Source organism: Mchenga conophoros, linkage group LG4 (genome assembly GCF_057382185.1).
Source record: "Mchenga conophoros isolate Kocher_MC1m ecotype Shallow Benthic linkage group LG4, M_conophoros_male_GT1.1, whole genome shotgun sequence".
Taxonomy (NCBI): Eukaryota; Metazoa; Chordata; class Actinopteri; order Cichliformes; family Cichlidae; genus Mchenga; species Mchenga conophoros.
In genome coordinates, this window is record NC_140529.1 from 18508953 (window position 1) to 18581041 (window position 72089).

Genomic DNA, 72089 nt, shown 5'->3' on the forward strand with positions numbered 1-72089 from the left:
ATCTCTGGCTCTCACAGACCTGTAACGTCTTCTGTAAGAAGCTTTTCTGTCCCCCACTTGTTACCTGTATGGATGGCACCTGTTTGAACTCATCATCTGTATAAAAGACCTGTCCACAGCCTCAAACAGTCAGACTCCAAACTCCGCCATGGCCAAGACCAAAGAGCTTTCGAAGGACACCAGGAAAAGTATTGTAGACCTGCACCAGACTGGGAAGAGTGAATCTACAATAGGCAAGCAGCTTGGTGTGAAAAAATCAACTGTGGGAGCAATCATCAGAAAATGGAAGACATACAAGACCACTGATAATCTCCCTCGATCTGGGGCTCCACGCAAGATCTCATCCCGTGGGGTCAAAATGATCATGAGAACGGTGAGCAAAGATCCCAGAACCACACGGGGGGACCTGGTGAATGACCTGCAGAGAGCTGGGACCAAAGTAACAAAGGTCACCATCAGTAACACACTACAACGGCAGGGAATCAAATCCTGCAGTGCCAGACGTGTTCCGCTGCTGAAGCCAGTGCATGTCCAGGCCCGTCTGAAGTTTGCCAGAGAGCACATGGATGATACAGCAGAGGATTGGGAGAATGTCATGTGGTCAGATGAAACCAAAGTAGAACTTTGTGGTATAAACTCAACTCGTCATGTTTGGAGGAAGAAGAATACTGAGTTGCATCCCAAGAACACCATACCTACTGTGAAGCATGGGGGTGGAAACATCATGCTATGGGGCTGTTTTTCTGCCAAGGGGACAGGACGACTGATCCATGTTAAGGACAGAATGAATGGGGCCATGTATCGTGAGATTTTGAGCCAAAACCTCCTTCCATCAGTGAGAACTTTGAAGATGAAACGAGGCTGGGTCTTCCAACATGACAATGATCCAAAACACACCGCCCGGGCAACAAAGGAGTGGCTCCGTAAGAAGCATTTGAAAGTCCTGGAGTGGCCTAGCCAGTCTCCAGACCTCAACCCCATAGAAAATCTGTGGCGGGAGTTGAAAGTCCGTGTTGCTCGGCGACAGCCCCAAAACATCACTGCTCTCGAGAAGATCTGCATGGAGGAATGGGCCAAAATACCAGCTACTGTGTGTGCAAACCTGGTAAAGACCTATAGTAAACGTTTGACCTCTGTTATTGCCAACAAAGGTTATGTTACAAAGTATTGAGTTGTATTTTTGTTATTGACCAAATACTTATTTTCCACCCTGATTTACGAATAAATTCTTTACAAATCCTACCATGTGGATTCATGGATTTTTTTTTTTTTCTTCACATTCTGTCTCTCACAGTTGAAGTGTACCTCTGGTGCAAATTACTGACCTCTGTCATCATTTTAGGTGGGGGAACTTGCACAATCGGTGGCTGACTAAATACTTTTTTGCCCCACTGTATGCTGTTTAAACTGTTTTTTGTTTGTTTGTTTCTGTTTTTTTCTCATTATGACATTGACGAAGGCTACAAGTCAACATGTTTCACTCAAATAAAGTGTACCTGGAGCATTATCGCCCAAGGGCAAAGTTAAGTCACCCTATAACACAACCAGTGCCCCTAAAGTATTGTGTGTTTATTGTGCAAGTTGGAAAAATATGGTTTGTTTTCCTGCTAAAGCATTTAGAAGAAGAACATTTGACACATTTCTTTTTGAAGGTAAGGTAGCATCTCTGTACGTTACCTTTAGTTTCCATATGTAGTGTTCGTTTTCTTCGAGGAAATTACTTTTGCTGCACTGTTGACTTAAATGAATAAAAACTGAACAATATTTTGTTCTTTATGTGCTCATGATAAATGATTAAAATGTGTAGAAAAAAGTTGCAGTGTTTAATCATAAGGAGCAATAATATTTTGCTATTCAAGTTTTGGCTCTCATTTAAATGTGTTTTTCATTCTCAGAAATATGTCAGCTCTGTATGCGCGCGTGTGTTACTTTGCTTTAAGCTGTTTAGAATTACAGAATCTATTAGCAGCTATACTGGGTCGACAAATCCATGTATAATGAATATCACACACGCATACACAAGAGCATACAAATACATGCACACACCACTCTGGCTAAAACTCAGCAGAGATAAGCCAGTGGATTAAAAGAGCACCAAAATGTCTCTGATGTAAGGACAGACAGTTATGTAACGCAGAGAAGTGCTGACCAAGAAGAGCAGCTCTGTGTGAGTTCATGATTGAGAGTATATGTTTTTCATATTTCAACGGTCTTAAGCTGTGGTGGATCATCATTGCATAAACCTTTTTAGCATATTTAGTATGTCTGAGCAGGAATTAAGTGTTTGTGCTTCCTCTCAGCCCTGGCTTTAAAAGAGTAGCCGTAACAGGAGACTTTAGCCAATCACAGGTCTTCACTTTTCAGACCAATAAGGCGAGGTAGCAATGATAGCGATGAAGATCAGCAGTTTATTAAAGGTGGAGATTTTTCACCCTGAACAGCAAAAAGCCAGTGAGGACTTATTTTTAGCGCGTATGAAGCATGTGCACACAGCCATGAGCTTCCCATGGGAGTGGCTGAGGACACAGAGAAAAGAGCTGCAGGAGGACAGCTGTATTTTTTTTTCCTCAACCATTGCAGGTTGCTGCTAAATTCTGCCTTAGATTTGTTTGATTCATATTAGTTTTCTTTTCAAGGAGAATTTATAGAGAAAAAAATGCCCTTTGAGGTCTTAAGAGAACTCAGGTGAATTCAATTTTTAGACTTTATTTAAATACACCTTTACAACACTGTACAGTACAGCAGCGTGTGCATACAAATTTAGTCATCCAGCTCTGCTCTCTTCTTTGCTGCCCAAATCAATCGATTTCTTACAGCAGTGCCATCTTCAAGTTCTGCTGCATTAAAGATGTGCAGAAGAAGCTCCCCCTACAGGCCATTTGGAGCACTAAAGACATGCTGCAGTCACTTTTAGACACTGATTGCAGCGCCCACTTTGTGTCTATCCATTTCCTTCAGTTGTGCAGGTTATCTAATTCAGTCTTACCGCTGAGTTAAGACCTATAAACCTGAGCCCGGAGGTGGCCGACCTTGATATCTTGCTCCTCACAGAGTAATTATTTGGTTAGAGCAAAAAAGGAAGGTCAGAGAGAATGAGATGGAGAAGGAAAGAGTTATGTGGGGTGCTGTGGTGTCGTGCGTGAGTTGTTTGCGGCATTTGTTTGTGCATGAATTAATAATATGTAGATGTGGTAATGTAAATTTCAAGTAAATATTTTATTGAAGCTACATACCACCACACTGTGGCATGTAGATGTTTTTCCTTATGCTAATCCCCCTCACCCTTTTTAATGCAGTCAGAAGCAAAAAAAGAGAGAAGAAGAAAAACACGTCAGCCTACCTCTCCTCCTCCAGCTCTCCACTTGAGTCAAAGGGAATTCCTGAGCGACGCTCAACCTCGGCTCTGCCATCTCATCACCCACGCTGCCTCTGTGCCTCCCAGCTGTTTGCCATTTGTTATATAGTTTTCCAGACTCTTGTTTTCAGACATTCAGTTGCTGAGACCAAGATAAAGCTTTTTCTGGTGGAAATAAATCCTTTTAAAACGTGTGTTGTTAGAAAGATTTGTTTGCTGAATCATGTCACTAGATAAAGTTTGTCTGCATGGAGCTTTTCCAACAAAATTTTGGAAAATTTAAAGATTTTTTTTTCAAAGAAACAGAAACTATACATTTAAGGCAATAAAAGTTATATTTTTAATCATTTGCGAAGTACACGCGTCTTGTTATTTTCATGACAAGAGTGAGGTAGGGAGACTGAAACTAATCCTGTGTGTAGGGGAAGCAAACTGCAGCCAGTTAGCAGATACAGAAAGACACTTTGACTTGCCGAAAATCCGCACAATTATAAAATCACACATTGTTGTATGTTCCCGATTGGCTGGCAACCTCACAGTGGCAATAGTGCTCCGGGAAGTCGTGGCCCACGCAGAACATAAATAATGTTTTTTAAGGACGTTTTGGGAGATTTTTTGCTTGCAAACAAAAAAGTTAATCTTTTCGTTAAGTGTTCTCTGATGTTGACCTGTCTCACACTGAGCATACAGCAAAGGAGTATCTGTGTCATTCGCATGCTCACGACTGGAAATGGAAATGTTCTTGTTAAAGGGAAGGTGCTGTGTGGGCAAAGAGAGCAGCAGGAAGGACACATGACGATAACTCAACTTTGGGAAGTCTACAGGCAATTACCCAGCAAACATCCTGACCCTGAATATCAGTTGGCTGACCATTTATTCTAGACACCTAGTGCCTCAGAAATGCTGTCTGAAAACACACTTCCTGAACTTCCTAGGAAGCTTTTCTGCAGTAATTCTTCTGTTCATCAATTGGGATAAAAGAACATTGCATTTTAGTCATTTATGGTGAACTTTTTGCCATCACACCACATCAAATTTTGGCTGCAGAGACTGCTGGGTACTTGCTATGCTCTCATATGGCCTTTTCTTTACATTGCTTGAGTTTGTTCACTTTCATTTAAAGGTGCAAACCTAAGTTGTGCTGCCACATTCACACAGTTTAGAGAAAAATAGAGTTCTCAATACATCCAAACAAGCCATAGTTGGTCAGTCTTTCTCTAACTGTGCTGTAATGAACTTCAAAATTTAACATGCTAAGTGAGGTCTGTCAAATCTGAGGTGTAGCAGTTTGCAGCAATGAGGTGTGGGGTTTTTTTTGCAGAGCTACATCTCAGACTAACCTTGGGGTAAATTTGCAGGGACGTTCACTCCTGGGAAGACTGCCATCTGTCTTGAATGTTCCTCATTGTAGAATGATATAATGGCCTTATAACACTTTCCAGATTGATGGGCAGCAGCAGTTGCTTCTCTATGATCTTCCATTGTGTTAATACACACCTGAACGCTCCAGACCAGCAAACACCCAAAACCTCTCCTTTCATAGAGGTGCTCACACTTGCTGATGATCAATTTATCAAATGCATTTGATTAAAAGCAACTGGATGCTACCTACCTTCTTACATGTAACTCCATGAAGGGTGCTCTTAGTTTTTAAACACTGCTTGTGGATTTTGGCTTAACTTTTACTAAATAAATAATGACACAATGTAATATACCACCTTGTTTACCTCAGGTTGTATTTACATGACCTTCCAAGGACCCTTTATTTCTTATAATGTATCAAAAATTAAAATCAACAGAGGGTGTACTTTCTTTTTCCAATACCTGTAGCTAGCAGGCTAAAGACCATTTTAGCTTGCTTTGCTGTCTCATGACTAGAAAGGTTTAGCGTGGTCTTGTATTGTAGTGATATACATTTTCTTAGCAAGCAAGCAAACAGAATATGTCCAGAAATTTCCAAAGTATTAATTAAAACAAAACTAAACTCCTGAGGGCTCTTGTGACTGGTGCTGCGGTTATTTATTTAGTTTGTTGCCATTTGGAATAATACGTAGGCGTTTGAGGTCCACCATCTGGAACACTGGAGCGGTTTTGGCCCTCTGTCAGTCACTGAAGCTCACAGCATTGTGCAGGAGTCACTTATTAGTCACGACCATACGGACTTCCTAACAAAACTAGAATACCCAGGCTTCACTGCAGTGTCGTGGCATCTGCTCTGCAAGACATTTTCAATAAGCTAACATTATGGGATGAGCTTTGACAACCTGCAATCACTTTATCAGCTCTATAATATTTAACAGTCTCACTGTAACTGCTTCTCTCACCCGGTATGAATTATCTAATGCAAGTTTTTTTCTTTAGGATTTCTATTTTTTACTTTTCCTCATCTTTTCCTCACCTGCCCCTTGGGTTTTGTCATCACACATCTCTGTGACCTCCTTCCTCTCGTCTCCCTCCATGTTTCCATGTGCTTGCTCAGCACGTTCCCACCTGCATCCATAATCCACTGTATGCTCTTACAGTCTGCTCGCTTTGTCCTAATTTCAGACAATCCTCTCTCAGCTAACAAGTCAAATTTTAATCATCCATTATCACTACTTAACCAAGCCGCCATAGCAGATTTACCCGTCGAAGGTCACTTTTTGCTCGTGCTTTCTCTGTATTAAGCGTGATCGCCCATAGAAAGTGATTTAAAATCATTTATGCATTGTCTAAAATATATTGGATGTGGTCTGTGAAATAGTTTTTTTTTCCCCGGCCTGTGGATGAAATGTTCTGTTTGGAAAATATATTTGGCTTGATCTCCTTCACTGTATACATTTATTTAATCTTGTCTTTTTATCTGGCCCCAGGGATTTCTTCATCTTAGGCAAATTATCAGTCAAGTGATGATGCTCATAAAACCTTTACAGGTACCGTGTGCTCTTCTGAGATTACACTGATTCACCAGCGGTTCGAGTGAAAGCATGCAAAAGAGTAAATGCTTTAATATAGCCTGTGCTCAGTGTGGTTTACGATAATGGATGGAGTTCCCAGAGAGTGTGAGCCGCCTCATCAGAGCAGTGTCACAAGGTGCTCCTTTATTCTCACACAGTCTCAAGATTCATGTTTGCTGTTAGGAAACGATGAGCACTCTGTGTTCGAATACAAGTCAAAGCATACAATTTTTAAGATAAGCACTTACCATAAATATGTATGCATTTTACAGTCAAGTCGAGCAATACTCCTCTCCTCATCCTGGTGGATGACATAAAGATACAGTCATGTGAAAAAGAACGTTTTCACAGGAGTCTGTGCAGTCTATCCTTATTCTGCACCCGTGCCACTTCCATAGGTATTACTTAAGAGGGTAACTAGCAGCCATGTGCCGCTAGTCAAATGCCTTGAGTGTTCAATGCCCCCCACAAAATGTAAGCAAAATACCAAAAAAACCCTTTCAGACTCTGCAGACCTCTGTTACGATGTTAAATATTACAGTAAAGTACAATTTAAAAAAAAGATTGAACAAGTGTGGCTTGTTTGGAAGGGTTGCCATGTGAAAGTCTCTTCTCTCTAAAACAACATGTCAGGTTAGGTTTGCTGGAAAAAACACAAGACTTTTGGAACAATGTCCTTTGGAGAGAGAGGACTAACACCTCATACCAACCGTCAAGCACGGTGGTGGACAGGTGATGATTTGGGCTTTTTGGCAACAACAGGACCTGGGCACCTTACAGTCAGTGAGCCAACCATGAATTCCACTGTATACCAAAGTATTGTAGAGTTAATCGTGAGGCCTTCTGTCTGACAGGAAACGCATTGTCGAAATTGGCTCATGCAACAGAACAATGATCCCAACCAGACCAAGAAATCTACAACAGAATGGCTAAAAAAGAAAATCATAAAAGTGGTCCAATGACTCAGAGTTCAGCCTTCAACCTTATTTAAATACTGTGGCAGGAATTTTAAAAAATTCTTCCATAACAATGTGACAGACTGATAAAGCCATACTGAAAGTGATTATTTCACGTAGGTTGCTATAAAGGTGGCTCTACTGAGGTTTTCACTGGACAGTATTTACTATGTGATACTAGAGATGGCACGATACCACTTTTTTATGTCTGATACCGATACCGATATCATAAATTTGGATATCTGCCGATACCGATATGAATCCGATATAATGTTTTTTAATCAACAAAACTGTTTTTTAAATATCTTGCTGCATTTTGTATAAGTTCATACTCAAGTTTAAAACAACAACTACACTAAAGCTATTCTGTTATACCTGTATGCAAAAAAAAATATTTCATAGTTCAGCAATACTGATCAATCTAATAAACATAAACCTGCACCATCCTCCCTATTCTGGTATTTTAAAGAGTACTTAGCATAAATATTAAGCAACCTAACTAATAGGGTTCCAACTCCCAGCAACAACAAAAATAAATAAATAAAAAATAGGGAACCACCCCTCACGCTCCACCTCATGATGCTTAATCGACGTAATCAACCTTAATTTGATGCAGTGTGAAAAAAAATGCACAGAAATCAATTATTTTTCAAGAAATATTAAATAGATTCAACATCTTTCTTCAACAAAATTGCAGACTGCACAGATGGTACCTTCCCAAAGGAAAAAGTACTATAGCTTACTAGGGTATATATATTAGACGTAATAGTTACTATATACAGTAATTGACTTCTATTCATTTTACATCAAATTAAAACTTTGGGTGTCAGATAATTATTTATTAAAAGCTAGACATTTTAAATGAGAATAAGAAAGAAAAGTATGTCTTTGTGCCCCCTTTTCCCTGTTAATGCCCTATCGGCCCCCCTGGCTAAACTTTGCTAGATCCGCCCCTGCACAGTTACCAGCGTCAGCTACGTAGAAAAAGATCCTCGAGTAGAAAGTAATATTAAATACATTCTAACAACAGCTGATCAAGCTTAAACGTGCTGCTGTTGTTCAGCCGCTGGTTTCCTCTTTCTGGTGCAAAGTGGGCCAAAAGCAAACTAGAGACACGGACTCGCGACAGAAAAGCCGATCAGCTGATCGTTAAGCAGTTTCATGATTGAAGTAGCAGCAGGAGAGGCAGTCGCTTGTTAAGCTTAACGCAGGAATGCTTTACAAACATTCAGAGATGGACTTACACACTTGCTTTACTTCTCTCGGGGATAACTTTGTCGGAGATGAAATGCCGGGTTGCTAGCGAAGCTCCACATGCTATCCAGACCACAGGTCCCGCATGCCACAGCCGCTCTATCACGTGATGCATACTGCTCCGACGTGCTAACGTTCTGAGGTGAGTTACGGCGTGTTGCAAGTTTTGTGAGGTGCTTTCGTGATATTTAATGGATCGGATTACATTTTTTATTTTTCTCCGATATCCGATCCAGTAATTTAGGTCAGTATCGGACCGATACCGATACGTAATATCGGATCGGTCCATCTCTATGTGATACTACAAATTGTTAGATATTCTGCAATATTCATTCATACCACTACAGGCAACGCTGCAAATTATTAACCGCTTTAATGCAATATTGGATTTTTATAAATATATTTCCGCATCAGTGTAATGAACCACCTGGAGGTATTTAATTTCCTGGAATGGACAGAAAACCCCTTTTTCATGTTTTCTTAAGTTATTGCATCTGATCATTTATTCATGTTCTTGAAAACTTCAACTATATTATCCAACGATACAAAGTTGTGAAGCGCGAGGGGTCGCTGGTTCAGGAACTGATTTTCTTTCAATAATATTCTTGATGTACCTTCGCTGCATTAATGTATGAACCCTATGGGTTCATGCACAGACCGGCAGTTTTAATCCTTCTTCTATTGACTTTTATTTTAAATTAAACTTCAATTGAAGATTAAAGCCGTAGAGTTTCTTGCTGATTCAGAAGCACTAAAAGAGTGAAAGATACATTTTTCTTCCAAAATTAAATAACTTTTCTGTTTTAAACTCTGTACCTAATGTGGTTAGGAACAGAGTTAGAAATTTAAACTTGATAGCGATACCCTTGAAAATTCGAGATACTCAATACCAGTTTCTTTACCATAGGTGAAAACTTTTTTTTGTAATATTGAAACAACACAATGTTTTCTAACCTTTATTTATAGCAAGACAGACCTGTTTCTGACAAACATATTGGATTAAAATTAAACTGTATCATGTAGTGCAAAAAATACTGTAACATAACTAGGGATGGGTATCGTTTAGGTTTTATCTGATACCGGTGCCAAATCGGTACTTTTGAAACGGTGCCGGTGCTCAAACGGTGCTCAAACCAGTGCTTAAAGAATGGAGAACACAAAATTGGTCCAAAAACCTCTCATGTTCAGCTGGTTTTTGTAAAAAGATAACAATGTTAGCCTTTTCTGCAGCTGTGGGGCATATATGGTATCACTCTTGGCTGGAAGCAGTGCTTAATCAATGGAAAAAACACAAACTTTATCCAAAAACCTCTCATGTTTAGCCGTTTCCCTCTTTTTCTTTGGTCACTTTAGCCTTTTTGGCCAGGGTGAAGGGAGTATCTGCCATCAAACAAGAAGACAGCCGCATGTAGCTATGATGGTGTTTGCTAGTTCACCTTACATGCATTAATGTAATAACGTGGTTAGCCTACTCGACGTAAATTACACACAAACAACATTAAGCTACTCACGCAGAGAAGAACGGCTGCTGCTGCATCATCATCCTCATCATTTCTGCTACACTGGCAGGGCTAGGGGCCAGGACTCTCCTCTTCGTGTTTTTGGGGATGTTGCTAACCCCGGGTCCGATAACAGGCACCACACCCGCAGTAGATGCGCTCGGTGTGAGGTCTCGCAGCAAGCTATCAAATATGGCGCATTTCTTGGCTTTTTAAAAAAAACGCTATGCGTTGCCAGGTGTTTCATCGGATTCGAGGTGTTACCTCCTTTGACAGTATCACAGTATCTGTCACGGGTTGCTCTGAGGATCCACTCGCAGGACTCCGGAGTGTGTTGTAACAGAGACAGTTTATTCACAAAAATCTTCACCAAGTGTATTTACAGGCAGTGCGAGGACAGTGCTATATACAAGATGTGCGAGGACGGGTTCCAGGGCTCCAGGGAAAACAAGGGGATCACACACACGCTCACGCCAACCTCTCTCCGCTAGTGACTAGCCACCTCTTACACGCTCCACACGGGGAAACACGGGGACGGGTCCGGGGAATCTAGAACAGAGAGACAAGTGTTACTTTCTGAGGCGGAAGTGTGGGAAACTAGGGCTCGACGTGTACTGACAGGAGTCTTCACAACAATCCAGCGTTGAACAGCTGATCTCCTCCTTCTGATATACCAGCTGGTCTGATGAGGCCCAGGTGTGCATGATCCGGGAGGGCGTGGGCCGAGGGCGTGAACCCGCCATGAGTTCCGCCCCGGCAAAACAGGGGAGGGGGAGAGAGATTGCTGATCAGTGCCTTGCCGACCCCGCAGGTCGTGACAGTACCCCCCCGCCAACAGGAGCCTCCCGGCGACCCCCAGGCTTCCCAGGGTGAGCCTCAGGGAACCGCCGAACCATGGCCCGGTCCAGCAGAGCCGCCCGCGGGACCCAGGAACGCTCCTCAACGCCATAGCCCTCCCAGTCCACAAGATACTGCAGGCCACGGCCCCGGCGCCTGACGACCCGGACGGCCAGCGACGACCCGGGCGGGCGGAGGGGGTCCGGAAGGAGGGCACAGAGGACTGGAACAGTGAGGTTTGATCTGCGAGACATGAAACACGTTGTGGATACGCATGGTCCTGGGGAGCCTGAGACGCACAGAAACGGGGTTAACAATGGAGTCCACTTCGAACGGGCCAATGAAGGAGGGGGAGAGCTTTTGCGACTCCGTCCTGAGAGGCACATACCGGGTCGAGAGCCAAACCTTCTGTCCAGGTGAGTAGGCCGGGGCCAGGGACCTGCGGCGATCCGCCTGCCGTTTGTTCCGGTCCGCCGTGCGAAGAAGGGCAGCTCTAGTGGCCCGCCACGCGCGCCGACACCGCCGCAGGTGCTGCTGAACAGAGGGCACAAAGTGCTCACCTTCGATGGCAGGGAACAGGGGAGGTTGGTACCCCAGGGAGGCCTCGAACGGGGAGACGCCTGTGGCCGACGAGGTAAGGCTATTGTGAGCGTACTCCACCCACGTCAGTTGCTCACTCCAGGTGGTCTGATTAGTGGACGTCAAGCAACGGAGAGCCGTTTTGAGTTCTTGGTTGGCCCGTTCCGCTTGACCATTGGTCTGTGGATGAAAACCTGACGAGAGACTAACCTGGGCCCCCAAGGAGGCGCAGAACTCCCTCCAAACACGTGACGTGAACTGTGGGCCTCGGTCCGAGACCACTTCAGCAGGGATCCCGTGGAGGCGAAACACATGAGTTGACAGAAGCCGGGCGGTCTCCAGGGCAGTGGGGAGCTTGGGGAGAGCGACAAAGTGGGCAGTTTTAGAGAAACGGTCGACAACGGTGAGGATGACTGTGTTACCTGATGACGGCGGAAGACCAGTGACAAAGCGGCGGAAGACCAGGGGCGGCTTGGCGTAGGCAAGGGATGAAGTAGGCCGGCAGCAGGCTGGTTGACCGGCTTATTCTGGGCACAGGTTGGACAGGCAGCGATGAAGTCTTGGACGTCCTTGGCCAATGTAGGCCACCAGGCGAACCGCTTGATGAAGGTGACGGTGCGATGAACGCCCGGATGACAGGTGAGTTTTCCGCCGTGGGCCCATTGTAGCACTCGTGAGCGAACCAACGTGGGAACAAAGAGCACTCCCGGGGGACCAGTACCTGGATCCGGTTCCGCCCGCTGGGCCTCCCGTATGGCGGACTCGATCTCCCATGACAGGGCCCCGATAACGCACGTGGGAGGGAGAATGGGAGCCTCACGGGTGGGGTCCTCTGAGGTGGTGAATTGGCGGGAAAGGGCATCGGGTTTCACGTTCCGGGAGCCGGGCCTGTAGGTGATGGTGAAGCAGAATCTGGTAAAGAACAGAGCCCACCTGGCTTGTCGAGCATTTAGTCGTTTAGCCGACCGGATGTATTCGAGGTTCCTGTGGTCAGTCCATACCACAAAGGGTTCTGTTGCGCCCTCTAGCCAGTGGCGCCACTCCTCCAGGGCGAGTTTGATAGCCAACAGCTCCCTGTCCCCGATGTCGTAATTCTGCTCTGCAGGAGAGAGACGACGAGAGAAGTAAGCACAAGGGTGGAGCTTACCGTCTAGTTGCTGGGAGAGAACTGCTCCGACCCCTACATCCGAGGCGTCCACCTCCACGATGAACTGCCGCTTGAGATCCGGTTGCCGGAGGATGGGCGCCGACGCGAAACGTTTCTTTAGCCGGGAAAAAGCCTCCTGAGCCTGATCATCCCAGCAGAAAGGCACCTTAGGGGAAGTTAAACGGGTTAGTGGCAAAGCAATCTTGCTGTAGTCACGAATGAACCTCCGATAAAAGTTTGCAAAACCGAGGAACTGTTGAAGCTGCTTACGGTTAGGCGGCGTGGGCCACTCTAAGACTGCTTGTACCTTAGCTGGATCGGTTCTTAAATCGCCCCGTTCAATGATGTAGCCCAAAAACGACACAGTACTCACATGAAACTCGCACTTCTCCCCTTTAACAAACAGCCGATTCTCCAGGAGGCGTTGCAGGACTTGTCTGACGTGATGTACATGATCCGGGAGAGAGCTGGAGAAGATGAGAATGTCGTCAAGGTACACAAACACAAAACGATCGATGAAATCTCGGAGAACATCATTGACTAGACTCTGAAAGACAGCTGGAGCATTAGTCAGTCCAAACGGCATGACCAAGTATTCAAAATGGCCCAGGTGCGTGTTGAAGGCCGTTTTCCACTCGTCACCCTCTCTCATCCTGACTAAGTGGTAAGCATTCCGCAGATCGAGCTTAGTAAAAATGGTCGCCCCCTGCAGGAGTTCGAAGGCGGAGGATAAGAGCGGCAGAGGGTATTTATTCTTAACAGTAATGGTATTGAGACCCCGGAAATCAATACATGGCCGAAGGCTTTTATCCTTCTTAGTGACGAAAAAGAACCCGGCAGCCACAGGGGATGAAGAGTGGCGAATCAGTCCATCAGCCAAGGATTCATTAATATACTTCTCCATGCATTCACGTTCAGGTTGAGAGAGACTGTATAAGCGACTAGTGGGAAGGGGTGCACCCGGGAGCAAATCAATACTGCAGTCGTACGGGCGATGAGGGGGAAGAGAGCGGGCGCGGTCCTTACAAAACACTTGCTTGAGATCATGATACTCTGACGGGATAGCTGAAAGGTCAGGGGGCTCGTGTGGTAGTGGTTTAGCTGCTTTAACGGGAGTAGCTGCTGTCAAACAGGTCATGTGACACTCCTCCCCCCACCCCAGAACCCTCTCCTCCCTCCAGTCGAGCACGGTTATGCTGGCGTAACCATGGAAATCCTAGCACCAGGGGCGTGAGAGGGGCTTCAAAGACATAAAACTGCAGCAGTTCAGTGTGATTCCCAGACAGCGTTAGGGACACGGGTTCTGTAACATGAGTTATGTCGGGAAGACGTTGACCGTTTAAAGCGGTGACCTGCAACAAGTGGGGTAATGCCCGTGCGGAAATCTTAAGTTTGAGAGCCAGGGAAGCATCTATGAAGCTCTGCTCCGCACCAGAGTCAATCAGCGCCTGAAGAGAGTGAGAGGCAGAGTGGACAGTCACTTTAGCGGCTAGCATGAAGCGTGAAGGAGAATGTGAACAGGAGACCTCGCCCACCCGTATCCTCCTTTCTACCGGCGGGCGGGGTCTTTTGGCCGAGCAGGACAGACCTTGGCGAGATGGCCCTTGCGGCCGCAGTAAAAGCACTCACCGGATCGCCATCTGTGTGCCCTCTCCTCCGGGGAGAGTTGAGAGCGTCCGATCTGCATGGGTTGCTCCTGCTCGTCGCCACGGTCCACTTCCCGATCGCTACTTCCGCTTCCGCCGGAAGCTGACTCCGCACGCCCCACAGGCCTCTGGGAACCGTAGTTGCTGGCGCGGTGACGCGCCCTCAAATGTTCATCAACCTTAACACATAAGGCGATCACCTCCGATAGAGTCTTGGGCAGCTCCCTCATTAACAGTTCGCCCTTAAGGACATCACAAACATTGTTCAATAAGGTACTTATCAGCGCAGGCTGCCCCCATCCCGTCTCCTCAGCCAGTGTCCAGAACTCCACAGAGAATTCCGCCATACTCCGTCTTCCTTGTTTTAAGTTCAGCAAACGGTGGCCCGCTGCCTCAGCTCCGGTGCCCCTTTCGAACACACTTTTGAACTTTGAGAGAAAATCAGCATAGGTAATCTCCGGGCTAGTCCGTAACACTGCTTGGGCCCAGTTCAAGGCTTGACCGCGGAGTAACTGAACGAAAAAGGCTATCTTAGCTCCATCACTTTCATACGTTCGCCGCAGCTGCCTAAACTGCAACGTAATCTGCGTTAGGAAACCAGCACACTTGTGGAACTCACCAGCGAATGGCTCCGGTGACGGTAGAGCTCGTTCCAGGGGTTCCGCGGAAGCGGGGGCTGGTGGCGTGGAGTGTTCCGGGGCCGGCGGCTGTGCAGGAGCAGACGGGGGTGGCATAGCGGGACCTGGCAGCGGAACGTGCTGAGCGAGAGCCTGAGTGAGTGCGATCAGCTGTTGGTTAATGTGTTGTAGCATCTGCTCGTGTCGCTCCAACACGGCTTCTGGAGGAGGGGTGGGTTGTAGAGCTGAGTCCGCTGGATCCATAGTATGGCTGGATTGTTACTGTCACGGGTTGCTCTGAGGATCCACTCGCAGGACTCCGGAGTGTGTTGTAACAGAGACAGTTTATTCACAAAAATCTTCACCAAGTGTATTTACAGGCAGTGCGAGGACAGTGCTATATACAAGATGTGCGAGGACGGGTTCCAGGGCTCCAGGGAAAACAAGGGGATCACACACACGCTCACGCCAACCTCTCTCCGCTAGTGACCAGCCACCTCTTACACGCTCCACACGGAGAAACACGGGGACGGGTCCGGGGAATCTAGAACAGAGAGACAAGTGTTACTTTCTGAGGCAGAAGTGTGGGAAACTAGGGCTCGACGTGTACTGACAGGAGTCTTCACAACAATCCAGCGTTGAACAGCTGATCTCCTCCTTCTGATATACCAGCTGGTCTGATGAGGCCCAGGTGTGCATGATCCGGGAGGGCGTGGGCCGAGGGCGTGAACCCGCCATGAGTTCCGCCCCGGCAAAACAGGGGAGGGGGAGAGAGATTGCTGATCAGTGCCTTGCCGACCCCGCAGGTCGTGACAGTATCAGCTTAAAGCACTTGTTGCAGGCTGCTGAGTTTGCATATTTTGCTGTGAAGTACAGCCAGACTTTTGACCGCTTCGCCTTGGGCATTTTTAATCTGTAGCTCTGCTCTAACTGAACGTACGTACCTGGGCCCGCCTACTATCCTCGGAAACGTAAAATGATTGGCTAGAAGTGTATCACAGCTCAGGAAAAAAAAGCACCGAAATAAAGCACCGAAATGTGCGCTGCTTTTTGGTCTGGTTACTACCGTTTATGTCAGAACCGGTGCCCATCCCTAAACATAACCGTAAGCTACATGTGAAAAATACTTTACAGTTCTCTTAGGTACTGCTTGTCTGTGGAAATGCTGAACTTCTGTCTCTGTTTATTTCCTGTTGCACTTTTCTTAGCTTCATTTAGGTACTTTGAGAGAATAGTAATACACCTGAGACACAAATATAAGACAAAAATTATTACTGCCTGCAGACAGGAGTAATGACATCTGACGTTAGCTATGGCTGCTAACTGCTACAGTACCTTAATAATAGCAGAGCGCTAATATTGCTATCAGGTGACTGCTAATACTTAGCCAGGTTAACGTTTATGATAACTGTTCAGTACTTCAGTGTTGTTAAAACGGGAGCTTTACTGACCTCTCAAAATTCCTCATGAAGTGTTGTTCAGCATTGTGAAGGTCAGCTCCTGCCAGTGAGAGGAGGGGGCAGCGCCTGCCTGTCTGCAGCATTTTTGTGTCAGCTGGAGGAGATGAGGACAGCTGCTGGTGCTTGCTCTGCTAGTAATTTTTTAGCAACAATTAGGTACTGAGTATTGATTTTTGTTTGATAGTTTGTTTTTTGACAATCCTAGTCCTACATATAATTTAACCAAAAGAAATTTAAGCCATAGATGTGCTTTCAATGAAAGTCACTTAACATTATATAAAAAAACAGAATGGGACAATAGCACTGGTTGTACTTCGCTCAAGGCACTATAGATATAACAATCATGCCTCGTCTTATTTATTTTTTCTTGTACTTCTATATCAAAGGTATAAAAATATCTAGCATGGGGGCAAAAATATTTTAAAAGGTAGTGTAACTACAGCAGGTTGCTGTCCCACATCCCCCAGACACCTGACCTAGCGCTCTGACTGTCCGCCCTGCTGTCCTGACCTGGCGAATATAGGACAGTGTCTGGTATTCATCTGTTCATTTAATTCAACTTTAATTTATTATAGTTGATCTCCTATAATGTGATTGATAATTCATATTTGGTGGATGTCACAGGACATAGAACAGCACATCGAGGCCGGTGGAAATAGATCAGGTGGATTCATGGGCCATCTGTGATCTGAGTCAATGCTGGAAAAATATCATACTGTATTTTTAACAAATGTTTGTTGAAATGGAAATGGAAAAATGTATAGTATAATCTGGATTAATCTGGTACATTTTGTAGCAGTAGCTGAAGCCGCTAATCTCAGTTTGATCAATGAATCACACCTTCATTTAAAAATGCAGTAGGTGTTGGTGAGTGGGTGTGCTTGACATCGAACGGGTCTTTATCAAAGCTGATAAGCTGAAAACCAATGGCAGCCTTTGCAGTCCTTGAAAAACGCAGGTTAAGCGGTGAGGTCCTCTCAAATGCTGGTTCAGTTCTGTCTCTTATTCTTTGAGGACATTCACAAGGCTGCCTACCTATTCAGAAATGGAAAGCCCACATGGATTAAAACATCAAAGCGTACTCGGTGTTCTGTTGAACTGCACAAAGTTGCTGTGTTTCCTCGCTGTCGATACGTGTCTGGAATGCATTATGAGAGAGGGCGAGCTGGATTGTGGAAATAAAAATGAAATAAAAACACCAGAGCCGTTTTCATTCTGTGTTCTTTGTAAATCTTGGGGTGGTAAGAATCAGATAAATTAATAATGCCATAAGGTTTGGCTTGCTTTCTCCTCCTCTACTTCACCACCTCTTTCCTCGGGCTGCTTCTGCCCCTTGTGTGTATTTTTGAAAATTGCCTTCATTGCTGCAGACCGCTTCAATAATTCACATGAAAGTTTTAAAGCACAGTAGATGATCTCGAGAACATTAAGTCTGAGCAAAAGTGAAAAATAAATAAATAAATGATTGAAAGTTTCCCATATTTTCTTCTTTCATGTCTCCTCGTTTTGCACTACTGCGGGAAAGTCTTATGCTGAGTGGAAAAAGACAAACAGCCACAGTGTGAACACATTAGGCAAAAAAAATCATTATTTTGGCTGTGAAAATGTGAAATTAAAGAAAATAATGTGGCATTGTGGTTTGTGGCTTCTATCACATAACTGGAAAATTATTTATAGTATGGTTTTGTTACACTTTAGCTTTGAGGACAAGTGAAAATTCATATATTCACCCCCAAAAACTGATTGTTGTCATTAGAAAAAAAAAAAACCCACCCAGATTCTTCGTGTAAAGCTTATTGGAAGCTTTCTGAGAGCATAACCTCTGTAAAATACTTTAATCAGAAAGAACTTTTTTAAATGTACCTTTCATTCATCAACTCTGGACACAGTTTGGTGCAATAAAGACAGTTTTTTTTTATTGTGCAAGAGTGCTGCATAAATGAATATGTCAGTGTAGACAAGGACAGGAGTTTGTTCTTTGGCATTCAAACTTCAACTGCTGTACAAGATTAAAAAGAAAAGAAGGGAAAAAAGTTTAAAACATGTATGCACTTCATTTAGATATTATAATATTCCAAGTTCATCTGAAGATTATGGTCAAATATAAGGATTTTTAAAAATATATATTTTTTAAAAAATAACTAAATATTAGTATATACTACCAGCGGGGATGTGGTTCTGCTCACCTGAATTGAAGGATTTTAAGGGTCCCCTCAGTTCCACTGAGACGTCTTCAATAGAGTCAGAGAATGAAGAGGATGAATCATCCACTATTGAGGGTGGGGTCACGGGGTGTTAAATAGCTCCTTGGTGTCTGGGTCCCTGTGGTGGATGATATTCACTATGAGTTTCTCATGTCTCTGGCTCTGTTTTGGGGAATCTTAGTTGATATGCTTCTGGAAGTTGGGGACAGTGACCCTAAATTAACAGTCTGGGGTGGTGGTTCCCCTCTCCAAGAAGGTGGACCAAAGAGTGTTTCCTAATTATAGGTGTATCAAACTTCTCAGCTTCCCTGGGAAGGTCTATGCTAGAGTGCTAAAAAGGAAGAGTCAGCTGGACCAGTTCTTTATCCTCTTGAGGATATTAGTGGAAGAGTGGGAGTTTTGCCCAAACAGTCTACATGTGTTTTGTGGATTTGTACATTCAACTGCATCCCTCAAAGGGTACTTTGGGAGTGCCTTGGGAGCATGAGGTATCAAGCCCCTTGTTCCCTTGTGAGACATTGGTCCGAAATGTCAGCAACAAGTCAGACTCTTGCTCAATTGGTATTGGATTGTCCTTTCTCACTGGCTGGGTTCCTAATTATTATGGCCAGAATTTCTAGGCAAAGGTGAGGGGTTGAGGGTTCAATGGTTTCAGGATCTCGTTTCTGTTTTTAGTGAACGAGGTGGTTTTGTTGGTTTCATCAAGCCTTGAACTCCAGCTTGCACTGTGGTAGTTTGTGGCTGAGTGTGACGCAGATGAGAATTATCATCTCAAAGTCAGAGGCCATGTTTCCCATTTAGAAAAAGGTGGAGTCCAGGTTGTGAAATAGTATCTCAGGGTCTTGTTCACGAGTGAGGGGAGATTGAAGTGAGAGATTGACACAGACATTGGTGCGGCATCAGTAGTGATTCAGATGCTGTACCGATATGTTGTGGTGAGAGCAGAGCTGGGCATGAAACCAACGCTGTCCAATCTACATTCACTCTCACCTCTGTCCATAAGATCACAGATACATGAAGTGGCAGAAATGAGCTTGGAGCTTGGAAGGGTTGCTGGGCTAGACCTAGAAAGGAGAAGTAGAGCTACCCCATCACAGTTGAGATGGTTCCTGGGCGCCTCCAAATGAGGCATATGCCACCAGGAGGATGCCTCAGGGCGACTCCAGGACACTCTGGAAAGATTGCATCTCTCGGTTGGCTTGGAACACCGGGTTTCCCATCGTCATGGGATCTGGGAAAAGCTGGAGGTGGCCGAGGGGAGAGATGTCTGGTTGTCTCTGCTTAGACTGCTTCGCATGCTATCCAGCCCCGGATAAGAGGCAGAAGATAAGTGGATGAATGGATTCACATTTAGCATTTTCAGAAGTGTGATTATTTCTAATTAGCTTAGCACAAATACTGTTAACAGGAGAAAGCTGTCATGGTTAAAGTCATGAGATATAACTCACTGGGCCATAATGAAAATGCCTTTTCTGATTTACACTAAAAGATCTGGACAACTGTTGTTAGTCGTTACAGGAAAGATCATATTTCACTGTCAACAGGATACAGCATAAACTCCTGGGAACAAGAATGTTTGGATCTAATTTCATGGCACTCTAATAAGGGAAATTCAAAGTAGCCAACAAATCAACCTTGTCATGCCTCATTGTGTAACATACTGGTCTTATCAGTTATAACAACAGGCTATACACTTATTTTTAACTAGAGAAAATAATATAAATTGCCGGTGCTTTCATACAGTCCTGCCACTTCTTTTATCATCCACACAGATAAGGATTAATAAAACGCAGTATTAGCATGGCAACCTAAGTAACAGAATGTGCTTTTCAGCCAAACCCTTGCTGTGAAGAGTCAGAGCATCAATAACTGCCGAGAAGGAGCAGGGCACCAAAGTTTTTCTCAGCATTTTAGGTGCACCAGACGTTTAGCTTCTCATTTCTTTTGAGTGCGATATTCCTCTATCACTCATACATGTGGAAATAAATGGACCTGGATTGCAGTCTATCTTCATGGATGAAATTGCTCCTACATTTGGTCCGTGTGTGCTGCGTGTCAGGATAATACTTCTCATATATTCCTACTGTGTACCAACTCTGCCTGCTGTCAAATTGACAAAAAGTGCCTCTGCTCACACTGCTGCTGATGGTGCAGATGAGAGCCTCGGGTTTTATTTCCTGGAGAGAGAAGGAGGGGAGGAGAGGGATGGAGAAATGGAAATTGGCATAAACATGAAAATATAAATAAACTGCAACCTCTGGGGTTCCACCATCCACCATCTCCTCCCCTCTGCATCTGCTTACACCTCCAGTGAACTTTGTTATTTATACTGTTACTATTATTATCAGGTTGTACCTCTGGCCTTACCCTGTTCCTTCAGTCCCTCTAAATGTACCTGGCAGCTGTTAAGGTCAGGGATGTTGGTCCGTTTGTTAAATCAGCTGCCTTTGCTGCTCTACCCCCCCTGCCTTTATCTCGACATCCTTGCTGCCTAAGGGATACTGTAATTAACAATCACTCTCTCTGCATGTCAAACATGAAGGAGAATGCCATTAGGGAGAATAACGTGTAATTGTCTTTGTAATGAGCTACAAGACTGCTGGACTATAAACAACTTGATAGGTTTCTTTTCATTTTACTGTTAAGTGTTTGATACTGTAAAGCATCACAGTAGCATCCTTGGTGCCAAGGAACAAGTCCTCTCCTTCACAGAGCTGTCTCTTAATATATGCCTTCACTTGACTCTGCACTGTGCAGAGCTGCACAATCAAATTTGCATGCACTTGTTTAGCCAGTCAGAACAAGCAGCCTCATTTTTCCCCTGGTGCCCATATGCCTACAAGCCTATGGAGTCAGTTGGAAGATCCATCTGTGCTGGGAGGTTAGTTAAAATGCACGCCTTTCAGTATTTGGTGTAATGGGTATCTGTGCACGAAGGACCGCTGCTCTGTACATTCTAGAAGTGTATTGCTGCCCTCCCTTAACAGCAGGAGGTTGCCATGAAAGCCTCAGGTTTCCTCCATTTGTGGACGTGACATGCAAAACTTCATGCATCACAGACTGCACTAGGTGGTGTAAAAATTTCTGCAGAAATATGGATATCGTGCAGCAAAGAAGGAAAAGGGTTATACCCCTTTTCCTTCATAGCTTCCAGCCATAGCTGCCAATAAGCACTGTCATGTCGTTTTTCAGGATATGTTATGCTTGTAATAAAAATCAAGTGCAGTAAAAACTTTGCAAAAACAATGTATTTTTTGAGTATATCCCGTAATGTTAATCACTGCTGTCATTAATGTCCTCAGAAAAAGTCCAGTCCGTGTCTTGAAAGGAAAAATATGTTTTTGTTTAAGGTTATGATTTAAGGTAGTATTGTGCATTTCTGTATGTTCATTATTGCTATTATGTAGATGATACATCTTAGAGGTCAAATGCACTGCAACTTACAAAAACACCAGCAAATATAAAAATGTTGCAAAACACACAAGACACAGCAGAAGTGTTTTTGAGGAGACAATAACGGAACGTAACACCTGTGGAAGTAACAAGTAAAATGCTAATAGCAAACAGGTATCTACAGTATTATAAGAATGATGCGAACAAAAACACACGTTACCTTGCACCCTTTTCTCCCACACTGAAGAATCCCGATCTTCTTCTCAGTGTGTCTCAGTCCTTCACATGTTTTGGTTTTTGTCACTTCCGCACCTGTTACATTAAATTACTGTTTCCCCAAAAACACTTCAGTTGTCTTTTGTAAGATTTTGTTTGGATTTTTTTTGTACTTCCATTGTGTTTTATTCAACTTCTACTATGTTTTTTTTTTCTATTTCTGTTTTCTTAAGCTGAAGTGCATTTGACCTCTCAAGGCCACCATACAAACACCTGTAAACTGAGTCGGCTGTGCAGTGATGTACATATATGATGCTACACTGACGTAATTTTAGACTGAATTAAAGTTTGCAAAATACAAAACTGGTTGAGCAGAATTTTTCACAGATATATCTCTTGCATATGCAGATTTCCATCTCGGAGGCAAGAAGTTTAGACCATCTTATAATGAGAGTGTCACTGATCAAACTGAATGTTAGAATATGGGATGACTGATACTGTCCCAAAGTGGTTTGGTGAAACTAAGTGGTCATAAATTTTGGATCCCAAGCATTAAACGCTTCAAATAATTGTTTTTTTACAGCATACACTTTCTCAAAACTTTTTGAGTTGCTAAGAAAACTCCAGAAAAGTTTAAATTTTATCCATGAACAGAATTAAAACAACCAACTTGTCACTCCATCTTTTAGGGGCCCTCTGAGGGTGCCAGAGGCCAATTAAACAGATGCCAAATCTCCTTTGCTCCAGGCCAGCTCTGTCCCGAGTACTCGCACATGCAGCTGTGACATAAATCCACTGCTGTTAACTCTGTGGTGACTTATTCAAACACATTTAAAATAGTTTTTACTGAAATATTGTTCAGTTCTCCACTGCATTCATTTCGAATTTACATTTTCAATTCAGCATAAGATGAGATTAAATGTTTTGTTTGATGTAGATTTGGCTGTTTGTCCAAATTTAAATTTTTTCCACACCTCACAGCAGAAAAACGTATTACTTTGACAGCTTCCTTTACGACTATAATGGAATTTGTTTTCTTTCTATTCTTGATACTTTAACTGAAGGAAAAGTGTCTTTTTTGAGGGCCTTTTCTTTCTTTTCTACAAAACGAGGGCACTGCCAGTGCAGTAATTATGATCCAACTGATATTAAAGATATTACTGAGCTGATTCTACATTTCTTCCCCTTCTTATTTTCTGTTTTATCTGTTTTGCTTAATCTAGCAAATCAAATATAGCAAATGACTCTGAAGCAGAGACACCTCTGTTATAAATCATGTGAACACTCTTCATTAAAACATAATTAGTTTTCCTCAAGAAAGGCTTGTATAGTACACGCTAGTAAAAAAGAAAAGGAGAAATGTCTAGTATACTCGGGTTGTAATCAAAGAAAGTTAAAAAACCTCAAGTTTAATTATTGTTTTGAATCCTGCCCACTAAGGCCATAAAAGCTGCAGGATAAGAGAACCTTATACTGTCATTTGCACACGATAAGCAGTAAAGTCTCCTTAATGAATTCTGCTGCTGTATTTCCACTTGATAGGGTGTTGCATTCAAGGTCACTGAATGCACCGTGAAAAGAAGGCACTCTGATTTCTAATTTTTCTTTATTCTTCTTCTTCTTTTTCTCTTTCTGGGGTCCCCTATTTACAAGTTCATTCCTGACGTAAAGGAGAAAATTCATTTAGACTTGCTACGTGACACATTTTCAGCATTTTGTTCTACTGCCTTAATAACAGGTATAAAATCATGATTAAATTTTTAAAAAGTCACACACAAGAAACACACATGCAGTAAATGAGGTGGCTTTTCCCAATACGGAAGCTGTAAAATGTACAATTGTGCCCATGTGTTTGTGCTACAGCAAAGGCAATTGTCCAGTGAATATACAGCTAAGCGGGTATCGTGAGCCTCCCTCCTGTGTGCTCTACTTCCTTACTTTACCCAAATGGATTATTTCCAGTAGTGTATCTGCAGCAGACTCTTTCTGTCTGCTACATGTAAGAAAGCTCAATATCCCAATCTGAGTCTCCCAGCGGTGTCCAGAATTAATGTGTGAATGCAGCTCAGCTCTGTAAAACCCAGTGACGGAAAAACAAACTATAAAAGGCACCAATTGATCAAAGAATTAGAAGCTTGAAAAAACAAATATCTTATATTGCTTGATAAAATAGTAAGCTACTTATCCTACAGTACTCCACTGTAAAGCTTGGTGATGACCACAGGACTACCACAGGCTACTAAAATAGGGTATGTGGAAATATAAAAGCTTGTCATAATGGGAGAGCGCTGAAAATCCATTATCCTTCCACAATAAGCAGGAATAATTTATGATAACAGTTTCTGCTATATGTGAATTTTTACTGATGGGGTTCAGTGCAGGGTCAGCAGTGGTCCAGCTGCCCTGGATTTGGAGTGAGCCAAGGACAAACTTTAAAAGTTAGATGTTATTATATTATATTATATTATTATTATTATATTACATTATTATAGTATTTAGATGTTAACATTTCCCACCAAATTCTGACCCAACTATCTGAAGGATCCAACAGAAATTGATACTGATCGGACCAAAGTTGCTTCAGTTTCCTGTTCTTAGCTAACAGCAGTGGCACCCAGTGTGGTCTTCTGCTGCTGTAACCGGTCTGCTCCAAGGTTTGATGTCCTCTGTGTCAGAGATGCTCTTCTGCATACCTTGATTACAACAAGTTATCGTTGCGTTCTTCTTCTTCTTCCACAGAGTATTTTTTGTCCTGCCTTCCTCCCTCACCCCCACCCGGTTTTGGCAGATGGCCGCCCCTCCCTGAGCTTGGTTCTGCTGGAGATTTCCTTCTATTAAAAGGGAGTTTTTTATTCCCACTGTCGCCAGGTGCTCGTTCATAGAGGGTCGTCTGATTGTTGGGGTTTTCTCTGTATTATAGTGATGTGCGGATCGATCCTGAAATATCGATTCCTCCGATACCAATCATTTATGTTCTAGAATCGATTCTCACATTAAAATATCGATATTTTAGTAATTTAGAGTAAATTTGTAGTTTATCATTAACAGGAACACAGTGGAAAGAAACTATAACATTCGGATTGTCTACATTCAAAGGAACTACTTCCTCTTCTGTCTTTCATAGTCATGTGTGAAATACAGCTGTATAAATGTCTCGCAGCCCCTTGGCGTGCGCACTCACAACAATGGCTGAGCGTCATGTGCGGACGTATTTTACCTCCACAAACAGCTGAGACGTGGTTTGCGATACATGTGGCAAAAAAGTGCTCCAAGAGTGAGGTGTTGTGGCCATACTTTCCCAACCTTGAGACCTCAGAATTTGGGAGACATTCAAAAGGGCTGTTGTGGGGGGGGGGGGGGGGGGGATAAATACATTTTACAGGGTTTATTTATCGGACAAAATACGTTAAATGTCACCGTTATTATTGGCTGGCCCGGAAACAGCGGGGGTGTCCAAATTCAGAGGCTGCTTCCACCTGAGGCCTTTGCGGTCTAAAGAAAGCTGGGAGAAATTCGGGAGGGGCACTGAAATTCGGGATTCTCCCGGAAAAATCGGGAGGGTTGGCATGTATGGTTGTGGCAACATCACTAACCTTGTCAAACACCTCAGAGTAAATCATATCACAGAATATGACGAGCGTATGTTGAGACGAACTGAAGAGAAGGAGAGGGACAGGTGCTGCTAGGGCGAGACAGACGTCTCTCACGGAGTCCTTTAGTGCTGCAGGCAGGCAACGTGTTCAAATAGCACAACTTCAGGTTTTTTATTTCTATATGATGAACTCTGCATTATTAAGTGATAAGAACAAGTAATCTGATGTCCTGTAATCATTATGATGCTATAATTTGAGATACAATAAATAAAATACGTTTTTGTACAAAGTATCGGTATCGGATCAGTATCGTCGATACCACCCTGAATATTACTTGGTATCGGATCGGAAAGGAAATCAGTGGTATCGCACATCACTACTGTATTATTGTAGGGTCTTTACCTTACAATATAAAGTGCCTTGAAGCGACTGTTGTTATGATTTGGCAAATTGAACTGAATTGAATAGAACTGAACTGAACTCAATACTCATGATATGAAAGCAGTCTGGCCATTCTCTGACAGTAACAAGTTGTTTTCATGCAAAGAACTGCTGCTCACTGGATATTATCTCTTTTTCAATGTAAAAACTAGAGACTGTTTTGTGGGAAAATCCCAGTAGCCACATTCAAAGTCACTTAATAATAATAATGATGTATACTTTATTAATCCCCATGGGAAAATTCCTCTCTGTATTTAACCCATTCACTCAGTGAAGCAGTGGGCAGCCACTGGGCACCCGGGGAGCAGCATGTATGGACGGCACCTTGCTCAGGGGTATCTCAGGGTAGCTATACAGTGGATTTGAACTGCCGGCTTTCCGATTATGGGGCCACCACTCTACCTACTAAACTATCCATGCCCTCACCTTTAAATCACCTTTGTTCCCTGTTCTTATGCTCAGCTCGAATTTTGGCAGGTCATTTTGACCATGTCTACATGTCTAAATGGGATTTTCCACCACTTGTTGATAACAAGCAGTTGAAAAGGTGCAACAAATGTAGCGGCTTGTGAGTGTAACTGCTTCATTATAAAGATTCTCATGTATACACAATAAAATACACAGCCAATAATTAGGTTCAGTTGAATTTCAATTCATCAAGATGCTTTGTAACATAACATAGAGATTCTTCAACACTGGATTGGATTGAATTGGTAAGAAGAATGTTCCACTCGCACGGGGGGAAGAGCAGGAAGAGGTGCCAGGGGAAATGAGCAGCAAAGGATGGATGGGTCAATTTTTTTTTACATTGGAAAAGTTGAGACATTAGGAAACGTTACAGCATCACTGACATAGATGTACAGTAGCTACTATCCCCTCTACCGCAGACCTGAAGGTGATCCAAACGCGCTCTAGATTAGAGCGAGTCGGCCTGCATGGAGATGCAGCACATTACGCTCACTTTGTCTGAGACTGACAGCTTTCAAATCTGCTCCCGTCTGCTGAACTCTGCTGTCGGGTCACATTCCAACATGCAACAGGGATAACCTATTTACAGATTAATCCTTTTCTCATAAAACACATTTTTGTGTCACCCACAATCCGAACCATTTGGGAGGTTTGGGCTGTCTGTGCCATCCGTGCATAGCCGAGTGATGATATTGCACTTAACATGGTTTCGCAGTGACGCTTCCCTCAGCTGACATCCCGCCTGAATTACTTCTAATGATTAAATTTTACCGCAGCCTATCTTCTCTCCTCACTTGACCTGCTAAATAAAACAGCTGAGAGCTCAATCCATTAATGTCGCTCAGGTACAGAAATATCTTGTGACAGTTCCACAAAATAGGCTTTGAAAATGTAATTTTTATTGAGGCACACCATTACCGTATTTGCTTTTGGTTTACAGCCACAATTTGTCTGATTGACCAAATGAGAAAGCATTCTTGGTTTTTTTATTGAATTTGTTTTTCTTTATTTAAAGCCATAATTTATTCAGCCATTTCCCCCCCACTAAGAGCTGTTTACCCTCAAATAGTTTCATTAGTGTCAGTGGAGAGCTTCAGGGTGAAAATGGTGTTCATGTGGAGTTCACAAAATCACAGTTTGGGGGTAAAAATGCGATCGTTTGTAATTTTTGAGCCAAATTAAACTCCAGTAAATATTACTCATGGAGTAATGAGGATTCTCATTTGTTTTTCTGGGTTTAGAAACTAATTCAGCAGCAGCTAATCGTTCTTTGTCTCATACATCAGAGGGCCTCTGAGCAACCGTTTGCTTTTTTTTTAATAACAAATAGATCTATAAGTGAAAATTGGAGGGAAGCAGCCTACCAGAATTCCAAGTGACGGATACGTTTTGACAGTGTTATTGAGGGATATATTGTTTTCTGTTTTCTGGGACATTGGAGAATTTCATCTGGCAAGTATTGTGAGAGAATGATTAAAGGGAAGATACCCCTGAGAATTGCAGCAGTACACAATTTATGAATGCACCCAGAGGAAGACTGAGGGCGCGTCTAAGGAGATTAAGAGGTCATGTGATGCACTCTTAATTGTTTTTTTTCTTTTTCTGATTGAAGTCAAACTTCTCTTTATCCACTCCCTGCTTTGAAACTTGAATGTAAATAAATTCACTCACGTAAATTATTTAATGCTTAATAACCTTGTACCAGCTTTACGTAGGCAGCTGGCAGAAGCAGTTGACACGACTACAACATCAAACAAATCTGAATGTCATCCTTTTTCCCCAAAGTGCTCCCCTCACATGGGCATCCAGTGAAATGTAGGACAGTGGTTTCCTCTGCTCGGCTTAAAGTAGTAGCAGTGATTCAGAGACTCAAATTACCTGTTGCACCCAAATAACATTATACAGGTTGGTCTATAACCTTTTAAACAATTACACACAGTGGACTTTAAATCACACAGATAAGACCTGATCAATGTGCAGACTTTCTGCTTTAATTCAAATTACAAACTGAAACAAATCAATGTTAATTTTTTTTTAAAAATTGCATTAACTGTTTTAAAATTACAGACATTTTTATACATTATCCATTATTTTCAGCCTGAGAAGTAACTGGGCAACTGGCTGAAAAGCAGTTTTATGATCAAGTGAAGCCTGTTTACTCATTAGGTCTTTATAAATTAAGAAGATAAAAGATCTGGAGTTGAATCCAAGTGTTGAACTTCCATTTCGTAGCGTTTCACTGCAATTTAAAATGTGATGCCCAAAAAGAGAATCACACAAGAGAGGGAGACCATCATTAGACTGGAGAACCGAAATAAACCAATCAGAGAGGTAGAAAAAGCTTGACCTTCAGAAGTGGTCAGATCAAGAATCTCAAACATTTAAATTATTTCCTTGGTTAGTTGTTTTCACTTAAAAACATCTAAAAGAACCTACATCTAAAAACGTTCTCTGATAAATAAAAAATAAAACAAAAAGAACTGAAGAGAAACGTATGAGAAGGAAACAGCTCATCAGTGTTATTTGGCCTTGGCATGAATAGCCGCCACAGGATGGACGACTAGTGTTTGGTGATAATGCGACTGATGGCAAGAGCGGCAGCATGAACTGTGACGTGTACGGCGCTGATCAAAACTGATCAGCAGAGTTCACAATAACCCAAAGCAAACTGCAAAATTCTTCAACTGCCAAGTCAGCTATGGGATCTTTACCCAGCAGTGCATGCTTTGCAGGTATTAAATACAAAATGTCTTGTCAGAGACACAAAAACAAGCAGCAGCTGAAGGTTGTGGGAAAGCTACGTTTACCTGCTAACTTATTCACAGGGGTTCGCCACAGCAGGTAGCTCTGCGTGTTTGTTTTAGCAGATTTTCATGCTGGAGACCCTTCCTGTCACGTCCCCAATTAAGGTACTGAAGTTAACTACACACTGAGATTAATGCAAACTATTTTATTGGTATCTTTTGGTACAGCGTTGTCTACATTATAGCAGCTCCTCGACTATTTTCTTACTCTATCTCTCAGTCTTACTCTCAGTGGTGCTATTTGATATTTTGTTACTGATATTCTAAACATTACTGTTATGTAACATCAATAATGAGTCCAAAATATCCAAATTAGAGGCTGCTACAAACTAGTTCTGGTAATGAAAAGTGGAAGGATTTATTTCAAGTACACTGATGCTTGCAGTCCTTTTCTCTCTAGTCTCAGTCGGGCTCTTTAATGACAATAAAGGGAAATTCAATATGCAGGTGACAGCAACTCTGAAAAAGTTACAGCCTCACTTTGAATTGTTCATCCTTTTAGCACTTTTATCTCGTTATAATGATTCTTGTGTAGGTGTATCTTCCTTGTTTACTTGTAACAAATTCAACTTTTAACCTCGGGGTTATTAACAACACATTCTCAGCTGCAGCACCGTGTAATGTTAGTGTAGGCAGAGGCTCTTCACATGGTGTTATGTATGCTGTCTGTTGGATGAAACTTTCACAGGTCTAAGTGTAGTATTTCACACTTTCCTGACATTGAATATAACATCCAGGTACTTAATGGCCAGAGGGAGAATTCAAATGAGGAAATGAAAAATGATGTTTGCATTCAGCTCAACTCTGATGAGCAGAACTTTATTTTTATCACAGTATGTTGATATTTCGTGTTTGCCTTAATATAATTCTAGATTATCACATGCAGTTATTTTCTAACAGGTCTATACTGTACAGGTTTTGCCCTGAAATAGATTTATCACAGGGTTCCTCGAGATTGAATTGTGTTTACATTAAAATATATAAAAACCCTTATACTCACATTTTTCACGAGTTCAACATAGGACATGATACAACCACAAGGCACATAGGAAAAACACACTGTGCCCAACATTAATGCTGCACTAATTCCAGTAGCTTTTGTTACTGATAGCAAAGGTTGTGGCTGAGCGCTGTAGCCAACACATTTCAAAAGGTGCAAATTTAGCTTTGAAGACGAATGATCTCCGTTTCCAGGTTATATCATGCTTTTCACAGCTTCACTACCCCTCAGAGAGTAGTGGCGTCTTCCATGCAAACTACAGGCAAGCACAACAATCTGCTAGAAAGAGGTTTTTGCCACCTCTCTAGGCCTGTTTGATTCAGGCCTTGCTCACCTGACTGTACCCTGTCACAGGTCCAAAATGGGATTAAAGCCACCTCAGCAGTGTTTGTTTGCAGCCTATTATCTCAGTAAACATTTACTAAGGAGAAAGTGAATATTTTTTCCTCAGAGGTGATGTGTTAGAAACAGGAAAGATGGGCAGCGTGAGGATTTGAGCAGGTCTGAAAAACTGTGGCCAAATTTTGATGGTTAGACGACTGGGTCAGAGCATCTCCAAAAGAGCAGCTTTTGTTGACTGTTCCTGGTCTGCAGTGGTCAGTATCTATCAAAAGTGGTGCAAAGAATGAACAGTGGTTAACCAGCAACAGTCTCATGGGCGGTTTGTGATCAGATTCAACGACAAGCTCTTGTAGCTCAAATTAACTAAAAAGATCAATGTGGTTCTGATAGAAAGGAGTCAGAATAAATAGTGGAACACTTTTTGTTGTCTATGAGGCTGAAGAGCTACAGACCAGTCAGGGTGCCCGTGCTGACCCTTGTCCACAGCTGAAAGCATGGACACGGGAGCATCAGAACTGGACCACAGAGCAATGGAAGAAGGTGGATTGGTCTGATGAATCACATGTTCTTTTACATGCCCTGGATGGCCAGGTACGTGTGTGTCACTTACCTGGGCAAGTCCTGGTACTAGGATGCACTGTGGAAGAAGGAAATTCATCAAAGGCAGCGTGATGCCTTGGACAATGTAAACCTCGAGTTCTGCCATCCATGTGGACGGCACCTCCTAAGCATTGTGCAGACCACGTACACCCTTTCACAAATACAGTATCTCCTAATGGCTGTGGCCTCTTTCAGCCAAATAATGTGCTTTTTAAATAGTCAAGATGTAGGGGTCGCTATCAGTGCTATTTTTTTAGCTCAGTTTCCTGAATCTCTTTGCTTTTTTTACATAATAATCTTATTTCGCGATTGAGAAGCTGCACAGTGAGGGGGGGGAAGAAGAGGCAAGTAAACATTATGTGTATGCATCTGTGTTGAATACAGTTGAGGAAAACAGTGGCGCTGTTGCCGTCAGCTAATACTTCAGGGCAGCTTTGTCATATGAATATTAATTATTCATCTTCATTACTATTAGTTTTGTGCGTGTGTGTGTGTGTGTGTGTGTGTGTGTGTGTGTGTGTGTGTGTGTGTGTGTGTGTGTGTGTGTTTTTATGAATTGCAATCCTAAGCCCTTCTGCCTTCCTGTATCGCAAAGTGCAGCGTCATAAATAAAACAGCATGTCTTCCATCAGGAGAAGTCCTCTTTACATTTACAAAAGACTACAATGATACAATAGCCTAGAAATGTGTTGCATGGCAGTTTTTCTCATCTACGTCATTCATCTGTATTCTTTTCCAATCATTTTTTACCTACTTTGCTCAAATTGTTTTACAGTTAATTTTTTTTCAAATAGTTAAACTAAAAAGTTTGTTTTTTTTCATCCAGCTGAGGACAAGAGAAACAAATGTCTCCTTTTGACTCCTTTACCTGAGATGTGCTTGTGTTATTGAGACAATTTATCACTGTCATCTATAAGTTACAAAAGACATCATACCGCATACGCCATGCATTTCTTCTGCCAGCCTTCCCGTCTTACTTTCTCACCTTTCCCCCCTTGGCTTGCAGTGAGCCGTTTATGACTCTACCAGCTTGCATGCGTATTTATTTGCAGGCGTCACATATTGACTGCATCAATAATTAGTCACTGTGAAGGCATTTGGGTCCTAATTACCAGCGGGGTGATCCATCAGATAGTCACGTGTATATTGCACATGCAAATGCAAGCATCTATGTATCACCCACCATACATGTCCACAATGTAAATGTCTCTTTCATCCATTTATCTGGTTGTAAATCAACATTTTATTGTAGGGTAGAAAATAACAAAAAACTAAAGAAACTTTTTATCCATAAATTACACAATTTAGGTGAGGAAGAAAACCTTTGCCAAATTGATCAAAGTGAAGAATGCATTGGCAAATGTGCTAACTGTGCTTCTTATGGGCGAAGGAAAAGTTTTTAATAAATTCTCATAAAACTTTGTAGGGGTGTAGAGTGTTAATGATCCATTAAAATTACATCCACGAGGGTCTTCAAGGTCAACTTTATGATTTATTGATCCAAAATTGACAAAAAAAAAATCCTCATAACATAGAGACTCTGATTCTTACACTGTGCACTGTATATTATCAACATATAGAAAGTACCACACAAATGTTTACATTTGGCCTCAGACCTGTCCTTGAAGGTCAACAGAAGGTCAAAGCGATAAAAATGCTATATAGAGCTACTTAAAATGACAAGAGAATAGAAAGGAATAGACTTGAATAGTCCAATAGGTATTCAGACTAATCAGAACATGTTGGCAGGGGATACTTTTTGAGAATAGCTGATTATACTGTAACTGTCATGTACAGTAGCAGGTTATAAACTCGTGATCTAAAACTTTCTCCACTTCATATTTATTACTAAACATTTAAACAAACTTACCGTGCAATGAAATGAATGCTGCACTAAAAACCTCTTAAACATTTAAAAACAAAGGAAACAAAATGAACGTATACAAAGTACATTACTATTCCCTTTAAAGTGAATACTGCCCACAGAGTGAGCATCCTTGGTGGAGGTTTGCGTTCTCTGAGTGCTTCGTGTTTCCCTGTGAATATCACATTTCTGCCAAAGGTTTGGAAGAGATGGCGGCCGTTCTGCTTCCATGCCAACAATTCACTGTATGTTCAAACGCTGTAAATAATTTACACAAAGCATTAACAGTGTGGCCAAGTGTTTGTGTAGCGCGTATGTTGGTAGATACATTTCTTGTGAGAGTGCAAAGCCATGATGCACAGCCTGTCTGCTGCCATTGATCCATAAAATTTCCTGTAGTACTGTTGTGTGTGTGTGTGTGTGTGTGTGTGTGTGTGTGTGTGTGTGTGTGTGTGTGTGTGTGTGTGTGTGTGTGTGTGTGTGTGTGCTTGCATGTTATTTACCAGTATGATTTTGTGTTTATTAACACAGTGGAGCATTTATCATCTTAAAATCTGCAGCGTGCTAAAGGTGTAATTTGTTTATCTCTGCGTTCTCCGAGCATGCCTGTGTGCACGTGTGTGTGTTTATGTGCTGCACATGATGGATCATAAAATAAGCCTGATAGGGCTCGGTGCATTGGTGAGCACATTATTATGAGCTAGCCCTGGACTTTTATTGCCTGCCACACCTTTCAGTCCTACCGCAGCTCACTGTTGGTGTTTTATGGGTGTTACTCCCACACACCGAGAAGCAGAAGCAGCGTTAGTAGAAGGGTGGGAGAGAGGTTTTCTGGGCTAAGATGTAAATTATAGACTGTTGGCTGCGGTGAAGGTAATGCAACAGTCATGAAATATGCAACTGAAGACATAGAAGGGATAATGAGATTGGCACATGGGTAACATAGGATGTTATGGGTTTGACATCAGCTGACATTTCAAAAACAGGCCATCCTACATTAAGCAGAACGATCGGCGCTTTATTTTCAGACACGAGAAGCTGGTGAGAGCAAATATAATGATCCAGCAGAAATTAGCTGCTGAGACTGAGCGTTAATCATATTGTGCAAACTGGGGGGGTTTAATGATTTACTGCCTTGTTTGGTTCACCAAATCTAAATGCCTCTCAAATTCCATTTATCTGGAATTTCACAGTTGAGCATTTTCTCTTGGCCCAGGATGCAGGTAGTCTGACCCAGATACTTTTGCAGCTTGATGAATTATTTTGTCTCTGATCTTGGTCTAATTCTAGCTCAAGCATGTGTAGCAGCAGCAGCTTAAATTATGAGGGTTTTTTTTTAATGAGTCTCTGTTTGGCCCTATCGGGACCCGATGCCTAATTCAGCTCCTGCACCAAAACGCAGCAAGTTCCCACAGTCAAGCTGGTGTGTGTGAGATTATGGGATCAGCAGAAATTAGGGCGCTGCGGCTGCAGTGACTTTCAGCTGAAATGCGCCACCAGTGCTCGCTCGCAGAGACCCTGCACAGACACACTTGCTGTCATAATGACTGTCACACCTTCAAAAAGACCCTTTTTCTGTGTCAAAAGTTTACATTTGTGACCCTGTGCTGATTTAAATTCAATGAACTGGTGAGGTTACAGAATTAGTGTAGAGGATGTGTAAAAGGACGGTGCACGTGAACCATTGTTTCTAAAGTACTTAGCAATCGTCTGCATTATTGATATGGTTCATTAGGGTGAAATTAATTGTCTATTGGCAAGTCCAATCGCCCTGAGTTACCAATGCTGAGTTGTAGTACTGCTGATGGTGCAAAGTGGATGGTAACAGAATCTGTGCTGTCACTGTGAATGATGCCACGCCTCCGGTGATCAGGCACCACCTCAGTAAAGTTGATTTGCACCTTTAGGTTACACCTCGACACCTTGCAATCCCGCACACGCGCCACTTGGAGCAGATGCTTCACTTGTGCAGAGAAATAAATCATCAAGAATTAAATATGGACATTTGCTGTTTTTCCAAAGTCTAAAAAAGAAAAAGAAAAGACATTGATTTTGGACTCGCCACTATCAGTCTGCTTGTAAAGACTTTCTAAAAGAAAACACAGCGACAGTGCTGAGTCCTCACTCTAATCAGCAATGCCATCCATCTATCTCTATTTTTCTGTGTGCGCTCAACATCTGAGCGTGATTCCTGTGAGTAGGAAAAGATCAGAAATCAGTCACCAGAAAGGCATCCTGATGGGGAAAGGACTTACTGTAAGTAAATCTCGGCTCATAAAAGCCTCTGCTCACGCTGTCCACATTCTTGCACCATCTGAGTGTCGAATTGAGTGTCATTGAGTCTATAAAGAAAACAAAGTCCACACATAGTGAACTGCCGCGAGGTCCGAAGAAATCGTGTCAGCAGAATGTTGTATTAAATCAAAGTGAACAAAAAAAATGAACATTTTTATTTTTTCCGGTCTATGACTGATACAAATCTATATGAAGTGACTGTGCATCAGTGTGAGTGCACCGATGCAGTCTTTTTCAAAGTCAGTAATGCAGAACTGAATCAAATTTAGAAGCAAACAAATATTTTATTTAACTTCACTCTGATTTCGCTTTATTTTGCCTTGCTAAATTTTAAATAAAAAATATTATTGCACATAACTGTGATGTGTTTCTGGCAAATATGATGCAAAGCATCCCCTTCATATCACGCTGACATTCTAGCCTGTTATTGCAAAATCTAACCACTTGTCGTCCCATGTCAGCAGGAGTCACGGCAATCTCATTTTTAGCTGAAAGCTTTATCCAATTGACCGTTGTGTTCTCTCATGACCGGCTCATAAATCACACGTGACGCCTGTCACACGGTGCAGAGGTGCTGCTCGTGTTTGGTGATAGGGCTGCGTGGCTTTCTGCTTCGGCAGGTCCCACTTTCATCAAATATCATTGAAGGAGATAATCCCAGCTGTGGTGGAAGCGTATCTGCACTCTGTAATATGGGAAAGTTGCCATTTATGTCATCTCATCTTCCTTATGTGTGTTTGTCTTTGTGTTTGACTATCTCTCTGCCACCCTGTGTCAGTATCTGCGATGTCTGCCCACAACACTGTGACCTTCAACAGCAGAGTTTAATTTAACTTCTATTTGTCAAAATCATAAAAACTTTATTTAAAGAAAACATATTTGTAGTGTATTTCACAGTTAATGCCATAAATGGTTATTGATTTTTTTATTTATAGTATATTATTTTTGTTATTATATTATTAACTAGCCCACACTAAAAGATTTTTAGGGTTATGATTGTATTAAACGCTAATTGATATGCACTGGCATGAATGTTGTTCCTCTGAACTTATGCATGTACACTAAGATCCTAAAGAATACTCTTCTTTCCCAAATATTCTAACATCCAAAATTATGTGTGTCTTTTAAAAAAGGAGTAACTGTTAAACAGCAGCAAAAAATAAAAAGTTTTGAAAAATAGTTTTTCATTCAGACCTTTTAACTTAGTGTACGGATGGCCTTAAAGTTAACTTATCAACCATGAAATGCAATATGTGATTAGTTTGTGTCACTCCAAGAATCTCCCTCTGTCTCTCTTTTAGTTTCTTCTAATATCGGTCCTTTCCACTTTTCAGTTAATGCAAAAACCTGGCCAAACTAAATACACTGATAAAAACATTTTGCAAATAATATGTCCTTGTGTATTTGACCCCAATTGACAGCCTATAATGACATATGTACTTTATAATATCCCACTCAACCTTGACAGACAGGAAATTAAATTAATACTTGACTATTCTCGGGGACTTTTACTGTCATTGCCGTGATTATCTGCTCATACGCTGACTAAATCAACAGGAGAGGAGCTCTGACGATGAGTCCATTCAGAAACCGAATAAAAGCCCCGAAGGATTAAGACCTTGTAAGAGCTGCACGTGAGCACGAGGTAGATGGTCTATAATCCATTGAGAGAAAGAGAAAGGGATTGAAAAAGAACAAATTGGGGAGGAGGGGGAGGGGCATTTACGTCATGCGGCTGTGACTTTCCAACATGACATCTGGACTGGAGGATGGGAGACAGTGGTAAACTGAGCCATTCTTTCTACCTCAGCTTTCCAGCTCGGTGTGAATGACTGAACCTGAAGACAGAGTGTAGCCATGTGTAAAACACTGAGAACAGTAAATAAGAATTAGCAAGTTCTGTGTAGCACAGATTGGATGTCAGCACAAAAGGAAAATTGTTATTGGTCCTTACATGGGAGTGAAATGAGCTTTAAAAACAGAAAGCCAAAACTTTCTTGATAAGGCTTGATTTTAATAAAGCAAACTTTTCGAAAGATGGACATTAGATGAGATTAGATTAGATGCAAAATGTTGTGAATCTAGTAAAACAAGCTATTAAATCCTTCATTCACTCACTAACAAGTCATGCTGGCTTTGTGAGGCTTAAGCACAGCTCTACTTTGAATTATCTGCATGAACATCAGCACGTGAACACTCTCAACATGCTGGAGGATAGTGAGATGAATGGTCTCTGTATACTTTTTTAAGCCTTTATTGGATAGATTGGCAGGAAACCAGGCAGAGAGAGAGAGGCAGACATGCAGCAGAGGGCTGCAGGTTGGACTCAAACCCAGGCCTACGACTCTCCGACCATACAGCATATGGTTGTCTGCTCACCCAATGAGCTGAACCAGCCTCTGTATAAGTTTAAAATGTTGGTATGTGCTGGAAAAAGTAAAAAAAAAGTAAAGTAATTCTTAAAGTAATAACATTTTAAATGCCTAAATTTAGCTAAACAACAACAAAAAGATGAAAAGTGTTAATTAATTTAGTTGTTTTAATAGGGCAACACAATCCATTGACCAGTGTAAAAAGTTATAAATAGTCACAAAAAAAAGAGATAAATTTAAGAAATGGTCAAAATCACACTTTTGGTCTACCTAGTAGGAATACATAGACATCCAAACTTCACTCAAAAAAATATTTATGCCCAAAATGCTGACTTTAAGTATTTTGATTACATTTTTGAAATTTCCATGTAATTTTGTTACATAATTACACTGTAAAACATTAAGTGTATATAACTCTGGTCAATGAAATTTACTTTGACAGTACCAGTTTATACCCAGTAGATTATCCTTAATAATTAATTATTTAAATAAGTACACTTTGACTTTATATGGTTCATTTGATGTATATCAGTTGCCTTTGTCCAGTCAATATGGCAGTTACACCTGAAATCAGTGTGCAAACCTTGACACTTTTTATCGATACAAGAGCATTAAAACAGTCAGGTAAAACAAATAATGTAATTATTCTTAATTAGTGATCCTTTTCACATGCAAACAGTGTAAACTGCTTGACAGCAGAAAATAGGGAAATAAATAAGAAAATTAAATGCAGTAATAGCCAATATAAAAAAATAACACAAGACACAATAAAATAAAGTGGAATTCTTTTTTTTAAGACAATAAAGTGCAGTCAATACATTTCTCAGGCCTGTTTGTTTAAACAAGAACTCCATTTTAAAAGAGTCCACAGAGTCAGTTAAACATAGTTGTAGTGGCAAACTGTTAATAGACAATATATTGTATATAAGGGATGAATGCCAGTCAATGCTCCGGTGGCTGCGGTGACACTGCAAAATATTTAACTGACACATATCCATTTTTTTTATTCCCAACTCTTTGCTGAGTGCTGATATTATTCACATATGTACAGACAGACTGTCCAACAGCAATTGTTGTGCAAAGGCCACCCGCTGCCTTTACTGTCTAACAGAGAATAGCCACTCACAGGGTACAGAGGTTTAATTTGACTGGTCTCACTTACAAGGTAATCTCTTTATGAAAATCTGCACTGCTTCCAGCACAGCTGCCTGGAAGTCCTTTTTTCTGACCACCAGAAAAGGACTTCCACATTTAGAGAGGTCGCCTTACTATACTTTGTGACTCAGATTAAAAAATTTATTATTTTGTCAGTCTGTAAGAACAATTCCATCTGTAATCAAGGACAGTGTGGTAAGGCTTTTTGGAAGCATCCTCTTTTGGGAAAAACATCATAAGGTCAGTTTGACCACAAGGCCTCAGTGCTTCAAAGTGGGACTTGCTGCTTTTTAATATAGGAAATTTTCTTTTTGAAATGGGATACACGATGTTTAAAAACACATCACGTCGTCTGAGTTTTGCTGGCATAAATGTGAATCTCACTGTTGAATATTATTGAAGTCGATCTGCCTTGAGCCTCTTACTTATGAATAGCATCATTTCACAGGATGTCATCATCCTCTGACGGAATATAAGAAGTCGACATCAGGTAACATTTTCCCTAAAATTGTATCCAGCATTAACTAAATAGAATCTGTGATAGTTATGAATACAACATGCAGTATTTATGGAATGTCCATAGGTGAAAAGGTAGAGATTCTCCCCTGAGGAATTATTCTGAAATTGTCATTTTTCCCATGTGCATCTATTAAACCTTTAATCCCCACTCCGCTCAGCACCATCTGTCTTGTAGTCTCAGCCACTACTAGTGGCCTGCCCTCATTTTCTCAGCTTCTGTCTGTATCTTTCTGTGTTAGTGTCACATTCCAGATTTTTGGCTAAAGAAGTCTGGGACAAGTTCAGTATTTTTAGTCTGTGTGTGTGTCCAAGTCTCCTGAGCTCAGGTCATGTTTTGAACCTGCTGAGCCCATAGCAGAAGAGTGCATACTTATCTCGCCATATAGGAGGTTCAGTAAATGTCAAACCTTCGGAGAGAAGTGCTGATAGGACACTCAAACAGGTAGCTCATTATTTCCTGCATAGGGTCTAATTAAAGAGCTATAGTATTTATCATATCATGGTCCACACTGTGGCTGGCCAAAAAGGCCACATCGGGAACTAGTGGATGATCATTAAAAAGCAAAGCGTTGAAAAAAAAGGACAAAGAGTCACCCTCCCATTTATTGTTAATTCAATTCAATTTTATTTATATAGCACTAATCACAACATCAGTTTTGATGAGGTGCTTTATATTGTAAGGTAAAGACCCAACAATATTGCAAAGAAAACCTTGATAATCAAACGGCCCACTATGAGCAAGCATCTGGCAACAGTGGGAAGGGAAAACTCCCCCTTAACAGGAAGTGAGTTTTTCACTGATTCTTTGTCACCTATTCTATATCTAACCAAACATCTGAACAGTGGGAGCACATTATATAGGCTGATGTTTTGATGCTTTGTTCCTTTGTCTAAACCGAACCAAACCTTAAACCAATAGCTTACAATTCATAATATGAAGAGCAATGGTTGTCTTTGTATTTTTTTTTTTTGTTTGTTTGGGCACTTCAAGCATAAAAAGGCACCTAATTCAAGGGAACAGAACCACTTAGCAAAGAACCTATTTAAGATTGTGTATTTAAGCTCTTTGTTGCGAGCAGCCTGTTGCAAAAGAACATCATTTGTTCCCATTTCTGTAGTTGAATCTACTAAAAATGCCAAATATAACACAGTTTTACAGGCATAAATTGGTACTTTTGCTGTGTGCTGAATTACTTGAGAAATGGACTAAAATTTTCAGTTCCACTTGCTGTTTAATTAGTTTAAGGCACAAAAATATTGAGTTAATGGTAAAGTTAGCGAAAGATAATGGTTTGGGTAAAAACTGCCATTTCATTAAACTTATTAAGTGGACTGAAAAATTACTCTAAAAAGAATATAGCATGTTACAATGTGACGTGATGCCCAGTGTGACAGTTTGGGAATGAATCTGAGCTCTCCACATTGTATTCAAATGTCTCTTCAAACAAGCAAAAGTGACTATTTTTATGAATACAGCCTGAGGCCATGAGGTCTGCAAAGCAATAACACACAGTCAAACTCAGAAGAGTCTCTTTTGTCAGCAGGCTTTTAAATGCACATCGATCATCTCCCCAAAGAGTGTCAAATTAGCAGTTAGCGAAACAGGTGGCCTGCCAGCATATGCCAAGAAAATAGCAGGAGAGAGATTGAGGTCATGTTTGTTTAAAGCCTCAGGGGTTAAGTACCAGATGGATTTGATTTCTTTTTCCTGTGATTTAGTAGAGATGAGGGTTGCAATGTAATTAGAGCTGCTTGGAAGGTTTAAAAAAGGGCGATATTAAAATTTGATATATTTTTTTTCTCCATTGACATTCATGCTCCCACCTTTAGGTGTCAGGAAATGTAATGAGTGAGAAACAGTGCTGTTGACTTCCTCCTGTAGTGTGAACATTATTAGCATAGCTCTGGATTATTATTACGAGCAAATGTCTGATGCTTTATGTGATTCAAAGAAAGCTGAATTATTCAGTAAATGTTCAGTAAAGAAGATGATTTTAGGAAAATGCAAATATTTAATTGATAGTTTTCAAGCATGTGCAAAGAAAATTTAAAAATAAATAATCTGATTGCAGAAGTTTGGCAGACAGCCTCTAAAGATTAATGGCAGCCTGACCATCATAGATGGATTGCTTTAAATTTGTACAGACATGCATGTTTTCTTTTTTTTCTTTTTTTCTTTTTTTTTTCTTTTTTGTGTCCCGTTTGGATCTTTAGCCATCAGAATTGTTGTCTTAAGGCCAAGAAAGATGCCAAGCGGATTTATTTTACCAAGTGGATCATCATGGCCTTGCCATATTGGTCCATTTGATTGACCTTTATTATAATTATGAATTTATTTTATTTTCAGTTGCTACAAACGGGACAGACATGACTGGGGGATAGGATAGGGAGAAAGAATGAAAGAAAGAGAGGGAGAGAAAGAAAACCAAAGGGGAGAAGAGACAGTAAGGGGGGAAGAAAGAAAAAAAAACAAACAAAAAAAACACCTGGGTCACCTGTATGGAGAAAAAAAACAGAAGAGAAAGCAAACAACAAAGAGCAACATAATAAAAAAAACAGCACCATCACAATAAACTAGCTAGCAGTAGATATCAGTAGATACTAAATAATAAACGATATTGTGCAGCACGCAAGATAGACAGCGCACAATGTGCTTTGAGGCAGCAGCCAAGAAAGCTGTAGTCCGCGTCTGTGAATACCCGTGTGTACACCTGTGTGGATCAGCATGTTTGCATTCCAAAGGTTTCTCCATGTAATGATCTGCTAGAGGGTGTGGGGAGGCCACATCCCCGTCCTCCAGGGTATGAAGCAGGTATGGAGGAGATCAAAACTCCAGACATCCAGAGGCCCCCAGAACACAAGAGACCAAGGAAGACCAACAGAGGGGCAGCTGCGCCACTGTCCCAGTAAGAGCTGAGGAGAGTCCCAGATGAGGGCTCACTCAGCAGCCGCGGAGCAGAAGCCAGGGGGGGTTGCAGTGACGCGCCCGTGAGCTCCGCCGGCAGCCAGCCGTGCCTGAGTGACCGAGCCCCAGGCCGAGAGGCCGGGGGCACCCCACCTCCGAAGTGGCCCGAGCGAGCCCCAGGCTCCAGGCCCCGATAAGCGGCCGCCAGGGAGTGAGCCGGTGTGTACTTGGACGCCCATCCCCAGACACAAAGAACCACCAACGCACCGACACCTGAGGGAGTCCGCCACTGGCAGGGGAAGTGGTGGTGGAAGACATGCATGTTTTCAACAGGTGTTTTCAGTCTGCCTTTACAGACATCTCCTTTTAAAGAGCTCACTGAATCCAAGCGTGGTGCTATAATAGGATGTTTCCATTGCAATAAATCAGTCTGTGAAATTCCCTCCTTTCTAAATATTTCAGAATCAGCTGTAAGTGATATTATGGCAAACTGGAAGTGTTTAGAAACCACAGCAACTCTATCACATAAAGTTACAAAGTTGCCTCACCAAATATTGTGATGTAAACGTCACCAACTGTCTGCTGACTCAATAACTGCAGAGCTCCAAAACTCCACTGGCATTAACATCAGCACAAAAACTGTGTACCGAGAGCTTCATGACATGGGTTTCATGGCCCAGTACTTTTGTTTACCTGCAAAACTAAATAAATTTCTGAGCCCCTCCCGGATGGCCAAACTTCTCACCCTATCTCTAAGGCAGAGGCCAGCCACCCTTCGGAGGAAGCTCATTTCTGCCGCTTGTATCCGCGATCTCGTTCTTTCGGTCACTACTCACAGCTCGTGGCCATAGGTGAGGGTAGGGACGTAGATCGACCGGTAAATTGAGAGCTTCGCTTTTACACTCAGCTCCCTCTTCACCACGACGGACCGGTGCAGCGTCCGCATCACTGCAGCCTCAGCACCAATCCGTCTGTCGATCTCCGGCTCCCTTCTCCCATCACTCGCGAACAAGACCCCGAGATACTTGAACTCCTCCACTTGGGGCAGGAACTCATCCCCGACCCGGAGTGGGCACTCCACCCTTTTCCAGCTGAGAACCATGGCCTCAGATTTGGAGGTGCTGATCCTCATTCCCGCTGCTTCACACTTGGCTGCGAACCGTTCCAGTGCGAGCTGGAGGCCCTCACCCGATGAAGCCAACAGAACCACATCATCCGTGAAAAGCAGAGATGAGATTCTGAGGCCACCGAAGTGAAAGCCCTCCACCACTTGCCTGCGCCTAGAAATCCTGTCCATAAAAATTATGAACAGAATCGGTGACAAAGGGCAGCCCTGGCGGAGCCCATCACCCACCGGGAAAGAGTCCGACTTATTGCCGGCAATGCGAACCAATCTCTTGCAACGGTTGTACAGTGCTCGAATGGCCCGTAGCAATGGGCCAGACACCCCATACTCCTGCAGCACCTCCCACAGGACACCCTGAGGGACACGGTCGAATGCCTTCTCCAAGTCCACAAAACACATGTAGACTGGTTGGGCAAACTCCCATGCACCCTCAAATATCCTTGAGAGGATAAAGACACACTTACTGCTAATAAGTACATTAAGGATGTTGCTGTGTTGATGAACCTGTTCCAAAGCCGGAAAGAAAAGCATGAAAAACAGAGCTTTAAGATTTCCCTCACAGAACTGAAAATAATTATCAGCATAACGTATAGGCACCAGTGGTACTGGTACTACTTTTAAGTACTGGCACACTAATTGAAAAAGGGAATAGCCTACTGTAATAGACCAATTTTTAGTGTTTTGACATAAAGATGTGATGACACACTTTGCATACTGTAATATTTAATGTGCTGGATGCAAAGATAATGTCTGGAGGACACAGTATAATGGCATTCTGGCAGCCGAAAATCTCGTCTTCCTCTTTTTTCCAGTGTGTAAATTGGATTCAGTAATCGCCTCAGGCAGCAAATGAGATGATTTAGATAGTAATTTGTGGAAGACAACTTTGAGGTCAGCTGAGTCCACCAATTCATTTGCATTTAGTTCTGTTTTTCTCTCATCTTTTCAGTTGCACCAACCAAGAGTTTTCTCAGTCAGAATTCTCCTACCATCTGTCAGACTGTAATACCTACACTAAGATCCCGTTACAGAGTGTTCTCTTTGCCTCGCACCATTCAGTAGTGATTGCACTTCTAATTGTACTAATGTGCAACCATTGCTTAGCCTCATTCAGCTACAGAATAAACTAAGCATCGAAGCCACATAATTTTGAGCCTTGAATACATTTTAATTTTGGAGGACACACATTTGTTCTCCGTTATAGTTAAGGGAGACAATAATGTACCGAGACAGCTCCAGAAGTGAGTAGCAAACATACCAAACATGTATTACATGAATCATGCAATTAGTACCTTGCATCTTTTTCTCAATCACAACATCGAGGACTCCTCTGCTTCTTTACCGCTCGATCTACGTCCCTACCCTCACCTAAGCCCAAAGACGATATAAGAGTGGTGGCTCACAACAGTTTGTTTTTTTTTTGGTTTTTTTGCTACATGGATCATTTTAGTTCAGCTGGGTGTCTTTCCTTTTGTTATATTTCTTTAAGAGTTCAAAATGTGTTAATTACATAAATAAAATGTATTTTTCTCTGTAGCACTTCATGGATTTCATAAGCAACACACTTAGTTGCTCTGTGGATTCTTTTTAACATTTCTGTTCAAATAAGCCTTTTTTGATCTACGTATTTTATATTCTTTACATTATTTACATTTGATCTTTCACATTGTGTATAATGTCTATTGATTGTATTTTTTATTTTAATATTTGTGTACAGCGCTTTGTGACTGCCTGTCTGTGAAAAGTGCTTGATAAATAAACTTTACTTACTTACTTACTTTAGTTGTTCACACAAAGCATAAAGAAAACACAGTGTTATCTTCATTTTAATATCAAAAAGTATTAACGGCTCCCAGTGTTTTCTTTTACGTGGAAACCGGGTCCAAGTGGCTCTTTGGGTGTTAAAGGTTGCTGACCCCTGGTGTCATGGTCCGCGGCCCGGCGTCTGAGGTGCTGATGGGATGCCCACTCCCGTGGGCGTGGCCGCTGACTCCACACCTGCATCCCATCCCAGGCGATCACCAGGTGGACCATTTAATCCTGCCCAGCCTGCTGCTCCACGCCAGTCCGTAGTCGTCCTTCAGCGGTAACGTACACCTGCGGGAAAGCCCTTATGTAAACCTATCCGTGTGAACTAACACTAACTCTGCCTTGTATACTCAGATCACAGCTCGGCGTGTTTGAGCCACCAGCCTGTCCACCTGCCTGTCCGGAATTTGGATCACAATCAGCCCCAGCCCCCTCGCCCTTTCTGGAGCTTCTCCCCACGGACCCTCACCCCTCCCTCCGGTTCCCTTGGCCCCGCTATCATCGTAAGACGCGTACACCACCTCCCCTCGTATGCTGCCGGTTTACCCGCACCCCAATAATCCTTTTTTCTTTTTCTGTTTCAGCCTCCCACGGTCCCTCTCTCGGCGTTTCCTGCGCGATTCTTCTCCCGGTCCCTCGGTTTCTCTGGTTCCGTGCGTTTTCTCCCTTCTACTCTCCCGGGACACTCTCAGTTATAATAAAGTTTATTTTTTCTCTCGTACCGCTGTGTGTGTGTTCTGCTCCTGGGTCCAGCTTGTGTGTGTTGAACTTCGGTTCTTGACACCTGGTCTATGTATTAGTATTATTCATATTATTCTTATCATTATTAGTTTTTTGTTTTGTTTTGTTTTGTTTTTTGCTTTTTTGTGGGGTTTGAGGGAATTAGAAAAAGGTGACTTTTGGAGGGTAGGAGTCAACTGCATTGCAGAGAGCGAAAAATATCCCAGCTACATCCTTCCTTGCTTTTACGGCAAAGGATCATTACCATTATGAGGCTGGATTTTTATTTGTCATTCTGTTTTGTTATTAAATTTAGCTATTGCATTATGCATGTGGGGGATATTACTGCAATTTGTATTAAATTGTTGAAGAGGGTGCCCTTGCTACAAAAGTGTTTCTGCCTTCAGTCATTCAGCCAGTGAACTATATCATCTCATGGTAGCTCGAGCCTTTGGTCTTAACATCACAGGACGTGTTCCCAGCATATGACTCCCTGCAGCGCTTTGTTCACAATTACCTTTAATGACTTTCAAGCCACCAGGCAGTTTCTCACAAACTCACATCCATTGTTGTAGTATCAGGCTAGTTTTCAGCTGAGCCAAAGCACCTGTGCTGCTGCTGTTGGTTCTTTATGATACAGAAGTTACACAGAATAATCGTGTTGGGCAGTCAGTTCTTCCACCACTTTAGCCCAGACTAAAATATCTTAACAATGGATGGAAATACATAACATTTTCTTCACTGTTCCAATAAGCTCAATCCTAACAGCGGCATCAATACACATGCCTTTGATTGTATTCATTGTTCTTGGTTAAAACCAATATACACTGATAATAACTTCTATTTTTTATTAAAATCATGTTACAGACAGTCACTGTATTTATGATAATACTGTAAAAAAAATAAAATAAAATATACAGCAACTCTGTGGTTGACAGTGGGTTTAATATAAGAGACACTGTCTTCATTTAATTATTTATAAAACACACTAAATATCTGTAATAATGCTGTGTGCTTGCTTTTATTTCCTTTGGTAGTTTGTGAATACCACTGCAGCATTGCAGGGATCTAGTGTGATCATTTGGTGTGATCAGTGGTGTAATCTGGCAAGAAGAAGAAGAAGAAGAATGTGTGATGATTATGTTTTGAGATCCATAACAAATAAAAACAATCATAAAAATAAAAATCTTTGAACTCCAGAGCCTTTTCAGTGACTTTGGTAAAAGAAATCTGTAAAGTTAAATCCTAATTGAAGGTTTTCTGTTATTATTTAGCTAATTTTCTTTGTGTGCAGTTGCTTTTGTTGCTGTTGGGATTGTTGTTACTAACCCCATGACGCCGGGGCTGAGTCTCCCAACCAACGAGCTATATTTATGATTCAACTGAACATGCATGTAGCTACACTAATCTCAAATTAACTGAACTGAGGAATAACATCAGATTTAACCACTTTCTCAATTTCTCATGTTTCAGCAGTTCCCAAATGAGAAAAAATTAAACACTTAAAATGGTATGTCATCATAAAAAAATAGCTTTTGCAGCTGTTTTTTTTTAATAGATATTAGTGGTATTCAATGACTTTTACAGAAAGGCAAGGAAAGGCCATTATTAGCTAAAAATGACACGTGGTGAAGGAAAATAAGAAAAAAACACCTGAGTACACATAAAACTATTGCTGAAAAATTTTGCAAGTAAAATCAAAAGTAAAAGTAATTAATTTGCAGAAATGTGTTCCCCATCAGTGTTAAATGCTTAATTATCATTGCTGCAGAAAAACTGACTTTATTTTTAACACTTTACATGCTGTTTAATGTCCAGCATCAGATTCTATATGGCGGATACATAGATAGATACATAGATAGATAGATAGATACATAGATACATAGATACATAGATACATAGACTTTTTTCCTGTATTTTCACCAGTCTCTCCTGGATGTAATGTGCAACTAACCGTTACAAAACCCAAACTGGATAAGGTCAGACTGGTGAAATATGTGTGGCGCTATGGGAGTAGGTAGTAATGTACAAATATTAAAGCCGTCAGAAAGTTTTTGCATGAAACTCTCAGAAATAATTCAAAAAAGAGGTGCCGTGTGAAATTCTCTTGAGCACAGAGATCCAGGACCATCTTGGCGTCAGGCAGCAGTGCTAACCACTGACCTACAAAGTCATTCATATAAAACATTTTATGTTATTTTAGTAGTGAAGCAACCTGTGCCATCTGTAGCCCAGTCTGTTAATAGCTTGTTTAATTAGCCCCAATACTTGCTATAATAATTGGACTTTAATCTTTTCCAGTGTCTTTCCTAAAGTAGTAAACCTAATAATCTAGTACTTGTCTCTGTCTATGCACAATTTTCTCTTAGTGTGGGACTGATATCTATCTGTGAATGTTAGGAAACAGCAGCATCTTAAAAATATCAGATTGCATTTCCAACCACATTATGTTCAATCCTAAATACAAAGTAGTTTCTTTTAACCACAATTTAACTTTTTAACATATTCACGATGAATAAGAAATGACTCATACTTACGTGCCATTTTCTTTTCTCGCTTAATGCCATTCAGACCTGAAGATATAAACCCAGAATCTATAATTGGGCTTATTGAGCCAGTGGGGGTTTCTGCATTTTGTTTTGAGTGAAGTGGAGTTGTGATTTCTGCTGGCACAGCACTACTGGAGGTGAAGAGCCATGATGTAGTCAAAGTCACCATCTATCCCAAGGACATGTTTAAAACTGGCCGCTTTCCCCAGACTACACTCCAAATTCCTTTTGCCCCACTAAGCATAAGGATGAATTTGCAGTGGTGTTTTCCAAGTGCTGTGTCAACCATTTGTGTGGCTTTAATTGGCTGTGTTTGAAAAAGAGAACTAAAAAAGGTATTTTTTTATTTTTTTAAGTAAAGCAATGGGAGACCTGCTTTATCGAGCTTTCATGGATCTGACTCTTTGGTCTTTGCTCTCATGTACCTAAAGCACTCTTTGAGGAGTCCCAAAGCTGCCTACACCCACATTTACAGGCACCTGAAACTCAAAGGCCTAGCTTAACCATGCCTGCAGTGTTGCATGACATAGAGCCGCAACAGTGGAGGGAGTTCTTCCCCCAGAGTGCTGAAGAAAGTTTAGATATTCTTGAACAGACTGTCTGTGCTCGTTGGAGCAGAAGAGTTACGTAATGTTGAGAGAACAAACTCTGATTGTGATGCACCTTTGATACCAGATAATAATTTCCTATGTCTTCATTTTCTTTTATCAGCTACTACATCAGTTTGAAATAATCCATAAACCTTTATCACTGATCGGGACAGCTTGGGCTTTTAGGAGCTTCTATGAGTCATCATATTTCTGAAGTATCACCACATTACGTGAAAAAGCTACATATGCAAACATGTGATTATTGCTACTATAAATTTGTGTATCTGCAAGTAATGCAGTGTGATGTACTATTACCATGCTCAAATTACCGTGTTCATGCTGACATTTAAAAGAAATGTTCCACTGTTATTAGGGAGGAAAAGGCGTTTTTGTTATCCTGTTGAGAGTTAGAGGAGAAGATCAATATCACTTTCTTGTCTTGCTGTTAAATATGAAATCTAAGCAGGCACATCACAAAGACTAAAAATGAAGAAAACAGAAGCCTGGCTCTGGCTTAGTAGAACATTTCTACAAGTACTTCTAGTAAAAGGAAGAAGAGAAAAAGTGTATAGAGTGTATTTTTCTTTTTTTGAGGAGATTTGCCTGGCATAGCTAGCTGGTTTCTCCCAGTTGAGTAAAGTTCAGAGAGAGGTTTGTGCATTTTGGGTTATGTATGTACCGCCTATTATTTATTATTTAGTAAAGGTGGTTTGATTTAGCTTTAAGTTTCTATTATTTTTGTCATGGTCCCTGTGCCTCACCAGCTGATTCTGTATTAGGCAACATGTTTTCTCTCTCTCTCTCTCTCTCTCGCTCTCCTGCCGGGGCGATGCTCATTATGGGCTCCCGCCCCTGGCCCACGCACCTGCTGCCGATCGGGATAATCACAAGGCCGATTTAAGACAGCAGCACTGTGTCACTCGTCGCTGGATCGTTGAGTTATCAGCGTCAGTCGCTCAGTAGATTGTAAATAAGGATCTGTGAGTTCGTTCCGTCTGTTCGCCTCTAACTATAATCTCTGTGTACAGATCTATCCCGGACCTTTCCCTGCCTGCCTGTCATCCCGTGGACGAGTGAGTGGATGGTGTTTCCCCAGTGTGGGGAGTGAAGAGAGAGAGCCTTTGGAGGACGTCAGATTCCCGTCTTTTCCCTCACATACCCCGGAACCCTGGACCCCCCTCCCCTCCCTCCAGCACTTTGTAAATAGCATCACCTGGTGTCGTTGTGTAAATAAAATCTGTAAATCCTGTAAGGAGTCCCGGTCTGCGCCTGAGTCCGTTAACTGAAACCTGACAGAACGATCCAGCCATCATGGACTCAGCAGGTCGGGACCCAGCCGCTCAGGACCCTGTCGCTCAGGCACTCATCGCTCAGGGAGCTGCTCTGGCTCGACATGAGCAAATGCTCGAGCGGCTCCACCACGAAATGGCGGCGCTTACGCAGGCGGTCGCTCGCTTAACACCTCTGGAGAGTGATCCCCGGCCGGCGGCTCCCGCCCCCCCAGGAGCCTGCGCCTGCCGCTGCGAGCGCACCTCCGGCACCTCTGCCACCCTCGGACGGACCCCTGCCCACGCCGGAACCTTTTACGGGTGAGTCGGACAAGTGTGCTGGTTTTCTGGCTCAATGTACTCTTGTGTTCCGTGAGCAGCGGCGCTTCCATAACAACGACGGTGCCAAAATAACCTTTTTTGTCCAGTTGCTGCGGGACTGGGCTTTAAAGTGGGCTCAGGTCGTGCTTAGCTCGGATCCCGGGATTGCCTATGCTGATTTCCTGTCTAAATTCCAGACTGTGTTCAATAAAGGCTCAGGCGCTGAAGTCGCCGCGCTTCGTCTGCTGAACTACAAACAAGGGAAGCGGAGCATGTCTGACTATTCTATTGATTTTTGGATTTTGGCTGAAGAGACAGGCTGGGGCCCGGAGGCCTTACGGAGTGCACTGCTCAATAATGTTCGTGAAGAGGTGAAAGATGAACTCATTATGCGAGATCTCCCCGACTCTCTTACCGAGTTAATGGCTTTATGTATTAAGGTGGATGACCGGCTGCGAGCTCGTCGTCTGCCGCGGCACTACAATTCCCAGGAGGCCACGGGGCAGTGGAGGGCTGGCTCCACCTCAGAGCCCAGCTCTTCCCGGCAGGCAGAGAGCGCAGACGGAGGAGAGCAACCCATGCAGATTGGAGGCTCGCATCTCTCCGCCGCGGAACGCCAGCGCCGTATCTCTGCCGGTGAGTGCCTCTATTGCGGCCACAAGGGACATGTGGTCGCCTCTTGCCCATCTCGAGCAAAAGGTCGCGCCCACCAGTGACGGTAGGAGTGCTGGTGGGCGGTCTCAGCCAAGACAAATCTCCTCCACGGTTAATGCTGTCTGCCCAGCTCACGGTCAACACCAAAGGTCATGTTCTCTCCGTTTTGATAGATTCAGGGGCGGAACAGAATTTTATTGACTCTGAGTTAGCAGACCGCCTTCAGCTAGGGCAGGAACCTCTTCCCCACACTTTGCATGTCACTGCTTTGTCCGGCCAGCGCCTACCTGACATTACTCACGTCACTGAGCCCGTTATTCTTACTCTGTCTGGCAACCATACTGAGGAAATATGTTTTTTTGTGTTTAAGGCCACTCGGACGCCGCTCGTTCTCGGGCACCCCTGGCTTCGTCAACACAACCCGTGCATTAATTGGCTTACGGGACGCATTACGGGGTGGGGAGAGGAATGCCATATGACCTGCCTTAAATCCGCCTCACCGCCTCACACACCAGCCTCCCTCACCAAGTCGACCGCGCCCTCCGATTTGTCCGGAGTGCCCCCTGTTTATCATGATCTCGCCGAAGTGTTTCGCAAGGACCGGGCCCAGTCGTTGCCTCCTCACCGACCGTACGATTGCGCTATCGACTTACTCCCTGGCGCGCCATTGCCTACTAGCCGTCTCTACAGCATCTCTCTACCGGAGCGAGAGGCTATGGAGTCATACATCTCAGAGTCCCTCGCCGCCGGCTTGATCCGCGCATCCTCATCGCCCGTAGCAGCAGGGTTTTTCTTCGTCGAGAAAAAAGACAAGTCTCTCCGCCCGTGCATCAACTACCGTGGATTAAATAACATAACCATCAAAAACAAATATCCACTCCCACTTCTGACCTCTGCTTTTGAGCTGCTCCAGGGGGCGACAGTTTTCAGCAAATTGGACTTGTGGAGCGCATATCACTTAGTTTGGATCCGAGAGGGCGACGAGTGGAAGACCGCCTTCAATACTCACCTTGGACACTTTGAATACTTGGTTATGCCGTTCGGCCTCTCTAATGCTCCTGCAGTTTTTCAAGCACTCGTTAATGATGTTTTGAGGGATTTCATCAACAGGTTCGTCTTCGTCTACCTCGACGACATCCTGATCTTCTCCAAATCACTGTCAGAGCATGAGACCCACGTCAGACAGGTCCTGCAACGCCTGCTGGAAAATCGGTTGTTCGTAAAAGGTGAGAAATGTGTCTTCCACGTGTCCACAGTTGCCTTCTTAGGCTACGCCATCGAGCAGGGAGACCTACGTCCTGACCCAGCTAAGGTGAAAGCCGTGGTGGAGTGGCCTGAACCCCCCAACCGACGGCTGCTGCAGCGGTTCCTCGGCTTCGCTAACTTCTATAGGAGGTTCATCCGGGACTATAGCAAGGTAGCTCTGCCTTTAACACAATTGACCTCTCCCAAGGTTCCTTTTCAGTGGAACGATGCTGCCCAATCAGCCTTCCTGGAGCTGAAAGAGCGATTCGCCTCAGCACCCATTCTGGTCCAGCCCGACCTAACCCTGCAGTTTGTGGTGGAGGTGGACGCATCCGACACGGGAGTAGGAGCGGTCCTCTCGCAACAGAGGGATGGTAAGCTCCACCCGTGTGCTTTTTCTCCCGTCGTCTCACCCCCGCAGAACGCAACTACGACATTGGCGATCGGGAACTTCTTGCCATCAAGCTCGCCTTGGAGGAGTGGAGGCACTGGCTGGAGGGCACTGCCCAACCGTTCATCGTTTGGACAGACCATAGGAATCTGGCATATCTGCAAACCGCAAAGAGGCTTAACGCCAGACAAGCAAGGTGGGCTCTGTTTTTTACGCGGTTCCACTTTTCAATCACTTACAGGCCAGGATCCCGCAACGTCAAGCCGGACGCCCTGTCTCGACAGTTCTCCACCTCCGAAGACCTGGCGGACCCTGCTCCCATCCTCCCGGCCACCTGTGTGGTGGGGGCTGTCTCCTGGGAAATCGAGTCGGCCATTCGCGAGGCTCAGAGAGCCGAACCGGATCCAGGAGGCGGCCCTGCGGGGCGCCTGTTCGTTCCCCAACCTGTCAGGTCTCAGGTATTACAGTGGGCACACACAGCCCGTTTCTCCTGTCACCCAGGAATACACCACACAATTACTTTCCTGCAGCGCTACTTTTGGTGGCCCACCCTGAGCCGGGACGCCAAAGAATACGTCTCCGCGTGTACAACCTGCGCTCGAAACAAGACCCCAAACCAGCCACCCTCGGGTCCGCTTCATCCCTTACCCACGCCTACCAGACCATGGTCCCATGTTTCTCTGGATTTTGTGACCGGCCTCCCGCCATCTGCAGGTAATACGGTCATACTCACGATCATTGACCGCTTTTCTAAGGCGGCTCACTTTGTTGCTCTGCCCAAGCTGCCTACAGCATTGGAGACTGCTCGCCTGCTCACCACCCATGTCTTTCGCCTGCACGGCATTCCAGATGACATCGTGTCTGACCGGGGTCCTCAATTCACGTCCCGTGTGTGGAGGGAGTTCTGCACATCATTGGGATCTAAGGTCAGTCTCTCCTCTGGTTATCATCCGCAGAGCAATGGCCAGTCCGAACGGGCGAACCAGGAGTTGGAGGCGGCCCTGCGCTGCGTCGTCTCTTCCAACCAGGCCGTCTGGAGCGAGGAACTGCCCTGGATCGAGTACGCCCACAACAGCATGACCTCCTCCGCCACGGGCCGGTCCCCTTTCGAAGCTTCTCTGGGGTTCCAGCCACCTCTTTTTCCCTCCATCGAAGGCGAACACTCTGTGCCATCCGTCCGGGCGCATCTGCGTAGGTGTCGTCGGGTGTGGAAGGCCACCCGGGCTGCGTTGTTACGCACCAAGGACCGCAACAAACGCTTCGCTGACCGCCGCCGGTCCTCCGCTCCCGCCTATACTGTTGGGCAGAAGGTATGTCTTTCCACACGCTTCGTTCCCATCCGGGCGGAATCCAGGAAGCTCTCTCCTGCCTATATCGGCCCGTTCGAGATCTCGGCTTTGGTTAACCCTGTGTCTGTTAAGCTCAAGCTGCCTCGCAACATGAAGATACACGATGTCTTCCATGTGTCTCAGGTTAAACCTCTCCGGTCCAGTCCTCTGTGCCCGCCTTCCAGGCCCCCTCCTCCCCCCCGGCTCGTGGACGGTCTGCCGGCTTACTCGATCACCCGTATCATGGATTCTCGGCGGCGGGGGCGTGGCTTCCAGTACCTGGTGGATTGGGAGGGCTATGGCTTGGAGGTGCGGTCCTGGGTCCCTCGGGCGGCCATCCTGGACCGGCGCATGCTGCGGGCGTTCCATTGTCTGCATCCGGATAAGCCTGGTGGGTCGCCGGGGGGCTCCCGTTGAGGGGGGGGTACTGTCATGGTCCCTGTGCCTCACCAGCTGATTCTGTATTGGGCAACATGTTTTCTCTCTCTCTCTCTCTCTCTCTCTCTCCTGCCGGGGCGATGCTCATTATGGGCTCCCGCCCCTGGCCCACGCACCTGCTGCCGATCGGGATAATCACAAGGCCGATTTAAGACAGCAGCACTGTGTCACTCGTCGCTGGATCGTTGAGTTATCAGCGTCAGTCGCTCAGTAGATTGTAAATAAGGATCTGTGAGTTCGTTCCGTCTGTTCGCCTCTAACTATAATCTCTGTGTACAGATCTATCCCGGACCTTTCCCTGCCTGCCTGTCATCCCGTGGACGAGTGAGTGGATGGTGTTTCCCCAGTGTGGGGAGTGAAGAGAGAGAGCCTTTGGAGGACGTCAGATTCCCGTCTTTTCCCTCACATACCCCGGAACCCTGGACCCCCCTCCCCTCCCTCCAGCACTTTGTAAATAGCATCACCTGGTGTCGTTGTGTAAATAAAATCTGTAAATCCTGTAAGGAGTCCCGGTCTGCGCCTGAGTCCGTTAACTGAAACCTGACAATTTTTCCATCCAGTTTGTGAATCATGTTATGTTATTGCGCATTGTGCATAACTGCAGAAGAAAGAAGACATCAAGGGGAAGCCAGTGTTCCTTTTTTAATACAATTGTGTTCTTTGAGTGTCTTTCCACCTTCCCTATCTGTCCTCTTCCTACACCAAATCCCTTCAGGCCTTATATAACCACACTTTACCAAGCAGGCAGCATTCAGTAGTGTGTGCACATACACCTATTCCTATAGGATTGTTCCCATCAGCACTCCTTTCTGAGCTGGATTTGTAAGTTGGAGCTATTCTATTTTATACAGTTAAAATAGTACAGTCACATACTAAACATGGCCCAAAACTCAAATAATGAGATCAGAGTATTAACAGTTATTTGCTGCAAGCCACATGCTCAGTACATGACACTCAGTTGTTGTTTTTTTCATTCATAGCTCTGTGTGATGTCAATTTGAGCAATTATTCCTAATATGGTCATCTTTATGGTATTGTCAGTAGAGGTCCCACCCGCCTACTTTTCAAACCTAGTGTTTACAGAGGGGAAGCCAATCAGAAGAAAAGTGGTTTAAAGGGAGATTAAATGAGAGGCCAAGGCCCACTCAAGCCTCACCAGATAAACTGTGAATCACGCATGCCTATGACGGTAGAGTCAGACGTGTACACTACCAGTCAAAAGTTTGGGCACACCTTCTCATTCATTGTTTTTTTTTTTAATTTTTACAACTTTCTACATTTTAGATCCAAACTGAAGACACCAAATATATGAAGCAAGATATGTGGAATTATGTGGCAAAGAAAAAAAATGATAAAGAACCCTAAATATGTCTTATATTTCAGATTCCTCAAAGTACCCTGCCTTTCTTTTGTTGGCGCTGCAAACCCTTGGCCTTCTCCCAATAAGCTTCATGATGATGTCTCTTGAAATCGTCAGGAATAGAATTCATATTATGGCAAGAACCAATCAGCTAAGTAAAGAGAAACGACAGCCCATCGTTACTTTAAGAACTGAAGCTCCGTCAGTCTGGAAAATTGCAAAAGCTTTGACTGTGTCCCCAAGTGCAGTCGCCAAAATCATCGAGCGCTACAACAAAACTGGCTCACGTGAGGACCGCCCAGGAAAGGAAGAGCAAGAGTCGCCTCTAAATTCATCCGAGTCACCAGGCTCAGAAATCGCAAGTTATCAGCACCTCAGATTAGAGTCCAGATAAATGCCAGTAGCAGACATATCTCTACATCAACTGTTCAGAGGAGACTGCGTGAATCAGCCCTTTATGGTCAAATTGCTGCTAAGAAACCACTACTAAGGCAAGATTTGTTTGGGCCAAGAAACACAAGGAATGGACATTAGACCAGTGGAAATCTGTGCTTTGGTCTGATGAGTCCAAATTTGAGATCTTTTGTTTCCACCTGCCGTGTCTTTGTGCGACACAGAAAAAGTGAACGAATGGTTTCTACATGCATGGTTCCCACTGTGAAGCATGGAGGAGGAGGTGTGATGGTGTTATTTGAGTTATTTCACACTCTTATAAGGCTGTGCCATGGAGAAGGGTACAGTAAGATGAGCAAAGACAGGAGAGCACTGGAGCTTTCCCCAGGGTTTGCACTCAAGAGACCAAAATCCCAGGATCATACCACATCATGACTCTCCTGCTTTCAAGGTAAAATTATTTAAAAAATGGAAAAGAAAAAAAAGACTGCAGTCTGACTGAAGCTCTGTCACCCCAAATGCAGCTTAAACTGTTATTTATATCAAATGCTTCACACGATTATGTCAGGAGGTGGATGTCACCTATGTCGAGGTGAATCTCTAATCTGCCACTCATTCTCTCTGCAAGTTGTCCCTGCAGGCTTAGTGGCAGGTTCAAGGCAAGAGGGATTTCAGCTGGGATGATCTGCTGATTTGTCCTAATATACCTCTGCAAAACACTTTTAATTTCTGCATGAAAAAATATTTATGAATCCACAACAACCTTTGACTTGATCTCATGTCATGACTTGGTAAAGTTTAAAGTCTTTGTAGCTGACAGCCAGGAAGGGAGTGGAGGATTCTTTTTTCCAACAGGGTGCTGACAAAAGTCACCAAAGCAGATGACACTAGTATGTCTGCATTCAATTCATAATGAAGGCGCTTTTCATAAGTAGTTACTGGTGGGTTTGATCTAGCAGGGGGAAGTGGGAGCACTCTCTTTCCCCACATATAACACCGCTGTTTTACACAAGGAAGCCAACTTGTGACTGATACAAAAAGAGAACAAAGACATGAAAGAAACAACAAAGTTTGGAAAGTCTGTGCATTTCATAAGACGGGAGTCCTGTCAGCGTCTCCCAGAGGAAGGTGTACGTCAGGGCGAGGCAGATTGTTGCCACTCTTCCTGTGGTTTGCTCCATGCTTCTCTGCACCGGACTGACGGGAAGCCCTGTCGAGGACGTGCAAGAACTCTCTGTTACCTTTTGGAAAACACACCTGAGCCAGAGCCAGCAGGGACAAGGCTACTGTCAGATGAGCAACACGCTTTTCATTTTAGATCCCGCTCTGAGTTGGGAGCGCACCAGATGAGGCGGTGGAACTGGAAAACTACTGTCCACCTCCATCTTTGTTTCACATCGAATCTCTCACTTCGCCACATACATTTTAAGTTTCGGATCAGAGCGGAAAAACCCGAGGCTGTTTACCAAATTTTCTCACACACTAAACTAAATCCTACTCTTCAAAGTAAAAGGGGAATTATCGTTCTGACAGCTCGCACCAGCAACTTAGCTTGACTCTGTGCAGAGGTAGGTGAAATCTACCAAAGGGCCTCAGAACTCGGGAGACACTCTGAGGCGATGATGATATTACTCGGGTTGTTACATTGTAGACGTGTCATGACCCCATGAGCTCCCTGCAGGTTAAAAAAGAAATGCAGTAAGACCAAAAATTATATGACAGTTATCACAAAAAGAAAATGTGGGACATCATACAGCATTATATTGCACTATGATACCTAAATTTAAGATAAATCATTCAGTGAACAGATGTAACAAAGCTGACATAGAAGTTAACATTACTGAAATAAAACTACAACACACGATACATGCTTGTAAGTTTACACTATATTTTCTCAAGTTACAGTGTGTAACATCTCACCACTAGATGTCAATAAATTGCAGACTGAAATCAATTGAATTGTTTTTTGTTTTGTCTTTTGTTTTTGTTTTTTTGGGGGGAGGGGGGGTAATTCTTGGTCATACCATTATTTTAGGCTTATCAGCTGTCCATCAAAGTGCATTACTCAATGAACGTGTGGTTTCACAGTCAGACCCGTTTTTTTAAAAGCAAGTTGGCGCTCATCTCAAAGCTTTACACCAAGACTTCAAAAACAAATTGGTGATGACACAATCCGGTCGTTAAGTGATGACGTGACGAATCCTACTTCCGGGCCTAAAGTAGTCTGCGTTTAATATGGCTTTTGTGTTGTTAACATGTTTAATGTTATGTATTTTCTTCTATTTAATCTCAAAAAGCTCCTAAAACAGTCAGTGATCCCTGTTGACCTCCCTCGGCTTTTATTACCGCTAATCATTTATTTAAGCTCAGTTTTTAAAACCTTAGGATGTAACTACAGCCCAGCCCATGCAGCAGTATATGAACGACCAACCCCGTATTGTGGATGGATTGTCTCAGTTGTTCTCCTGGCTGAAGTTTGGTCCTTTTACAGCATCCTGCCATGCGATTACATTTGTTCCTGACCACCGAGAACACTCACGTTAACTTTTATCGAGTGGAAAAAAAGTTAGCTTGTTTATATTATGCTAACATAGCTGTGTCGCTAGCGGTCACGTAGCACATCATTATATACCAGCTAGCCCAACTTCAGTAACCCTACAAACGTCACTGCTGTTTAGTTTTCTGTCTTCATTTATGTTGGAAGTGATAGCAGAGCTGTACATTTTAATTTGTTTCCAAAACCCGCAGTCAGGACATGCTATATTGTATTTAGATAGAAGCTAGCGAGCTAACTTCCTGCTAACTTCTAACTCCATTAAATGTCATAAATTCCATTTTCATGGATGCCTGGATGTTAAACTCAATTGTTACACCTGGTAGAGCAGAACGCTGATCATTTTATTAAAGATGAAAGACTTTAGACAGTTTTTCAACTCTCAGTAATGCCATAGTGATCGTTTGATATATGGACCTGCAGCGGAGTTTAGGCCCAGACACGGCTAGTGACATCAGACTTAACGACCAGATAGCTACATCCATACTGTTTATGCTCAGAACAGGAAAATGAGGCTACAGTTCGCATGGGGTCACCAAAATTGGACAGCAAAAGCTTGGAAAGACACTGCTGATCTGACAAGTCTTGATTTATGCTGCGACGGATGGCAGGCTCAGAATTTGGCATAAACACCATGAAAGCATGGATCCATGCTGCCTTGTCTCAAAAGTTCAGGCTGCTGGTGTGGGGGATATTTTCTTGGCACAACTGAACATTGTTTAAACACCACATTTTCTGCTTTTATAACCACAGTTATCCCACACTATCCCAACATGTTCATATCATCTCAATCTGGTTTCTTCAACATGACAATGAGTTCACCGTACTCAAATGCCCTCCACAGTCACCAGGTCTCAACCCAATAGAGCAGATTTGGGATGTGGTGGAACAGGAAACTCACATTATGGATGTGCAGCTGAGAAATCTGCAGCAACTGTTGGATGCTGTCATGTCAATATGAAGAAAAATCTCTGAGTAATGTTTCCAACACCTTGATGAATCTGTGCCATAAAGAATTAAGTCAGCTCTAAAGGCAAAAATGAGGTCCAATCTGGTACTATCAAACTGTACCTAACAAAGTGTCCGGTCACTGTATTTTGTTGTACTGGTCAGGTCTGCAGCAAAAGGCTTGCATTCAGTTAACAGGTGTTAGTGCAGGAAGTAGTATGCTCTTTTTTGTTGTAAAGTTTGATGTAATATCAAGTTATGATTAGAACGAACACTGTAGTTCGAGGCAGAAATGTTCAAACAGCATCTCCATTCATAGCATCCATAGTGTCAAATCAAAAGCTTCAGAAAAAGCTGCATAAAAAATAATACAAAACAAAAGAGAACTTGAGAGAGAAGTCCAAACCCCGGGCTACTCTTCCATCTCCACATGCAGTGCCAATTAGTGGGTTAGGAAAGTCCTGCATGCATTTCTGATGGAGTCTATTAGCATGTAAGGGGGTTATGGGATGTATAGTATATGTGCATTAGACCTGCAACAGGATTTAAACTCTGTTTTATAAATCATAACAAAAACGTTAGTTGCCTGCAGGTGATATTTAAAATGCCAATAACCATGACGTAGCAGTTTACTTTATTTATAGTATTAATAGTGTCTTTTGTTATTTAGATATTGGGTTGAACTTACGTTGCCAAGCTCACAATCTGTTTTTACTCGAATCAAAGCTACAGAAGCTCTTCTCTGGTGCAGCTGACTTACAACACTAAAAATGCAATGTTGTAAGGATGTCTTACAATGCCTATGTGGGATATCAGTGTTACAGCTGAACAAAGTAGTGCAGCTAAGATTTTTCAAGGCTCTGGAAACTCACAGGACCCCCTGTTGGCTGCCGATCCCCGTTCTTTGGAAGGAAAGCACTTATTATTAATAATTCAGGACAGGAGCCACTTTATTATCAGATGTGGTGCCTGGATCGTCCTCTTAGCGAGTGAGGCTGGTGCTCTAACCCTCAATCTTTGTTCTCTAAATGCTATTAGGCGGTGCAGCAGTAGAAAGAAAGAGCGAGCAGGTGTAAGTCACTTCCTTAATGGCCTCCATTGTCCACTGCTCAGCATAATTTTACTGTACACTCTGTATAAGAAGTCTCTATCCATGTGTCATGTAAAAGAAAAACCCTTTTATTGCATGTTGTTTAGAGTTGTTGGTTTCTACACTATAATTTTATTACAGCAGTTAAATTAATCAAAGTAATTTATGCAAACAGTCCATGTGTTCCCTAAAGAATAGATATATAGAGAGTATAAGTAATGACTTCAGGGGGTGTGTGTGTGTGTGTGTGTGTGTGTGTGTGTGTGTGTGTGTGTGTGTGTGTGTGTGTGTGTGTGTGTGTGTGTGTGTGATTTGTCGTTCTTTGTATTTCATTCAGAGCTGAAAACAAAATCAACACAGCGCTCTGGGGGCGCTCAGATTTCTGAATGAAGGTCTTGATTTCTTCTCTCTCCGGCGTTGTTTTCACTTGTGATCATCAGAGTGAAATTGGTTGCATATCATGAATTATTCTTGTGATGAGCTCTGCTAAATGACAGTGTGATCAAAAGCCTCAGAAATCTGGACTGTCAGACCGAGAAGCGTTTAGAAAAATCCTTTCCCGACTACACACGATGCCTTTTTGCATTTCCGGTGCATCTTTGAGGGTATGTTACATGCTCCGTTAATCGATGCAAACATGGGACAGTCTCCTAAAGCAGGACACGGATGCACAAACACTCATATCAAAAGAGAAATTGCAGACATCCTTGCGGCACGATCTACCTCTGCCTCCTCCTGTGAAGTTCTCAGCAAAGAGTGGCCTGTTGTTCCTGCCTCTGCATTGCTTTGCATATGATTTCCCCTGAGTCATTCATGTATTTATCTTCATAGCACACAGCAGACATGAATATGGCGTGTTTAGCTGTTGCCATAATTACATCCAATAATTGAAACCTGAGAGATTATATGTTGTTGTTCTGCACTTTAATCACATTTGAGGCTCTAAGTCACCTGTGTGAACACGATTGCTGTGCTTTTTTCATTATGCTGAGTGTAAAAACTGTGCTGCTGTGGGCTAATGCCATCGGCCTGGCTTGTCCTCAGCCTTTCTGAGGCACTCTGAGTGGGAGGTTTGAGCCACGGGCTGCTCGTACAGTATCTCTTACAGTAATTACTGGCTTCACAGTTGGAGCTTTGTCCGCATTTAACATTTTTATCTCAAAAATATCTGTGTCACAGTGTCTGCTCTCAGTGGGAGGAATCTGCATGTATTTTCAGCTCATTCCAGTTTCTTTTTCTCGTGCCCCAGCATCACAAATAATAAGGAAATGTCCTTATCGCTCAGTGTCCATCTGAAAGTGACGCACAAGACTGCACAGCTGGTTTGCTGTGTTTATGAGCGATTGAGCCATTTTCTTCCAAACACGCTTTCAGCCTATTCACCGTCTGGGCCAGGCGTGCATTTCCAAACCATTAAGAAATACAGTGTGATAGAAAACTGCAGCCATTTCTTCTCACATGCTTCCTTCATATAATGACAGCCATCATTACTGTCCATGAAGCTGTACTCATTATTTGTTTGCTTTTGCTGAACAGCAGTTGTACTGGATTAATTAGAAGTAGCAGACTGCTGTAATTTTTCCTAAAGTGAATGTTTTCAGTTTGCATAAACACTAAAGGCATTTTTCCACTCACTCCCTCAATCACATGCCACCAGCAGCTCTGGCTGCCAGTGGGGAGTGTTTTTTAACTGTTGCAGGGCTGGGAGAAGCTGAATGAGCTTCTCCCTAAGCTTTCGCTGAAAATGCTTTTTAAGCCTGGTGAGAATTTGCATGAATGGCAAGACAGGTGCTTCGCAACACTTGAATATCCTTGCTTGCATACTAAAAAGGTGATTCAGTCATGCTTTTACCCTGTCGCTGGAAGCTGAAATTAGATCCACCCCAGATGTAACTGCCACACAGAGGATTTTACACAAACTCCTGCTGCTTTTTACCTGTGTTATTTGTTTGCGCTTTCCCCAGCAAATCGCCTTTGCTTTTATTTATTTTTTTCATTTACTTGCTAGATGTTGTATTAAAGGTGTTTTCTAGGAATGTACTCTTTCATTTTTAAAGTTATCCCCATGATGAATCGGGAGGCAAATGTCTGCTCAGCCTCATGTAAAGACCCTCTGACAGAATGACAACCAGACATCAGCTGACCTGTTTTTATTCCCACAGAGATGCACGCTTCGTCCAAATTTGGCAGACACGAGCACTTTTTTCTACACCTGCTTTCAATCTAACAGTCAACAGAACAATTTGGGGTTCAGTGTCTTGCTCGAGGACGCTTTGGCAGACTGGATTGAACAACCAACCATCAGGTTAACAGATGACCTGCGCTGCTATGAACTACAGCCACCCCACTGCAACCAGTTTTGTTTTGAGATCAGCTGATGACTTGGATCTTGAAGAATATCCCATTTCTTTGTCTAGAGCAACATTTGGGTTGCTTTCTCAATTTGCTTTGAGTCATTATCCATTTACGCTGTGAAGAGCTGCAACATTTGGCTGAGTCCATGCAGAGAGTATAGCCCTGTACACTTCACAATTCATCCTGCTGCTTCTATCAGCAGTCACATGATCAACAAACACTAGTGATCCAGTTGCACTGGCAACCATATATGCTGCATGACACTGCTTACGATTAGCAGATAATGTGTTACATTTTAAATAATGAGCTGTTTTTCCCCATCTCCATACTTTCCTGTTTAAAGTTCATGTTGGTTTCATCTGTTCAAATAGTTTTAACAAAACTGTTCAGGCTCTTTTAAATGTTTTAAGTCTAATCTGGATTTCCTGATCTTGAATGTAACCAGTGATTTGTTCTAAGTCCCTTTAGTGTTGCTGAGCTGGTGAGTGAATTCATCCTTTTAAATAATGAACCACCCACTAACTAATAATGAACTCGCTTCATTTACATGAACATCTCATTTGACCTCATGTTGCAAAGCTCCACTGAACAGCTATCAAATATTAAATTCAACACATTGAATTGAATCTGCTTCAGTTGCATCACCAGGTCATAAAACCACTTGTCACTCAAATATCCAATTTCAGCCTCTGAAAATGGGGGCTGTGTATAATAATGGCTGCAAAATCTGTTGAATTAAAGCTGAAAGTCTGACCTTCAATCACACCTTATCTATTTAATTTAAAATCAGCTTTTGTGGTTTCAGCTACAAAAACTACAAAAAATGTTTCCGGTTCCAAAGATTTAAGGACCTAACTGTATAAGTGCAGAGTGGTCTTCTCCTTAAATCAAACAATTAATTACACATCAAAAGTAGTGCAGATGCTTATGTGTGAATCATCTGTTAACTTTAACTGTTAACTTTTGAATACTCGGTGTTTTCTGCAGCCAAGAGAAATTTGTTGATTCGTTTCACATTTGACACATTCTTCTTCTGATTAAGCTGGGAAAAAAAAATTTGTGTATAAATCTTTATGTTTGAAGTATGTATTGAATTGAAAAACTTAATTCTATCTTCAGTTACATCAGCACACCTGTGGTGAAATTTAATAGTAATCCCCAAAAAACGAGATTGTTTTAGCTTCGTGCATTAACAATAGCAGCTACAGGTCTATGAATGTGTGCGTGTGGCTGAGATTAAAGAGTGCATCGGCCTGTGCGACACACAGCCACACAATCACAGAGAGTGTTGGATATATGAAAGGTAAGATGAAACCACAGTGATCGTGTGTGCATGTCAGGGGAGGGACAGCACGGAGGGAAGTGTCAGTGATTTAAAACAATGAGATTTTCTCTTTTTTGCGAGTTAATTGGAACCCGACACAGCACGTCGCTGCTTTTTTCTGCCTCCCTCCCGCATGGCTTCCTGTGCCATCAGGCCTCTTTGTGGAGACCAAATCTGAGCTGCACACAAAGTTCTTTGTGCTTTGCTCCAGTTGAAAGTCCCTGAGTGAAGGCTTTTCCCCGGAGCCCCAGAGGGAAGTCAGCATGGGTTTTAACAGGGAGTATCTGAGAAAAAAAATTAGTTTTAGATTAGCCCAAATTTCTCTCATTTTCTATTCACTGCCATTATACCTACTTCTGCACAAGTGCTTCAAAAACCACAATGTCCAGTAAGTGTATTTACAACTGGAAATGCTGTTATTGTCCGGCTCATTAAAAAGCCAAATTGTTTCATACTACACTTGAAAAGCCTCCTAACGCCAGGACTTCGATTTCTGTTCAGGAGTAGATTTTGAGCTCAGGTCTGAAACCACATGCTGCTTGGTTTGGCTGAAGCTTCTTCAGACTCTGCATTTGTTTTGCATTGAGTCTCAGTGCAGAGATCACTGGATTTTAAATGAAACTAAAATTTAAGAAGTGTGAAAAGAGCAAGGGGGAATTCACTTTTGTAGATTTATTCAAATAGCGACTGGAGGAAAGCTAATAATACAGCACAGAAACTACTTTACTATGCTTATTTAAGCTTGCAAGAGTACTATTTTGGATTGGTTGACATAATTAGGTCTTATTCTGAGTTTATCCAGCCCAGTGACATGGGCAAAGGGCTTCAACTATGGGGCAGGGTGTGGAGCAGCGGGTTCAGAAGACAGTGACTGGGATGGCTGGTCAGCACACACCTGGCAGTGTGATTTCACCTTTCCTATTTCAGTAGACGCCCTGACCTATAGAGAGGTGTTAAGCTGTGAGCAGGAAACAGTGGTGGCGCGTCTTAGACACTGTGGACTGTGTGAATCATCACTCCTGAGGACATTTTGTAAATAAAAATAAATAAAACCGTCATCATCACAACTCTCTGCCTACAAACTACTACAATTATTTCAAAGCCAGTGGAATCCTGTGAATATACAGCAAGTGTTCTTTGGCACTGGTGAGATGGGACTCACTCCCAAATTGTAAAAATCGATGTTTCTAAAGAGTCCAGTGGAACAGGCTTTTTTATGTGTTTTATAAGTGCAGAGTTAACCTGGACTGTGGACCAGTCAGCAGCAAAGTCAGCAAACCAAACTCACCAAATGAAGACAAAGGAAAACCCCCAGTGCTACCCATCAGCCTCCTTATAGACACACCTGTGGTATCAATTTGAAAGTCGTACGTGACTTCCTTCTTGAGTTCTCAGGATTTTCAGATTCAAAGATTCAAACAGATGCAGCTATGGTATCAATTTGAAGCTCCTACTTCTTCTCATTTTCAATGTATCGCATTTGCCAGGGTGACCACAATAGTAAAAAGAAAACTAAGCAAGATTTAATCCACTACCACCTTTAAAACATCTGAATGCCAAGGTTGTCACCTGTGAAAGACGTCTCTCTGCATTCAATATTGCAGTGCTCGTGCTCGTACTGCTACAACACCTTTGTATCTGACAGAGAAGGAGTTATTTGTCACCCTCGGTTGAGAACCTGTTGATTTCTCACCATCTGGAAGTCAGTCAAGCAGGTAATAAAACCCCGGATGGACGTGAGCACTGGGCAAAAAATACTACACCAGGCAGTTTTGGAGTATCAACACACCACGAATGGTTGAATGTGGAAGCATCTTTATCATTCACATGTTGCCACTACTGCCGGGTGCAGCAAAGCAGTTATGGTTGGAGGCAGCGGGTTACTAAGAAAGATAAAGGTTAACGTCAGCAGGCTGGATGGGTCAAGTGATCGTGAGACGAATGGAATTTGTGATTTCCCTTCACTCCGGCGAAGTTCTTCTGCTTCAGAAAAAGTCCATGTCCCACATGCCACCGTTTTTGTCAATTATCAGCAACAAAAGAAAAGAGAAAAATCCAGGTTGAAACATATCAACTGTTTATTTATATAGCGCCAAATCACAACAACATTCGCCTCGAGACGCTTTATATTGTACAGTAGATCGTACAATAATACATACAGAGGAAAAACCCAACAATCATATGACCCCCTATGAGCAAGCACTTTGGTGACAGTGGGAAGGAAAAACTCCCTTTTAACAGTAAGAAACCTCCGGCAGAACCAGGCTCAGGTTGGATAAAAGCAACAGCTGGAAAAGCATGAGCCTGTGCTTTGTTAGAAAGAGAAAGGTCAGGTGGAGGGTGGGCTGCAGAGAGGGGCGGCCATCTGCTGCGACCGGTTGGGGAGAGAGAAGGAAAACAGGATAAAGACATGCTGTGGAAGAGAGACAGAGATTAATAACAGATATGATTCAATGCAGAGAGGTCTGTTAATACATAGTGAGTGAGAAAGGTGACTGGAAAGGAAAAACTCAATGCATCATAGGAATCCCCCGGCAGCCTACGTCCGTTCCAGCATAACTAAGGGAGGATTCAGGGTCACCTGGTCCAGCCTTAACTATATGCTTTAGCAAAAAGGAAAGTTTTTAGCCTAATCTTGGAAGTAGAGATAGTGTCTGACTCCCGAATCCAAACTGGAAGCTGGTTCCACAGAAGAGGGGCCTGAAAACTGAAGGCTCTCCCTCCCATTCTACTTTTAAATACTCTAGGAACAACAAGTAGGCCTGCAGAGCGAGAGCGGAGCGCTCTAATAGGGTGATATGGTTCTACGAGGTCATTAAGATAAGATGGGGCCTGATTATATTAGACCAGGGCTGCCCAATCCCAGTCCTCGAGAGCTACTATCCTGCAGCTTTTAGATGCATCCCTACTCCAACACAGCTGAATCAAATGGTTTGATTACCTCTTCAGCATGCCATCATGTTTGGCAAAGGCCTGATAACAAGCCATTCATTTGATTCGGGTGTGTGGGAACAAGGATGCATCTAAAAGCTGCAGGACGGTAGCTCTCGAGGACCGGGATTGGGCACCCCTGTTTTAGACCTTGTATGTGAGGAGAAGTGACAAGAAAGTTGGGACAGGGCCAGACTGCAGATGATGAGATAGTCACAGTTTTTTGCAGAGTGGCAAATCTTTTCCCGTCTTTACTTCTGAGAAACTGCTTCTCTAAGATGCTTTTTATAACCCAATCGTGTTACTGACCTGTTGCCTATTAAAATTATTAGTTGCTGTTCTTCATTATTAGTTAACTGTTCTTCAAGCTGCTTTGTTTGTTTATTTAGAACCACTTACTTCCCTGCCCTTTTATTTTCTATATTCTGAATAAAATATGGGTTTATGAGATTTTAAAATCATTGGTAGCCGAACTTTTTTGGAATCTGGATTATGTTTGCTTTTGTTTATTTTCATTCTATAAATCAATTTTGTTCACCTTGACACCTAAAGTGCCTTTTTATCCCGTGTTTGCCTGAACGCAACATTAACAGTCCAACCCCTACACTGACTGACTCGCAATGAAGCATACATCGATGTTTGTATAAATAGCATTAGAAAGAGGAGACTCTCTGCAGCCCACCCTCCACCTGACCTTTCTCTTTCTAACAAAGCACAGGCTCACGCTTTTCCAGCTATTGCTTTTATCCAACCACTGAAATCAAAGGAATTCATTCCCATCTATTCAGGCTGATGTTCGCAGACAAAGGTAGGCAAGCCGGCCGACAGCTTCCTCGTGATTAGCAGAGCTGTTGCTATGGATACAGTTTTATTATATTTTTGTCAAATTATTTCTCTAATCATTCTCAGACAAAAATCCCCAGCATTCACTAAATACTTTGTGTGTTTGACTACTCTTAAAGCCCCAACAAGGTCACTTTGCACATAGCTTGTCCTCTCTCCTCTTTTTTTTTTTACAGCAAATGTTCCCGGCAGAATGGAAGTGAAAAGATGGAATGCATCATGTCTCACCAAAGTCACATCTGAATTTCTGAACGGCTGAAAAATAAAGTTATCAACAGATTATATAACATGTTTATACCCAAGTGCTGACACTGCCATGGCCTGAAGGATTCCTTTTGAATAAATAACGCTGTCATTAGTTTGTAGTGTTACTATCCTGGTCTGTTTACTAATTGTCTTTCACCTAAGAAAGGACATTAATGCTGCAGTAAAAATGTTTTTAACATGCTCTTCAATCTGTTTCCATGTGAGTACTCAGAGACCTTCACCTCCACTTAGCACTGTAAGCAGGCTCTGTCTTCAGAGGCCGATTACACTGACAGCCCCAACAGTTCATATGTTCACCTCTGACCTCTCGTCCATTCAGCTACTCCCTCCTTCCAGTTGGTGTTTCAACTTCTGATTGGCATCAGGCTTTATACTCACTAATTGGATTTGGAAATGAAGCTTTTTTTTCTTTGTGCATATCAAAGATATCATGTGTATTCATTAGTAACATGTCTTTGTACCTGTGTGTGTTATTTGCTATATCCTGTTAAGCCTTTATAACATGTCCTGAATACTGAGTTAAGGACATCCTGCACTTTTATACCCAGGTGATGAAATAGGAAGTAAAAGGGATGAAATGAAATAAATATTCTTTGCATAGGTATCAAGAGAAATAGATGACTGCCAAATCAAATTTTATTCATGAGCGGTATCTCTTGAAGGATTGCACTGCAAAGGGCTTTGCCAAAGAAATGAGAAAAAATATCTATCTACATCAGAGATGGAGATCTGTAGTGGAGCCAGTAATAACTGCTCTATCACTGATGCCACACTTGATATAAACAAAGCAGAGCATGGACGAGAAGAAGTGTGATAGATGTTCACGGCTATGAATTTTGAGAAGATGAAGAGTTTCATCTTCAGCAGCAACGGTGAGGAGGAAGGAGGGAGAGACTAGAGAGAACAGAGGAATAATGGTTTCAGGTGAGTCTCCTTGAGATCGGTTATTGGCACAGAGTAAGACAGAATAAGTGAAGTCAAGTTAAGGAAACATCCAAAGGGAAAGAGCTTCCCCAGCAGGAGACTGGAATAAGGAGTTGGTGGTCTCTCCAGGTGAGGAGAGAGAGCACGAGGAAGCATATGAAGGTAAATCCATCCATCCAATCATTTCACGCTTTGCATCTCCAAAGTTAGAGCTGAGAGCTGCAAACTCGTAATTCAAATTTCACTCATATTTATTCTTTTTATATATGTATACTACTTACAACCACAGTTCTGTGATAACACCCTTTCAAATCAGTGAATATAACCGATCAGTCGTGCCCTCTCCAGTCATACATTCACGAATTTGCACGCTTTGCACTTCTTGCAGTAAACGTGTTGGAAAACTCGCACTTGTAGCTGACATCACTTTGAAATTAGGCTCCAAACTAAAGATGCCTCATCACTGCAGCGATGCTTACTGGACTTTCTCACCTACTCCATTTGAATCTCTGTTGGGAGGCTCTGAGACTGGTCAGAGAGGAGGCGAGGAAAAGAATTGCATTTATACAAACTCACAAAAGAGAAGAGAAGTCTGCTCCCATTAAACAAACCATTCAAAAGCAGCACACATCCTACAGTACCTCTGGAAAACATCCACTACACTGAATGCGTGGACAGCAGTGTGAAAGAGGTCCTCAAAAACCTGAGCTAATTAATTAGGTAAATTAATCTATGGGTGTTAGATACATAAAATTCAGATGAATATTGTAAAATTAATTTAGAAATCAACCCAGTTAGCTCCATGACACCTACTTGGTATAGTTTTCTTTTACTGTAATGAATGAATGGCTAAATCAGCATTAAGGTACAGAGGAAGACTCTGGTTTAGTGTGATTTAAAGTGTGATGTACTGATGTCCCTGAGTGACCGTGCTGTGGTTTAGAGTGGGCGCTAACAGTACTCTTTTACTGCCACCAGTGGGTCAGACTGGGTGAGAAGACACTGCAGCACAGTGATCTTTATGCTGGATAGCCAGTTAGCTAACACCATTTACCCAAAATGCTCATTCACTCTCATTTTTGCTGCTGCTCTGAATGATGAATGATAGATTTCTGGTGTCTGCATTGATTGATCCCAGTGTTAATGTACTGAAACAAATCTTTGAAGGAAACTTACCACGGCTCCAGGCGCTCTGTGGTTATGACTCCAGCATGGCGGACAGAGAACAGCGAGGAATGAGACCTTTTGGTCTTCTGCCTTCTAATTCACTGACCTCTCCTCCCGCTCCCTCCCTCAGTTTCAACACTTACATGGTTTTAAGTTTCAAATAAATCCTTCACATTTCAATTTCTACACATTACACCTACATTTTTAACCACTCTTGTACTACTCAGTAAGGTTTTAAAGTAATAAGTATAAAGCTATTTGGTGTCTAAAACCTTAGTGAAGGGGCTTTTTATTCATTCGGCCGATAGCTGGTGATTGACTGACTTTTGTTTTAGTGTCTTTTTCACAGGTGAGTCTATGTTATGAGAAATTTCTTAACCTTTGGGGGGTTCTTAACTGCATAAAAGTGGTGAGAATGTCGTCCCGGACGTGAGAACTGCTTCTAAGCCATCAGGAAAAACTGTAAAATGGTAGATCTTTGCACATAACATAGAATTCCATGGAAAACATTCACACATTGAGAACTGAGAGGGGGAAAAAGGTGTTTTGCTTGTTTTTACATCAGATACTCAAAGGTTTGCACTGAGGTTTACAGTACATCTGTAACGAGTGAATGAATTATCCATCCTGGTCTGTAAGCAAATAGGTTAGAAGTTTATACACTGTATCATAAACCATGCAAACATTCACATTTGTTTCAGGACAGATAACCTGTAAAATACAGTAACGTGACATTTATTTCAAGCTAATTGTGTTCCTCCCAAATGAGACCCATTGTTCTGCTGTAAAGGCCAGCGCCAACAAAGTCTGGGAGTTGCATAATGCTCGATGCTAACTCACTGTAATGAATTCCTCGCTACTTTACTTTTGCTTTTCACCAACTGCTTCTCTCCTGTGTCCTGGTATTTTTTAAATAGGCTGTTATTGATGTGTACTAAGGAAATAAGCAAAAGTGTCAAGGCCTGTGTGTTGCACATGCATTATTAAACAGATCACCCTATTAAACTCCGAACAGCCAGTCAGCATGTTTCCTTTAA